Genomic DNA, 61593 nt, shown 5'->3' on the forward strand with positions numbered 1-61593 from the left:
GACTATCAGAATGAATATGTAATCAGGACCCAACATTTTGCTGCATACAGGAAATGCACCTTTGTGAAAAATACAGATACTACCACAGAGTAAAAGGCTGGAAAACAATCATCCTAGCAAATGGTCCAAAGAATCAAGTGGGAGTTGCGATTCTAATATCAAATAAAATCATTTTTCAACCAACAGTAATCAAAAAAGATAAAGAAGGACACTTCATATTCATCAAAGGAAAAATGTACCAAGAGGAACTCACAATTCTGAAAAGCTATGCCCGAAATGCAAGGGCACCCACATAAAAGAAACTTTACTAAAGCTTAAAGCATACATTGCACCCTACACAATAATAGTGGGAGATTTGAATATCCCACGCTCAGCTATGGACAGATCCTGGAAACAGAAACTAAACCAAGACACAATGAAACTAACAGAAGTTATGAACCAATTGGACTTAACTGACATCTCTAGAACATTTCATCCTGAAACAGAATATACCTTCTTCTCAGCACCTCATGGTATCTTCTCCAAAACAGCCCATATAATTGGTCACAAAACAGGCCTCAAAAGATAAAAAAAGATTGAAATAATCCATTGTACCCTATAAGACCACCATGGACTAAGACTCATCTTTGACATGGACAAAAACAACAGAAAGTCCACATACACTTAGAAACTGAACAATACTCTACTCAATGATAACTTGGTCAAGGAAGAAATAAAGAAAGAAATTAAAGACTTTTTAGAATTAAATGAAAATGAGGACACATCATATCAAAACTTGTGGGACTCCCTGAAAGCAGTACTAAGAGGAAAAATCATAGCTCTAAGTGCCCACAAAAAGAATGTGGAAAGAGCATACATTAGCAACTTAACAGCACATTTGTAAGCGTTAGAACAAAAAGAAGCTAATATACCCAAGAGGAGTAGATGGCAGGAAATAAACTCAGGGCTGAAATCAACCAAGTTGAAACTAAAGGAACTATACAAAATATCAACAAACCAGGAGCTAGTTCTTTGAGAAAATCAACAAGATAGACAACCACTTAGCCAGACTAACCAAAGGGTGCAGAGACAGTACTCAAATTATTAAAATCAGAACTGAAAAGAAAGACATAACAACAGAAACAGGGAAAATTTTAAAAAATCATCAGATCCTACTACAGAGGCCTTTACTCAACAAAATTGGATAATCTGGATGAAATGGACAATTTTCTAGATAGAAACCAGGAACCAAAGTTAAACGAGGAGTAAAGAAATCATCTAAAGAGTCCCATAACTCCTAAAGAAATAGAAGCAATCATTAAAATCTCCCCACCAAAAAAATGTCTGGGCCAGTTGATTTCAGAGCAGAATTTGATCAGAACTTCAGGGAAGACTGAATACCAATACACTTCAAGCTATTCCATTGAATAGAAACAGAAGGAACACTACTGAATTCGTTCTATGAACCTACCATTATGCTCATACTAAACCATAGAAAGACACAACAAAGAAAGAGAACTACAGACAAATCTCTCTTATGAATATTGATGCAAAAATACTCAATAAAATTGTCAAAAACCAAATCCAAGAACACATCAAAATAATCATCCATCATGATCAATTAGGCTTTATCCCAGGAATGAAGGGATGGTTCAAAATTCAGAAATCAATCAATGTAATCCACTACATAATAAACTCAAAGAAAAAAAAACCACATGATCATCTCACTAGATGCTGAGAAAGCATTTGACAAAATTCAACATCCCTTCATGTAAAAAGTCTTGGAAAGATCAGGAATTCAAGGCCCATAACTAAACATAGTAAAAGCAATATACAGAAAGCCAGTAGCCAACATCAAACTAAATGGAGAGAAACTTGAAGCTACTCCACTAAGATCAGGGAGTAGACAAGGCTGCCCACTCTCACCTTACCTATTTAATATTGTACTGGATGTCCTAGCTAGAGCAATTAGACAAAAAAAAGGAAGTCGAAGGGATACAAATAGGAAAAGAAGAAGTCAAAATTATACTATCTGCAGATGATATATTAGTATACTTAAGTGACCCTAAAACTTCCACCAGAGAACTCCTAAACCTGATAAACAACTTCAGCAATGGGGCTGGATATAAAATCAACTCAAACAATTCAGTATCATTCCTCTATTCAAAGGAAAAACAGGCTGAGAAAGAATATAGGGAAATGACACCCTTCACAATAGCCACAAATAAAATAAAATGTTTTGGAGTGAATCTAAACAAGCAAGTGAAAGATCTGTATGACAAGAACTTCCTGTCTCTAAAGAAAGAAATTGAAGATCTCAGAAGATGGAAAGATCTCCTATGCTCCTGGATTGGCAGGATTAACTTAGTAAAAATGGTCATCCTGCCAAAAGCAATCTACAGATTCAATGCAATACCCATCAAAATTCCAAATCAACCCTTCATAGAGATAGAAAGAGTAATTTACAAATTCATTTGGAATAATAAAAAAACTAGGATAGCAAGAACTATTCTCAACAATAAAAGAACTTCTGGAGGAATCCCCCTTCCTGACCTCACACTGCACTACAGAGCAGTAGTGATAAAAACTGCATGGTATTGGTACAGAGACAAGCAGGAAGATCAATAGAATAGAATTGAAGACTCAGAAATGAACAAGCACACCTATGGTCACTTGATTTTTGACAAGGGAGCTAAACCCATCCAGTGGAAAAAGGTCAGCATTTTCAACAAGTGGTGCTGGCACAACTGGAGGTCAGCATGTAGAAGAATGCAAAGTAATCCGTTCTTATCCCCTTGTACAAAGATCAAGTCCAAGTGGATAAAGGACCTTCTCATAAAGGCAGATACACTGAAACTAATTGAAGAGAAGTTGGAAAAGATCCTTGAATACCTAGGCACAGGGGAAAAGTTCCTGAACAGAACACCATTGGCTTATGCTCTAAGATCAAGAATTGACATATGCAAACACATCAAATTGCAAAGCTTCTGTAAGGTAAAGAACACTGTCAACCAGACAGATTGGGAAAAGGTCATTAGCAATCCTAGATCCAGTACAGGGCTAATATTGAATATATACAAAGAACTCAAAAAAGTAGACACAAAACAATCAAATAACCCCATTAAAAATTGAATACAGAGCTAAACAAAGAATTCTCGATTGAGGAAATACTAATGGCTGAGAAGCACCTTAAGAAATGTTCAACATCCTTAGTCATCAGGGAAATGCAAGTCAAAACAACACTGAGATACCACCTCACACCAGTAAGAATGGTTAAGATCAAATACTCAGGTGAGAGTAGATGCTGCCAAGGATGTGAAGAAAGAGGATCACTCCTTCATTGTTGGTGGGGTTGCAAGCTGGTACAACCACTCTTGAAGTCAGTCTGATGATTCCTTAGAAAATTGGACATAGCACTACCTGAAGACGCAGCTATACCACTCCTGGACATATAACCAGAAAGTGCCCCAACATATAACAAAGACATATCCTCCACTATGTTCATAGCAGCCTTATTTATAATAGCTAGAAGCTGGAAAGAACCTAGATGCCCTTCAACAGAGGATGGATACAAAATGTTGTAGATTTACACAATGGAATATTACTCAGCTATTAAAAATAATGAATTTGAGAAGTTCTTAGGTAAATGGATGGAACTAGAAAATATTATCCTGAGTGAGGTAACCCAATCACAAAAGAGTACACATGGTATTTACTCACAGATAAGCAGATACTAGCTCAAAAGTTTGAAACAACAGAGATTCAACTAACAGACCACATGTAGCTCACGAAGAAAGAAGAACAAGAGTGGATTCCTAGTTCTTTCTTAGAAGGAGTAACTGAACTCCCAAGGGAGCAAATACGGAGACAAAGTGTGGGACAGAATCTGAAGGAGAGGTTGTAGGGAGACCTTTCCACCTAGGTATTCATCCCATGTGCAGACACCAAAACTAGATGCTGATATATACGACAAGAAGGGAAAGCTGACAGCAGGCTGATAAGGCTATCTCCTTAGAGGTCCCCCAGAGTCTGACATACCCAGAGGCAGATACTCACAGCTAACCATTAATCTGGTCAAAGGTTCCCAATGGAGAAGTTAGAGAGTAAACTGAAGGAGCCAAAAGTGTTGGTGGCCCCATTTGGAGAGCAACAATACCAACCAGCCAGAGCTCCCCAGGGTCTAAACCACTAGCCTGGGAGCACATATGGAGGGACACATGACTCTAGCTGCATATGTATGGGAGGAAGGCCTTTTTGGGCATAGGTGGGAGAGGAGATCTCTGGTCCTATCAAGGCTGAACACTGATTGGGGGGAATCTGAGGGTGGGGAAGGGTGAGTGGGGGTTAGGTAGGTGCACACCCTCATAGAAGCAGGAGGACGGGGATGGGATAAGTGGTTCCTGAGTGGTGGGGGGAATGCGATAAGGGGATAAAATTTGAAATGTAAATATTATATTCAATAAAAAAGGGGAAAAAACGGTTAGAACCAACATCCTTAATAAAATGTCAGCCCTCTTAAAAAATCTGTACTTCTATAATTTACCTACATAATGGTGGTTTATCACAATAGTAAAACAGTAATTACTACACACCATTCATCTTTTTATATGATATTTATTCTATTATGCTTTTCTATTTTTCTCCTCAAGATTTGTTTTACTTTTTATGCCTCATTTTCTAGTTTAATAAACTACCTTCACTCAACCAGTCACAAGCATTAAAATATATAAAAATTACCTCGAGGTTGGGGATGCAGGTCAGTGGTAGAGTGCTTGCCTAGCAAGCACAAGGGCCTAGGTTCTGTTCTCACCTATAGAAGTAATATGTCAAACCCACATGAAAAAAAATGTTATATCCCTCTCTCTAAATCTGTGTTACTTCACCTAACATAACAATCTCTCCTTCCAGCCATTTGACTCCAAATGCCATGTTTTCAGCTATGTTTTCTGTTTCCTAAAATACCATCATATATGTATACATGTACGTATGAACACACACACACACACACACACACACACACACACACACACACATATATATTTTTTTTCTATTAAGCTCAAGAAAGTTCCATTTGTTAGCTAGTGTGAACATTGCAGTAATAAACATGCATTGAATGTATGTCAGTAGTTGGACATAGAATCTTTTGAGTGTGACAGGAGTGTGTCCAGGATTGTGACCTGTGCTTTAAAGCCTTCAGCATGAAACTCATATATAAACATTTTCAGCAAATAGGAATAATACAAAATCAACATTAAGAAGTCAACAGCTTTTATGTATGCCACCAACAATCTTTCTAAGAAAGAAATAAAGGACATAAAAGCCAATTCTTAATATTTTTTAAAAATAATATGAGCTGGTAGTTAGTTGATTGGATAAAGCCCTTGCCTCACAAATGTAAGGACAAAAGTTCAGATCTCAAACACTTAAAGTGAGTGAGTGTGGCTGCTCACCTATATTCTGGACAGTTGAATACTGGGAATCCCAGGGACAAGCTGGCTGGCTAGAAAAACCAAACAGTATTTCAGTAAAAAAAGTGTAGACTCATCAAAGACACATAACATTAATATGTAGAAACTTCAGGCACACGCACACACATGCAGATACAGCCATACATATGTGTAACTATCTACATGAAAACACATTACACATACATGACATTAACATAAACCTCCAGTCACACACACACACATACACACAAAACCATAAAGTAAGAAATATACTGTGCTCGCTTCGGCAGCACAAACAGTCAACAAAATGATGGACTGGGTATTAGGGCTATCTTGTACCTCACTAGTACAATTAGGAATAAGTATGCTCTAATTGTATTTTGAGAGAAAAGTTTTACTTCAACAGGAAGAGTGATATGGAGGAGGAGCTATGCGGGAAGGAGTATTGAGAGGAAGAGATGGATAAGGAGAGAAGATGAAGGAGAGGAGAAGCTAGGTGATGAGAGAGAGAAATTGAAAGGGGGCATGGAGGCAGATGTTCAAATGTCTCCACCAGTCAAAGATAACTTTATATCTAGGTTGGGTATTGGGTTAAGCTTCTGATTGAGCATTACCAAACTTGTAAATCCTTTGATTAACATTTTAAAAAATTGTATAAAAGCCAAAAAGGAAAGGAGGGGGCCTGGGACAGGGGTTTTCTAGGGAGGGGAAATGGAGAAAGGGGATGGCATCTTAAATGTAAATAAAATATTAAATAAAATTTTTAAAAAAAGAAAAAATAATATTATTTAAAAGAAAAGTATTAAGTCTTATAAATAATATACATGATTCTGAGTAGAACCCTGAATATCTATTAAAAATGGATTTGAGGAATAGTGATCAGTGGAATATACATTGCCAATTATGTATTAGAGAGTGATTTCTATAATAAGTCTTACACACATGTAATAAGTTTTACACACATACACAAAAACACACTAAATAAAACATAGAAATTATTGTAACAATCATGGATTTGTTGTTGATGTTGTTTTCTGTCCTCTTTTCAAAATTCTACTAAAGGTAGAAAATGATAGATAGCCAAATTCACTTCAGTGAAACGTGCAATACACATTGATATATTTCACATAAAAAATACGTTCTGTAAAGTTAACTTACACTTAACATTAGTACTGCAAATGAAGTAAGATATCAGGATGTCTTATCTGCTTAAATCTGTAACAAAATATAAACTGGCACTAAAAATTTTATCCTAGAAAATATTTGCAGTGTGGTTTTGCCAGAAGGGAAAAATTTAGAATCTTCTACTCACTAGAAATATAGATTCTGTTCCTGGCTGGATGGTTAAAACGCTTCAGAGAATCTAAAAAAACATCATTTTCTTGACAGGATAATGCCTATTGAATTGGTCTGAGAACATGGAGATACTACATCTTCATGTGAAAGAGCCTGAGGCACTGTTCCTTGTGACTGATAGCCATAGACATCTCTGTGGGATGATGATGATGGTGATATATATATATATATATATATATATATATATATATATATATATATATATATCCATAGAATCTGAACAAAAATTTGTCATCAGACTTGGGCACCCCAATACATGTTCTTATATTATCACAAAAGCTGATCCCATGGCCTTGTCATCAAGGGACAATTAATAATCAATGCTCATCAACAATCAATACTAATCTATAAGTAACAGTGATCAATAACCAATGATGATCAATAATTGGTGACGATGATGATGGTGACAGGGATAGTAAACACTGCTTACTTCTTTCATCCTCTTTTTTGGTTCTGTTGAGAGAAACTCTTGCTACATAGCACTATAACCTGCTATGTAGAGCAGGCTTGTTTTAGATTCCTAGACAGCCACCTGCCTCTGCTATCTCTGTATTGGATCTAAAGGTATGTGCTGCCACACACAAATGATTTTGAATAAATTTTATCAAAACTTCTGTGTAACTTCACATAGTGTTGTTAACACTTTTAGGATTTATTTTAGATTATATGTGACTCACAGGAGAGAACATATCCTGATTTATTTTGAGAAATTGTTAGTGACATAATTTTGATGGTACTGGATTTTGTTTTGTCTTGTCTTGTTTTGTTTTGTTTTGTTTTGTTTTGTTTTGTTTTGTTTTGTTTTGTTTTGTTTTTTGAGACCAGGTTTCTCTGTGTATCCCTGGCTATCCTGGTACTAATTCTGTAGACCACACTGGCCTTGAACTCATAAATTCCCCTGCCTTTACCTTCCAAATGCTGAGATTAAAGGCATGCTCCATCAATTATTGATCATTATTGGATATTGATTAGTATAGATTATTAGCCATTGATTTTATTGAATAGATTATCATAACTACTGATCATTATTCCATCACCATCATCCTCCTGCCTCTGCCTCCCTAGTGCTGGGATTAAAGGCATGTGTCACCACTGCCTGGCTGTGGTACTGGATTTGATTAATCGCATAAACATTCAAAGAGAGTATCAGGAAATAAGCATTTCCCCTCACTTTTTCTTCATGATAGGGGTAAAGGGAGAGTCCATGCACTAAGCGAACTACCTGGGATAGCTTGTCATCTCTCAAAAAATAATTACAGATATGCTCATAGGTGTGTCTCTACGTTTCTTTGAAATCAAGCTGAGTTGATGGTCAACATGAACCATCTCACTAGCAAATCCTCCCCATTTGATGTCTTTCTACTATATCACTTTAATTAGTATTGATTATAGGTCATTGATTACTATTAGTGATTAGTATTGATTATTGATCATTAATAGTTGTCCCTCAGAATCTATCTAGGATTCTTCTACTGGCTTTAGAATTTGGGCTATCTGCTTGTCATTTAAATTCCTACAGGGTTCCTTCTGCTCTGGGCCAGAGAACTGAGCAGATCTTAGGTGGCAGCTCTGCCCCCAACATCCAAGAACCCAGAGGAAGCAGGGATCCCAGGCACTCGAACTCAGGCAGTATCTTAGAATACACAGCCTTGGTGTATCTACTCATCAAGCATACTGAGCAGACCTGCCCAAACCTCTGATGTCCTGGAATTCCATCTGGATTCAGTGAAGACACAGTGTCAGAGGCTTATCAAATATCTCTTCCCCCCACCCCTCTTCTAAAATCTCAATGTCCTTAATCAGCTTGAAGAAGTTAAAGAAGAGTCAGCGCCCCTATTTCCTGAGCTTGGGGACTAATGTGGTTAATAATGGTCTGTCTTTCTGGGGACAAGTAGTGGTTTTGTTGGAACAGGGGGGGTTAGCTAGGTCTTATTGCATAGCCATAACCTATTGGTAGAAATCTGTATAATTATTATCAAGACGAAGTTATAATTTCTTAAATTAAGAAGAGGAGAAGAAGGAGAGAAAGAGGGGGGAGACAGGGAGGCAGATATTCATGTATCTCCACCAGTCAAAGATAGTTGTTATATCTAGGTTGGTCAGTGGGTTACACCTCTGAGTGAATAATTCCAAACTTACAATGCTTATGATTAACATTATTTTTTAAAAAATGTATAAATGCAAAAAGGAAAAGGGGGCATGGAATAGGGGTTTTCTAAGGGGGGGAATGGGAAAAGTGATGGCATCTGAAGTGTAAATAAAATATCTAATAAAAAAATTAAAAAAAAGAAAAAAAAGAAATTCCTACAAAATGTTACCTATCTCTTTCAGTCTGCCCCCAAACCCTCTTTTTTCCTTTATATCGCTGTCTATGACTTTTCCAAAAACCACTCCTCATTTTTATTTTCTGAGCCAAGATTTCTCTGTTTAGCCCTGGCTGTCCTGCAATTCAATTTGTAAACCTGGCTGGCCTCAAACTCAGAAATTCACCTGCCTCTTCTTCCCATGTGCTTAGATTAAAGACAGGTGCCATCAATTATCGATCATTATTGGTTATTGATTAGTATTGATTATTGATTTTTGATTAGTATGGATTAATGATTAGCATTGATTATTGATCATTATTCCATCACCATCATCCCCCTGCCTCTGGCTCCCAAATCTTGGAATTAAAGGTATGTGCCACCACTATCCAGCCCAAACATTCCTTTTAAATTATGGCCTGTGCCTGCAAGTTTTTTTTTTTTTCAGATATGTTGATAAGTAAAGAAATTAAGTGTCTGGAGAGAAAGATCAGCTGTTAAAAGTGCTTGCTACTCTAGCAGAAACCAAAGTACTGTTCCGAAACTCAACCTGTAACTCCAGATCCAGGAGATCCAAATGTCATCTTCTTTTCAAGCATATGGGGGTGAGAGGTATTTAAAAAATTAAAACAACTGTTTTGAAAACAAAATATTTTTTTCTGATACTATGCATAATTAAACTTAAGTCTTCAAAGGAATGTAGATGAAAAATTGGGTAATGGCATTTTTTTCTCTGCTTTTTGCCATTGAGAGGTAATCTCAATGGAATGCTTTATTCAGTCCTTACATGTACTCTGGAACCACATTGAGGAATTTCACAAGCTTTTTGACATACACATGATGTCACACCTGTAATGTCAAAACTGTGATGTCACACCCGTGATGTCACACCCATGATGTAATACCTCAGTGATGAATGACAGCAGTCATTGCAGTCAAAAAAGAATAAATAATAATAATAATAATAATAATAATAATAATAATAATAAATAAAGTGAACCCAGATACTTAGCTAATGAAGAACTGATCATGGATATTGTTGGAGGATGCTGAATCAGGATTCACATTTATTAGTTTAGTCATTTATTTATTTATTATTTATGCATTATGGTCTGAAAGTATATGGTTGCCATGAACATATATATATATATATATATGTGTGTGTGTGTGTATATATGTATATATATGTATATACATATATACACACATATCTATACACTCATATATTTATATACATATATATACATATATATACATATATACATCATTTTTTATCATGGGATAATATATAAAAATATTATTATAATAATATATTAATATTAAAATATATCAATATATAATAAAATATAATATATATAATATCTCCTTATTTATTGTTGAATATTTATTCACATCACATTAATATATGAGAAAAAATTGATCTGAAAATGTATAATGGCCAGGAAAAAATTTTATATATCCTTTTTTAGTATTGGATAATATTATGCATATATGTAATATAATAATATATTAAAATAATATATAATACATTAAAATATAATATATTTATATATAACATATTAATATATAATATTAGTATTAAATATTATATAATGTGATATGATAAATGTAATATAGCCTTATATATTAATTAGTGAATATTTTATCTTACATTTGATTTCAATAACAATCTATCGTCTAAAAATGAATGATAGCTATGAAGAAATTATGTATATCTTTTTTATTATTGGATATTTTATTTATATTTCATGTATTGTGCATATATAATAATTAAAATGTAAAGGTGGAAATTTTTCACTATCGGAAGAGTAGCAGAGCTTCCTGTGACTGGAACTCTTCTCTCTGTGTCCTGTTATTGATTGTATTGATCATTTTGATCATATTGATTATATTGATTTTACTTCATCTTTCACCATCCCGGGTCACATTAGAGTATTGTGTCCAAGAAACCTGATTTCCAAATGAGAGGAAGACAGGAAGTAAATTGAAGGTAGAGAGGAGCTGGGGAAAATCTAGAAAGAGTGTGATATAATATATAATATATAACATTGTAATTATATGTATTATAGTAGTAAGGAATCTATTTTCAAGAAATTTGAGTGAAAACTGTAATTAATATATATGATATATAATAATTATATGTATAAAAAATCTTATATCTATATTTATAATATATATTTATATATGATTAATAAATATATGTATATATTTGTATGTATATCTTATATAATTTATTTATAATGTATACAAAATGCATTATACATATTAATGTAATATATATATATATATATATATATATATATATATAATTTTTTTTAAGTTGGGGCTATTTTCCTAACCCAAATTGATATGCATGTATTTTGTTTCATCTATCTATCTATCTATCTATCTATCTATCTATCTATCTATCATCTATCTATCTATATGCAATATTATTTCCTCAGAGTATAATGTATAATATATAATTCATGAAACTATAATCAGTTTATATTTTAGGACTAATATATCTATTATCAATAAACGTGAAATATGTCTTCTTCAGATCTTTAATCTGATGAAAAACAACGTGAAAAGTTAAAAAGATGACCTTTTGTGATATTATGAGTGATGGCAGAAGTTAAAACAAAAAATTATTTAAAATGATTTAAAAATTATTATGAAATAATTTAAAAATTTATTTAAAAGGTAATGTCCTAAGTCAAAATTATTTAAAGTTATTTTTAAAAATTCATTTGGAAACTAATGTTGTAAATTAAAATTAATTAAAATTATTTAAAATTATATGAAATTATTAAAAACTGTAGAAAACTTAATTTAATACCCATTTGAAAATTATCATTATAAATGTTAATTATTTAAATACTTTAAATTATTTACAAATTATTTAAAAATTCATTTTGAAATTCATTTCCTAAATTAAAACTATTTAGAATAGTTTTAAAATATTAAAATTATTTTAAAATTATTTAATAATTTTTATAATTTTTGTTAAAATGATTTAAATCTTATACAAATAATACATTTAGAAATTAATGTCATAAATGAAAATTATTTAAAATTATTCAAATACTATTTAATATTATTAAATTTATTTTAAAAATATTTAAATCTCATACATAAAATACATTTTGAAATCAATGTCCTAAATGAAAGCTACTGAAAGATAATGAGAATTATTTCATATTCTAATTTATAATTATTTAAAATTATTTAAATTTGTTTAAAATTAAAGTTATTTGATATTATTTAAGATTATTTGAAATTAATTAAATATTGTTTAAAGATGATTTAAGAAAAATTACAGAAAAATTGAATATATGCATGGAAATAAATTTTGATAAGATTAAAGGTTTTGTATTAAAAATTAGTGATAAAAATTAGGTAAATATAAAAAGTTGTTAAAAACATAAAACATTTGTAGAAAATTTTGGTTTATATGAAGACAGATATAGAAAGAAGTATGCAAATATTGAAACTGTAAATGAATGTAACTATGAATGACACTGTAAATGAAATGTAAATATTATATCCAATAAAAGAGGGAAAAAAAGAAAAGTTGTTAGAACCAACATCCTTACTAAAATGTCAATCTTCTTAAAAAAAAGTTATCTTGATACTAAAATTTGTTTTGAGAATTGTACATTGCAGAATGATCAGCCTTGGTGTATCTACTCAACAAGCAAGCTGGGCTGACCTGCTCAAACCTCTGAGGTCTGGGAATTCCATCTGGAGGCAGTGAAGACACAGCATTCTTATTTATTTATTTATTTATTTATTTATTTATTTTTTATATTTTATTTACATTTCAGATATCACTCCCTTTCCCCATTTCCCCTCCCTAAAAAACCTCTATCCCATGCCCCCTTTTCTTTTTGCTTTTATACACTTTTAAAATGTTAATCAAAGGCTTTTAAAGTTTGTTAATGCTCAATCAGAAGTGTAACCCAATACCCAACCTAGATGTATCAACTCTCTGACTGGTGGAGACACGTGAACATCTGCCTCCATGTCCACACTCTCTTTCTCTCTCTTTCACTCTCTCATCACCTAGCTTCACCCTTCCTGTTAAAATAAATTTTTTCTCTCAAAATGCAATTAGAGCATACTTATTCCTAATTGTACCAGTGAGGTAGAAGATAGTTCTAATTCCCAGTCCATCATTTTGTTGACTAACCAGAACCTCTGTCATCTCTCCTAACTAAAGCACTTAGTTCTGAACCTGGCATCTGAACCTGGCTTTAAAATGAATATCAGCTGAAAACCATCCACTCATACCTTTTCTCTCAAAGTATAGTCTCATAGCCAGGATTGGCTATGAGACTATAGGTCTTCAACTCCATCAGAAATCCAGAATAATTGAGTTAACTGAAATTATGGGAAGCACAAAGCATAGCTTCTAAGACTTTGCCAATTTATAGATACCACTGAACACCTGGACAGTCCCTGTACTACAAAACACTGGAGCATCTGATCTTCAGCCTTCTGGCCCAGGATCATCTGACAGACCTTAGTGCTGTAGAATTATTAAGGGCTGATTACTCTGTCTGAGCAGATATAATCAGTTGACTGTTCTGCAAATGTGTCCTTTTCTGGACAGTAATTTGTCTGTAGATAGCAAGAGGCAATTCTTGCCTAGTGGCTCTCACTGCACAACTGGAGTAACATCAAGGATGCTCAATTTTTTCTACGAATCCACGGCAGGAAGCTGTCAGGAGCAGACAGGTCTCTAATCAAAATGAACATTAATATAGAAATGTTTGTAACGTCAATTCTATGGACTTCTGATGTTTTGAAAACGAACTATCCATGTAAGGTATCCTGGACTGTTGTCTGTTAACTCCTCTTGACTCTTTCTAAATAAAATATTGAAAACACCCTAACAATAAACTCAAACGCATGAATTTGCTATAGTCCCTTATCTCATACTCTAACAGTCCCAAATCAGTTAAAAAGTTAAAGAAGAACTGGGTCTAAGCCTTGTATTCCTAAGTGTGTTTATACAGGCACAATGCCCATGAGAGTATCAATATTCATCTCACATTTATATCAATAAGAAGCTCATATGAATAAAAACCTTAAATTTGAAATCAAAGTAAATTTTGTACCATTTAAGAAATTATAACTTCATCTTGATATTAATTATACAGATTTCTACCAATAAGATATGGCTATGCAATAAGTCCTAGCTAATCCTCCCTGTTCCAACAAAACTACTACTTTTCCCTAGAAAGACAGACCAATATTAACCACCTTAGTCCCCATGCCCAGGGAATAGGGGCACTGACTCTTCTTTAACTTCTTCCAGGTGATTATGAGCGTTGAGATATTAGAAGAGGGGTGGTGGGAAGAGTAAACTGAGAAGCCTCTGATGCTGTGTCTTCACTGCATCCAGATGGAATTCCAGGACATCAGAGGTTTGGGCAGGTCTACTCAGTATGCTTGATGAGTAGCTATACCAAGACTGTGTATTCTGCAATATACATTTCTCAGAAAAAGTTTTAGTATCAAGAAATTTTTTTTTCCTAGAGGTTTGACATTTTTTTAAAATGTTGGTTTTAGCAACTTTTCTTTATTTTCCCAAGTTAAAAATGGTTGTAATTTTTACAGTTCAAATTTTATCACCTTATCCCATTCTCAACACCACCGAGGAACCCCTTATCCCATCCCCGCCTTGTGATTCTATGAGGGTGTGATTTTCCAGTTGCTATGATGCTGTTTCCATTAACATAAATTGCCTAGTGAATTTCTAAGTCCTTCCCTTTATGTTATTAAATCTCCTATTTTTTCTTTCTTTTTTTCTCATTTTTTTCCTTTTATGTCTCTTTTTTAGAAATTGGGTATTATATTTACCTTTCAGATTTTATCCCCTTACCACACTTCCTCCCAAAACCCAAAAACCTCCTATTCTATCCCCCTTTTCCATGCTTAAATGAGGCAGTGGCCACACTTACCCCCCCCCACTACCCCCTCTCAACTCTCAGGTCTCCCCCCAAGTCTGTGTTTGTTTTTTATGGGACCAAGAAACTCCTCTCCCACTTATGCCCGACAACGCCATTCTCCCCTATATATACTGCTGAAGTCATGGTCTTTCCCTATGTTCTCCCAGGCTGGTGGGTTAGAACCTGGGGGGCTCTAGTTATTTAGTATTTTTGCTTTCCTCCTGCTCTTGGGGTCATAAACCCTTTCTGATCTTTCAGTCTTCTCTCTAAGTTCTCCATTGGGAAACCCTTGATCATATCAGTGGTTAGCTGTGAGCATTGTCCTCTGAATGTGTTAGTCTTTGGCAGACCTCTAACTAGACAGCTATATCATATTCTTGACATCATGCACTTCCAGCCATTCACATGAGTGTCTAGCTTATTTGACAGTATATGGGATGAATACCCAGGTGGAATGGACTACTGATGGCTCCTACTTCAGTTTCTGTCTCCTGTTTTGTTTGTATATTTGCTCCCTTGATTATTTTTCTTACTTTTTCTAGGTAGAACTGAGGCATCCCCACTTGGTCTTACTTCTTCATGAGCTTCATGTGATCTGTGGGTTGGGTCTGTGCTATACCAAGCTTTTGGGCTAACATCCACTTAAGAGTGAATAAATACCTTGTGTGTTCTTTTGTGATTGGGTTAGCTCGTTCAGGATGATAATTTCTAGATACATCCATTTACCTAAAAATTTCACAAATTCAATATTTTAATAGCGAGTATTACTCCATTGTGTAGATGTACCACATTTTTTGGATCTGTTTCTCTCTTGAGGAAAATTTTGGTTATTTCCAGCTTCTGGCTATTATAAATATGGCTGCTATGAACATAGTGGAGCATATGTCCTTATTATATGTTGGAGCATATTCTGGGTATAAGCCCAGGAGTGGTATAGCTGGATCCTAAGGTCCAGTTTCCTGAAGAAACGCCAAACTGATTTCCAGAGTGGTTGTGCCAGCTTTCAATCCTACCAGCAATGGAGGAGTGTTCCTCTTTCTCCACATCCTTGCCAGCATCTACTATCATGTGAGTTTTTGATCTTTGCCATTCTGACTGGTGTGAGGTGATATCTCAGGGTTGTTTTGATTTTCATTTCCCTGATGACTAAGGATGTTGAGCATTTCCTAAGGTGCTTCTCAGCCATTCGAGTTTCCTCTGTTGAGAATTCTTTGTTTAGCTCTGTATCCCATTTTTCTATAGGGTTATATGGTTGTCTGGAGCTTAATTTCTTGAGTTCTTTGTATATCTTGAATATTATCCCTCTATCGGATGTAGGATTGGTTAAGATCTTTTCCCAATCTGTTGGTTGTCATTCCTTCCTATTGACAATACCCTTTGCCTTATAGAAGCTTTGCAATTTTATGAGGTCCCATTTATCAATTCTTGATCTTTGAGCATAAGCCATTGGTGTTCTGTTCAGGAACTTTTGCCCCTTGCTTAGGTATTTGAGGGTCTTTCCGAACTTCTCTTCTATTACATTCTGTGTGTCTGCTTTTAAGTGAAGATCATTGATCCACTTAGATTTGAGCTTTGTACAAGGAGATATGAATGAATTGACTTGCATCCTTCTACATGTTGACCTCCATTTGAACCAACACCAATTGCTGAAGATGCTGTCCTTTTTACACTGGATGGTTTTAGCTCCTTTGTCAAAGATCAAGTGACCATAGGTATGTGGGCTCATTTATGGATCTTCATTTCTATTCCATTGATCTTCCTGTCTGTCTCTGTACCAGTATATTCAGTTTTTATTACTATTGCCCTGTAGAATAGTTTGAGGTCGGGGATGGTGATTCCTCCAGAAGTTCTTTTGTTGTTGAGAATACTTCTCACTATCCTGGGTTTTTTGTTGTTCCATATACATTTGTGAATTGATATTTCTACCTCTATGAAGAAAGAAGTAATTTCAGGCAGAAATCTAAATCCTAGGATAGAATAAAGGAGAAATTTCAGGCAGGAATCTAAATCTTAGGCTAGAAAAAAGAAGTACTTAATGGCAGAAGTCTAAATCCTAAGCTAGAAAGAGGAAATTGGCTTCAGGCATGAAAATGAATTTGAGCTAGGACAGGGAAGCAGGCTCAGATACTTAGATCATCCTGATAAGCCCTTAGAAATAGTGATAGCAGGAGTGATTACAGGAAGCTGTTTATTGTCATGCATGTGTTTTGATTACTTGGGTTCATTATCTTCCTTGTTCCTGGACTATTTGCATCAATTGTATTGCTACTTCCTCTACCTGGAACTGACCTTAATGCTTGCATGCAATTTAAAGATTATACTGGGGAAAAGGAGGAAGAGAGATGGGATAGGGTATTAACAGGTATGGGGAATTGGGATGGTGATCTGAAATGTAACTTAATAAAATATTGGAAAAAAATGAATTTGAGAAATTCTAAGCAAATGGATGGACCTAGAAAATATCATCCTGAGGGAACTAACACAATCACAAAATGTCACACATGGTATTCACTCACTGATAATTGGATATAAGCCCAAAAGCTCACAATACACAAGATTCGACTCACAGACCACATGAAGCTCCTATATTTGTTTAAGGGAGTTATTTATATCCTCCTTAAGGTCCACTATCATCCTAATGAAATGGGATTTTAGGTTTAAGTCTTGCTTTTCAGGTTTGTTAACAGAATCCAGGGCATGCTGTGGTTGGAGAACTGGATTGTAATGGTGCCAAGCGGCATTGGCTTCTATTGCTTATGTTCTTGGGCTTGCCCCTCACCATCTGGTTATGTCAGGTTTTAACTGGCCTTATTGTCTCTGACTGGATCCTGTCCTTCTTGTGACCCTGTTTGCCTGGTTGTGATAGAGCTCCTGGGACTCTAGCTGTCTCTGGGTGTGGAAGTTGGTCTGGAGCACTGGCTCTGCCCCAGGCCAAGTTGTGGGCCAGAAGGAAGACATGTCTTTAGCAGGGCAGGGCAGATAGAGTCTGTCTCCACTGGGTCCCTGGAAGTCCCAAGTAGGCCAGTTATTGGGGCAAGGAGTGTCTCATCTCTGAGCCTGATTATGACAGACCTCCTGAGAGTCAAGCTGTATCTGGATGTGGGAAGAGTGCTGGGACACCAGATCTGTCCCCAGGCTGAGTTGTGACATCATGATGAAATCTTATCCCTCTGGAATTAGAAGCCCAAAAAATCTGTTCTTCTATCAGTTGCCTTGGTAAAGGCGGTTTATCACAGCATGAATTACTACACAGCCATTTATGTTTTTATATGGTATTTATTCTATCATGCTTTTCTATTTTTCTCATCAAGATTTCTCTTCTTCTCTTATGCTTCATTTTCTAGTTTAATGAACTATCCCCACTCACCCACACACATGCATAAAAGATATAAATTTTACCTCAAACCCACATGAAAGAAAACCTATGTCAATTCCCTCTTTCTAAATCTGTGTTACTTCACCTAACATAACAATTTCTCCTTCCATCCATTTGTCTCCAAATGCCATGATTTCGGCTACCTTTTCAGTTCACTAAAATACCATCACATATGTATGTATAAATATATATGATATATATATATGTATATGTATATGTATATGTATATGTATATGTATATGTATATATATATGTGTGTGTGTGTGTGTGTGTGTGTGTGTGTCTGTGTATTCCATTTTTTCTATTAAACTCATAATGGAAAGAAATGGTTTATTTTCTTTGTTAGTGAGAATATTGCAGCAATAAACATACATTGCAACAATGTCAGTAGTAGGACTTAGGGTCTTTTGAGTATTTGTCCAGGAGTGTAAGAGCTAGTCCATATAACAAGAATATGTTCGGAAACCTATGTAGTGATTTTCACAGTGCTATACTAGTTAACAACCACATATAAGAGATTAAAATAAGAGAGAAGGAAGTCAAATAATCCCTATTTACAGAAAATGTGATCCTGTGCTTAAAAGCCTTCAGCAGAAAATTCATATATATACATTTTTATGTCACTATTCAGGTGACTAACATACCACCACATATGTTTGTATGTATATATGTACATATGTATCTTTCAAATACAGAACAATATCAGTAATATAATTCCATGCCTTCTACACTCTATTCAAATTCTATCACTTGTTCTTTCTGTAGGACAATATGCATGTGACTGTCTAGCCCCCACAGTCTTGAGGAGCAAGGTTCTGGATCAGCCTTTCCCATTCAGTGATGAGGCAACACTGACGGCCTATGGTTAGAAGGTCTATCCTGGTGCAAGAGCACAGCCTCCTAAGCACCCCTTGCCCTTTCCAATCATGATGCTCCTTGTCATGGCCCCTGGCAGTGGGCACCAGACTAGGTAGCACTCTGGACTCTAATGAAGATGGTCCTCAGTGTCCCTCCTCATTCAGAACACTTGGATGATTGCCCTGCTACTGCAAGCAGAACTGCCAGGTGAGGCAGCTCGAGACAGTCCTGTACACGTCCAAGGACAGCCGCTCTGGAGCTTTGCTTGATTCTCGAGAACAAAGGTCACTCTAGTTCAGTGTCCCTCACCTCCTTTACACATCCACAGATCTCGTGAGAGAGTCGATCTCAAATGATACATCCTGCTTAACTGCTACTTTCTGTGAATCACCATTGGCAAGTACATTCACTGCCCCTTCAACGGGTAATAAACACTTTCCAATTACTTCTTTCAATTTCCTTAATGACTCAAAATGGCCAGACATGTGGAGAGAGGCCAGCAAGCCTCATCATGGACTTTACCCTCTGACCTTAGACATTCACTTTCCCAGCCTCCATGGCCTGGGACTCCCTTCAGTGTCCCCCAACCGAATATTCACACCCTACCCAAAGTGGGGAGGCACTTGCAGGGTTCCCAGCCTCCATGGCCTGGGAACCCCTTCAGTATTCCCCAATGGGAGAAGCACTTGATCAGCAGAGGCCTGAGGGACTTTGCACCTCCGGGGCTCATTAGACCTACTAGGCACAAGTTCAGGTGCACAAAGTCCTATGAAGACCAGAGATTCAAAGAACCGGACACTAAGGTTACAGAAAAGCTACAAGAACTCAAAGCTCTTATAAAGGCTTCAGTCAATAAGAGGACCCTGGACCCTCTGAGGGGTCTGAAAGAGAACAGGACATTGACAGCTCCACTCCCTCTGAGGGTTCCTGAGGGCATGAGTAAAACACTGACTAGGGACATCAGACCATCTGTTTTACAGCCTGTCACCAGAAAAAGAGTAGCGTCATCTTCTGTGCCCATACCTGGGAAGGTGAAGAAAAGCCAGGCAGTGTCTACTGGGTTTGAAGAACCTATGGACTTTGACCAGTTGGGTTGTAGAGTACCTGCAACATCTACAAAGCACAGTACTGAAGATGCCAGTTCAAAGTTCAAAGAAGATCACACTGTGGCCGGGACATCTTCTGCTGACTCTTCGGCTCTGCCTGGCACATCTTCGGACTCTTCTGCTGTGTCTGGGACATCTTCTGCTGACCCTTCTCCTGTGCCTGAGACATCTTTTGCTGACCTTCCTGCTGTGCCTGGGCCATCTTTTGCTGATTCTTTGGCTGTGCCTGGGCCATCTTCTGCTGACTCCTCTACTGTGCCTGGCACATCTTCTGCTGCTTCTTCTGCTGTGCCTGGGCCATCTTCTGCTGATTCTTCTGCTGTACCTAGGCCATCTTCTGCTGATTCTTCTGCTGTGCCTGGAGCATCTTCTGCTGACTATTCTGCTGTGCCTGGGTCATCTTCCTCTGATTCTTTTGCTGTCCTTGGGTCATCTTCTGCTGAGTCTTCTGCAGGCCAACGTGAACAGGTAATTTCCCCACACATTCAAGGTTCCCTACACCCTTCCCTATCTAGCCAAGGAGTTCTGGGATCTTCCACTTCTCCTCCAGATGCTCAGGGACGGTCTGTATCGCACCAAGGTGTTCTGGAAGCAACCAAATATTTTCAATGGTCTATGGGACATTCCACATCTGCCCAGGCATCTGAAAGACTTCCCACTTGTGCTGAAAGGATAATCATACATGTCTCCTCTTCCAGAAAGAGGTTCAAAAGTTTATCCCCTACCCTACAAGTCTCCAAAGTTTTCAATTGTCCTCCAAAGCATGTTGGGCAATACCCCTCTGGTCAAAGGAACCTACAACAGGACCCATCAGAAAAAGACAGATGCAAACCTTCTTCTCTCAATAGTAAGATCAGTGCTTTCTCATTTTTCACAAATGGAGCAAGTCATTCCACTTTTTCTCAGGAGAGTTTAACATGTTTGACAGCTGCCAAAGCAGGGCAGAGAGATATGTCCTATCACAAAGACAACCAAAAATGTTCCACCTCTCTAACGCGCGTTCCTTTGAGCTTTGCATCCGCGGCGAAATCACGAGACGCAGAGGTTAGGTAGTTACTGTAAGCGAGGCTTTATTCTTAATAATCCACGTGGAGAACGCGGAGAGACGGAGAACGCGGAGAGACGCGAAAGGAAACGCGGAAGGGCAGGGGGAAGGCAGGGGCCCCGCTAAAAGTACCGTCTAGGGTGACGTATTCACTTCTGGTTGGCTGTTTGTTCACTACCCAATATGCCTCGGGATTGGCAGTGACTAAGGCACGCCCATCTGCCTAGCAACTGCGCCGCTAAATGTTTACATCTGGAGAAACAAGCGGCTAGGGCCAAATCTTGGAAATGCAAACGTGTAGCCACTGAACCAGCTGAAACAGCGGCTCACTACATCTCTCCCTGTTTAAATTATTAATATGAAACAGCCTTTTGTAGATTAAATGTAGTACCAAATAAGATTCGAACTCAAACCCGATCAAGCAAACTCCATCTTGGGGGAATAAGCGATCAAGAGCTTATAGCCCGAAGAATTTTTCCTTACCCTTCCAGGTGCCATGGAAACGAGTCCTCTGGGTGCATGGGCTAAGGAAAAATAAAGAGAATTGACACCCATTCCTGTGCAATGGAGTATAGCTCCCAGGAGTGCAAGGGCTGTCAACCTACTATTAAGTACCACAATTATTTAGGCAAGAGCTGACTGGACAAGACTTCTCATCTATCCCAGTGCAAATGAGCTGAGCTCTTGGGGTGCATAGACTGAGCATGTCTCTGTCATAGGCTATTTTCCAGCCTAGATCATCAAATTTCAGGGAGGGATGCTTGCTCCAAGGCTTGCGAGTGCTTAGGCTTTAGGCTACCTTGTCACTTATTTTGCTGGGCTCTGAACTTACAAACCAACCTTCTATGAATACTAATTCACATCATAGAACTGTACCAAGCAAGCCTATTCCCGCTCTTTAGAAAGAAAGAAAGAAAGAAAAGGGCAGAAGACATTTAAGAAGTAAAATCTCCACAGGAAACAGGCTCCATCCGCACTCCATCAAGGCTGGAAATCCGGATTTGTAATAGTTGGTATCTGGTCCAACTTCCCATTCCACTTTCCTTTTAAATAAGCAGAAAGATTATGGTTTTAAATAAATGTATCATTCACAAATCTTAGAGGTGTAACACCTGGATGTGGGGCTGTTGACACAGCTTATTTGAGCCACATCTGTGAGCCCCTTCACATGGGCTAGAGCCAATCAACTCTCTGATTGACCAAAGTCTATTTTAAGTCTCCATAACGATGTACTGAGATGGGCACAAAGGTAGGCACATGCACAACCAAGGCTAGGTCTAGTGATCCATTCTAGCCTTGTGCTAAAAAGCATGTAACATTCTTATAATCCAAGATATCAGAATTATTCTGAAGGTTGGATAACATTAAGAAAAATGAAGGGTCTACACACACCAACACCGGTTGTGCAGATGTATTTCCAAAACACCTTACTAATTTTTAATGTTATTTAAATGGCTAGAGATATTAAATCTTGTAGCCGAAACATTTTGCACTTTATGAAACATATTTAACAAGACAAAGGCAGATATACCCCTTTTTTAACATTTAAACAGTGACTACAACACATAAATTGTGTTGAAGCAAGATAAACTCAAGAAAATATATATATGATTTAATTTAGGACTTACATCCCTTTGAAAACATTAAACAGAGGTTTTAAATCCTCTTATGGTAAGCTTAAAATGAGGTTTTAGTCAAATAATATCTCTTAACAACCTTTAAAAATTACTAAGAGTAAATCAAGATTAAAGTAAACTAATTTTCCTTGCATGTACACTCATAGGCCAGAAGATGGCGTTAGATCCTCACCACAAATGGTTGTGAGACACCACGTGGCCGCTGGGAGTTTAGCCTTTATATTTTAAATTAAGTCCAGCCTTAATGGCTGAGTTATTTCTAAAGTCAAATTGACTCAAACATTGAAAGACACTGTCTTTGAATATCTTTTTTTGAAGTAACAAGTATTTTAAAAATTTTAAAAGCTCGCTATATTGAAGCGATAGTTTGTAGCAAAAATTTTCTTTAGAGAAATCCACTGGTAAAATATAATATATACCAAAGGATTTAACCTCTTACCCTTTTGTATTAAAGCAACAAAATTTGTATATATATGTGAAGTATAAAACATTATCCATTTTTTAAAGCAATTATTTTTTAACAAATATTGTTTCATGGCCTCTTAAACATTATGAATAAATTTATTATTTGTAAACCTTTTACCTTTACCAGAAATGTAAAGGAATGGTATAAAAATATTTTTTATGTAAACATTTATTGAAATGGCAGCTGGACAAGACAAGTTTGGCTTTATAAAACTTAAATTTGAATTTTATTTTGGATTAATTTAATAACCAATCTTTTTTGTCCCATGAGAATATCAGATAAAAGCCAATTTTATTCTCTAATAATTGTAACACATATTAAAGGAATCTAAGGAATCTTATTTTTAACAACTTTGATTATAAAGGAATTAAAATAATTTGAACCATATTTCATAAGTACAATTTTTAGGATCTGGCCTTTAGACTCAGAAGGAAGAGCAGCCTGTGTGTCTTAAATTCAAATGTAAATGTACTTAACCTCCCTCTGCCTGCCTGCCTGCCTGCCTGCCTGCCATTTGCTTTTATTTAAACCTTAAATTTGAACTAAAAACCTCTGGAATAGTTTAAGATTTGATAGAATCCCACAGCGATATACTCAGCCTTAAATGGCAAAATCTTGTAATCTAGCTTCCTTCTTTCTGTTCCTCCGAAGCCTCTCGCTCCTGCAGCTGCGTCTGCACCACGGGGGGGCCAGCGGCTCCAGGCCGCGCTCCGCCGTTGCGACCGCCCCGCCATTTTGGCCGCAGCAGCCACGTGGGGACCCAGATTGAACTGCCTCCACCTGTGAAACAAACACAAAAAGCTTCCCACCCCGGGCCACAGCAGGCCCTTAGCCAATCCTGTATCCTCTTGTTCCCACGAGGGACAATGGCTGCACGGCACCCAGCCATGACCTCCCCAAAGATCATCCGTTCTACCACTGGCATTGCTCGCTCCGAGCCCGCAGGACAGTGTGCCCGCAGCTGGAGGGCAGCTTCCCAGGGCAGACTGTCTCCCTCCTCTGTCTGCCTTTCGCAGCATGCTCCCTTGCTCTGCCGGGCTGCAAGCCGCCACAAGTAGCAGAGTGCAGACGCCTCTGTAACTCGTCTGACCCAGGCCCTGTCGCAGCGTCTCTGTTCCCACAGCCCGAGCCGAGAAGCCGAGCCCGAGCGAGCCGCTGGCTCCGGAGGTCGGTGGGGCTGGGCTGAGTGACTTAAGATCTTAGCACAAGCGGCTGCTTCCTCTTCGGAGCTGCCCAGTTCTATGGAGTCAGGCTCCTTAATGAAGTATAGGGGGGTCCCTTTGACCTCCGTTCTCTCTCCGCCATCCGGCGGAGGGTCTCCAAGCTTAATGGACTCTGCAGTAGTCCTATTTCTTTTTGAGCAATCTATTTTTCCAGGCTCCGCGGCCTGACCCCCAGGCTCGGTGGCCTGTCCCTGCCGGCTCACACTAACACACTCTGGTTCTGATAGCCTGGGACGAACCTCTCTTGAGATCTCTTGACTTGTAAGCAACACAAACAAGAGCCTAGCTATCATTGCGGTGGCAATGGTTGAATATCTACCCGCAACGAAGGTTTCTATCCTAAGCATATCTTCCAGAGGTGACCTCGCACATCCACAGTTTGTTAACCGTCCTCTTAGCTCAAGGCCCTTCCGCTAACGCGTAGAGACTTCTGCCGCGTGGGAAAACCCGCGTGGACTCACCCGGGTTCTCGGCACCAGATCTAACGCGCGTTCCTTTGAGCTTTGCATCCGCGGCGAAATCACGAGACGCAGAGGTTAGGTAGTTACTGTAAGCGAGGCTTTATTCTTAATAATCCACGTGGAGAATGCGGAGAGACGCGAAAGGAAACGCGGAAGGGCAGGGGGAAGGCAGGGGCCCCGCTAAAAGTACCGTCTAGGGTGACGTATTCACTTCTGGTTGGCTGTTTGTTCACTACCCAATATGCCTCGGGATTGGCAGTGACTAAGGCACGCCCATCTGCCTAGCAACTGCGCCGCTAAATGTTTACATCTGGAGAAACAAGCGGCTAGGGCCAAATCTTGGAAATGCAAACGTGTAGCCACTGAACCAGCTGAAACAGCGGCTCACTACACACCTCATCCCCAATGTGCCCTAAGAAATCTGCTTCTATTAAAGCGAGCTTGAGACCTGACCCTGGTGACCAAGGGAATTTCAGAACTTCCCCATTAAGCCAGGAGGACTTTCAAAGTCCCCCACCATTAAAAATGGGCTTAGGTCATCTTTTACAGTCCAAAGGGGACTAAATACAATTGCAGTTCCCCAAGTGAGTCGCTAAACCTTCACCCCTGCCCAAGTGGAGACAAAACTTCGTACACTTACACCAGTAGCTAAAGGACCTTTGCAATTTTCAGAAGGGGTTCTTGAGAGTTCAACACAGACACAAGATGTGGTAGGAACTCCTGAGTCCACCCAAGGGACTCTTGTGCCTTCGGCATACACACAAAGTCATCTAAAACCTTCACCATCTTCACCAAGGGTTGTGAGACCATCCCAATCTGTCAAGAGTGCACTAGGATTGTCCCCCTCTACAGCAGATGGTCAAAGACATGTTTTCATATATGCTCTCCCACATAAAAGGAGAATAACATATTCTTTTTCTTTGAAAAGGGATCCTGAAAATATTCACTCCAGCTAAAGAACACTGAAAGATACTCCTTCTGAAGAGCTGGTCTTCAAAAAGTCCATATCTGACGGAGAATTATTCATATATATCCCCTACCATCCAAAAGGGCTCTCCTGACTTGTCATCATGACCAGAAGAGTCAAGGTTGTACCAAAACACTGCCAGTGGCCCATGCAAGCTCCATACTTGTACAGTGTACTGAGACGATACAACCTTCCCTGCCTCCCCTTGGGAATCTAGATCATTCTGTATCAGTAGGAGAGGCTCTAAAAATTTCTACTAACACACCAGATATACTAGAATTTTCCAAACCTGTACAAATTTCTACAAGTACTAACCTAACTCAGGAAGGGACTGTGGAACAGAATACATCTACAAAAGGAGTTCTAGCCACAGCGCCATCTTTAGAAATGGCTTGTGGATGTGGCACATCTACAAAAGTTGTTCTAGGACATATTCTACCTGTACAGAAATTTCTGGATCCAATCCCATGTGTACGAGGGGCTATGGGACGTGATATGCATACACAAGAGTCTGTAACAACCTGTACATTTAAAAAAGGGAATTCTTTGGATTCCACCTATGTACTAGAATCCATGGGATCTCCCCAAACTTCACAGGACACTATGGGAACTTCCCTATCTCTTCAAGAGTATCAGCCATCTTCTCCAACTACACAAGGTGCTATAGACTCTTCCTCATCTGCACAAAGGGTCGTTGGTCCTTCTCCATGCCCACAAGTGTCTCCAGAACATATTCGAAATACTTTCAAGGCTCTGGATTCTACCTTATCTTCCAAAGGGGCCTTGGACACGGTTTTGCCCAACAAAATGGCCATGAAGCCTGATGTTTCTATGCAAAAGTTGTTATCCCCTTCTTCAGTTGAAGAATGTTCCCATCGAACTTCCACATGTACACAAGGAGGGGGTCTAGAAACTTCTCAACTTGCCCATGAGGCTCTTAGAACTCTCACAGATGTCCTTGGTGCTCTAGGAGAGGCCACATCTACACAGGTAGCTCTAGTACATTCCCCTCATGCTGAAGCCACAGTCAAGGCTTGCACAGGTACACAGGGCACATTAAGACCTTCTGCATCTCAGCAAGAGGCCTTAGGATGTACTATATCTGAACAGGGAGCTCTACAATTAATTCCACCTACCCAAGAGTGTTCCTTGTATGTGCCTTCTCTGGGGGGAACTAGTAGACGTTCTCTCTCTAAAAAAGTGATACCCAGGCATCCAGTTTCTAGGAAAAACAGGTTAAGAGTTGATCCTTCTGACAAAGGAGGCTTCAGAAGTTTCCCATCTGATGAAGAGATTTTTGACCTTCCCCCTTCTGCAAAACAGGTGCTTGCATCATCCCCTGTTGCCAAAGAAACTTCAAAAGCTACAACTACTCCTCATGTGAGTTCCACACCATCTATGTCTGTCCCAAAGTCCTTGGAATGTTCCACAAATAACCAAGGGACTCTGGTAAGTTGCCACTCTACCCAAGGACATGCTGGACAATCCATATCTTCCCAAAAGGCACAGGGGCCTTCTTTGTCTACCCCAAAATCTCTAGTATGTTCACCATCTGCTCCAGGGCTTCAGGGAATTTCTTCATCTTTCCCAAGCGCTCCAGAACATGTTTCCCATGATCAAAGTGATTTGTCACTTTGCAAAATAGACTTCAAAACTACAGAATGTTTTCTAAAGTTCCAAGGGTCTAAGGGAAAGTCCACATCTAAAAAAAAATTGTCTAGAATGTGTGCCATTAGCCCAAACATCTCTGAAAAGTTCCACTTCTATTAAAGCATCTAATATCCTTCTGCACAAGGGACCCTAGAGCCTTTGATATCTGAACAAGGGGAAGGGACAGAATACCAATCAGAAAACAACAATCTGGGACAATCTATATCAGCACAGGGGACTGGAGGCCATTCACCATGTAATACAGGGGCGTTAAGATCTACTCGACATGCACATAGAACGGAAACAATATTGCCATCTAATCAAGAGGTTGAAAAACATTTTCTGTCTCCAAGAGGGGCTAGGCAACTGCCCAAATCTGAAACTAGGACTCTAGAGAGTTTGCCATCTAAACAAGGATCTTCTTCTAGTACCAGAACTAAAAAAACCATTGTTATCTTCCAAAGGGAGTGTGAAACCTTCTTCATCTGCAAGATGTGCTCAGAAACCTCCCCAAGTGACAGCAGTGACTATCCCAACTGTGGGATGTAAACAATGGCCTCTAGAACATTCTATGGTTGTCCAAGAAACTGTGGGTTCTTTCCCATCTACCCCAGAGTTTCCAGAGAATTCGACATCTATCCAAAAAGAGCTAGGGCACTCATCACACAAGGTAGAACTTCAGGATACCTCACCTTCTTTCCAAGGGACTACAGGCCATTTGCCATGTCCCTCGGAGCTTACAGGACATTCACTATAGGATCATGGATCTCAGGAATCTTTTTTAGAAGTCTCCAGTGATCTAGCACATTTCCTGTCTACCAAACTTTGCATATCTGCACAGCCAACTCTGTGCCAGTCACGATGTATTCAAAATTGTCTCCCGCAGTCATCATATTCTCAAAAGAATCTGGGAACATCTGAGTCTGCCCAGAGTACTCATAGGCATTTGTCTTCTGTCTCAGGTTCTTTAGGAAGGTCACAGTGTGTGCCAAGGACTACAGGAACTTTGCCCCATGCCCTGACGCCTTTTGGTCAAACCTCACCAAAACAAGCAAGTCCAGCCTTTCCATCATCTTTGCCAAAAATTGTGTCAAGTTCCCTATATTCACAAGCAGCTCTTGAGCCGCCTACAGTGGCACAAATTTCTCCATTACCCTCAGCATTTACTCAGATGCCTGCACAAGCTTCCCTTTGTGAAGAAAACACTTTGGGAAAGCCCATAGCTGCCCAGGGGAAAAAAGAACCTTTGTGTCCTAGCTCAGGGACTCTAGGTTATAAAGAAAGTGACAAGCAGGAACTAGGAATTTTTCCATGTGCCCAAGTGCCTCTGGGAATTCCCTTATCTGCAGAAGGAACTTTGGGATCTTTGTCATCTGCACAAGGGGTTCTGGGAACTTCCCTATCTGCCCAAGAGTCTCTGAAAATGTCCACATCCAAACAAGAACATATAGAAACTATGTCATTTGTTCCAAAGTTTTGAAACATCCCACTCCTTCCCAGAGGGCTCTTACATTTTCTCCACCTGCTCAACATACTGGACAATGCTCATCATGTTCCCCACAGACTACTGGATCTGCTCCAGGGGTTCTAGGAGCTTTGTTATCTTCTCAAAAGCCCAAGGAACTTTCCAGGGCAGCAGAGGATACTTTGCCTGTGGTGCAAGACAAAGAAACACAGAGTAACTTGGGCCATTCACCCCTGGTGAGGCAGGATGTATCCTCTTCTCAACCTGTGTCAGTGACTCTAGGAACTTTGCCACCATCACCTCCAGAACCTGGTAGACATTCATCTTCTATCCAAGTAGGGGCAGAAACTTTTGCATCCAGTCAAGGGTGTCTAGCACCTTTGCAATCATCCCAGGGGCTTCTGAAACTTTCGATCTCAGCCCAGGCAATGATAAATACATAACAATGTTCTGAAAGATTTTCTAATCCTTTGGGTCTTTCCTCTACAGAACAGGGAACTCAAGCATCTTCGGTTTCTGCTCATGGAGCTGTAGGACCCTGTTTATCTACACAGGGGACAGTATGTCAATCCACATCTACACAAAGTTCTGCCCATCATTCTACATCCCCCCAAAGGTTTTCAAGTCCTTTACATACACAAGGTACAGGAACACAGTGCACCTCTACACCCTGCACAGTAGCAGATTCACCACCTACTCCAGTGTGTCAGGGATATACCCACCCTGCTCAAAAGACAACAGGAACTTTGGAATCTGAACAAGGATCTCTGACAATTTCTGCAACTGCACAAGGCTTTGTTGAGACTTTGCCATCTCCCCAGGGCTCTCTAGGATATTCATCATCTGCACCAGGTGTACAAAAATCTTCAACATCTACCACAGGACATGTGATATCTGGTGGCTCACCTCTGGAACTTTCAATATCTGCCCACCTTATTCCCTTACTTTCTTCCCTAAGCCTTTCGGATACTTCCCTTTCTGTAGAAGGGACTTTTGATCTCTCTAAACCTACAGAGTGTACTCTAGGACCTTCTTCTTCATGCCAGGGACCAAATCAGTCTTTGAATTCTGCTCAAAGGGCCCAACACAGAGAAACACCTGCTTCAGAATCTTCAGGATCTATGCATTCTTCCAAAGGTCCTATGGTAATTTTTTTATCTGGACAAGAAACTGTAGGATCTGCATCATCTTCCCTAGGGCCTTTGACAATGTCTCTATCTGTTCAAGTGAATCCAGGATCTTTGTTATCTGTTCAAGAAGCTGGAGGCCCTTGCCTGTCTTTACAGGGGAATCTGGAAGGTTACACCTGTATGCATGGCAAGCCAGGAATATCCAATTCTTCACCAGATTTCAAATTTTCAGCATCTACCACAGTGAGTCTAGGATCTTCTCCATCTGTCCAACTGGATTTGACAGTGCCACAGCCTGATTTATTGTCTCTCAATCCTTCCCTGTCTGCCCAGGGTGTTCTAGGAACATTGACATCTACCCAAGGGTCTCCAGAAACTTCCTTGTTATCCCAAGAGCCCCCAGGAACCTCTTTGGAAAAAGAGATTTTAGGATATTCATCATCTAACCCAGAAGATTTTGGTCTTTCTGAATCTACCCTGGGCACACAAGGAACATTGCCATGTGTGCAAAACACTGGAGAAATAGCACCTGTTGCCCAAGTAATTATAGAGCCTTTGTCACCTGCAAAAAACTCCCTCAGGTTTCAACCTTCTTCATCACTTAGTCCAGAGTCAGAAGAACCCCTGCCATCTACCCAATGCATTTCTATGAGTTCAGATTCTGTGTCAGGGACTGTAGAATCTTTGCCATCTGTGCCAGGGGCTCTGGGGCCTTTGAAAACTAATGAAGGTGCTCTGGGTCTTTTAGTATCTGAAGAAAGGATTCTGGGAACACCCACATCTCCACAAAAAACTCTAGAACATTCTCAACCAGACCAGGGGCTTCTAGAACCTACGCCATCTATCCAAGACACTGTGGAAACTTCCTTTTCAACAGTTTCTCAGACTGTCCCTTTGTGCACTTGATGACTTTGTCCCTATCTCTTCTCATAAAGAATGCCAGAGGCGTTTCTCTTTTCCCAAGAAAGGCCCTAGACTTTTCAATTCTACCAAAAGGCTGTGAAAATCTGTCCCATTTCCTGAAGGGGATATCCAAACTTCCCTTTCAGAACTTGATGTCTTATAAAGTATCTCTTCTGCTGAAAGTAGCCTCACATCTTTCAAGTATATCAAAAAAGACTCAAGTCCCACTTCCAGTTCCCCTTTTATAGTAGGTTTTAGTCATTCTCCCTCTCCAGGAGGTTGCTCCAGACATTCTAATATGGGAGAAACAAGATCAAGACATGCCTCTTTAGACCAAACAGGATTGAAATCTGTGCCATCAGAAGATGAGGGCTGGTGTGAGGAGCCGCCCTCACATTCACCGTTGCAAGATGGCGCTGACATCCGTTCGACCAACTGACAAATGGTTTGCGCGTGTGCTAGTGCACTGCCTCACCTGTGACACAATACCGGCCAACGGGCTACAGCCAACCATTGGGTACCACGTCCTAGGCGGGGAGCAGTTTCCTATATAAGGGCTGGGATTTTGCCCCCTCGGGGTCCTCTTCATCTGTAAGCTTATGCTCTCCCTCTCAAGACGCATAAAAGCTTTACTGCAGAAGGATCCTGTGTGTGCCGCGTCGTTCCTGCTGGCGGGAGGTTGCTCGGGCCATCTGGTGCCGAAACCCGGGAGATCTCGACCTTGTCATCGTCAGCACCTCAGAGGACCCCTCGATTCAGAGGAGGATTCAGAACTGCAGGGAGGTACATTCGGAGAGGTATGTCTGCCCCTGAAATTTATGGCCTGATCTTCACTGTGATTTTCATGGTCCTTGTTCTAGTTGTTAAAAACTGTTTAGGAGATGAAAACTATAAGGAAGCAGTAAGTGAAGGGCAGGTTACTCTCGAGGGAGTTCAGGACAGCATGTCAGAAACCGAATGGAGTGAGAGGTTGGGCGCGCGCAAGAAAAAGGACGTCCCAAAAAAGAAGGATAGGCACCCTCCTAAGACAGGAGAGATATCCCCGATGGAGTCCAGTATCCCTCGTAAGGAGAGAAAGGGTGGGCTCTACCCCTCTTTGGAGCTGGAGGCACTGACCCTCGACAGTTCGGAAAGCTCCAGTGATGATGACACCTCTGGTAAGGATACTCTTAACTCGGAGGAGGAGGCTGAGTTAGATGAAGAAGCAGCTAGATATGAGGCAGAGAGATATCACCCAGATGATAACAAGAAATATAAAAAATTACCTAGAATTCCTCCTCAAAAGACGGTGCCCTCTGCACCTCCGCCTTATGAGGCGCATCCTCCATCAGGTTACTCGCTTGTACCAGAAAAGGTGAGGAGAAAGATCAGGACTGTATTCCCTGTTTTTGAAACAGAAAATGGAGGGCGAATTCATGTGCCAGTAGATTTCAACCAGCTTAAGGAACTGGCCGAATCTGTTCGCAAGTATGGGACCAATGCTAATTTTACCCTGGTACAGCTTGATAGACTTGCCAATTCAGCATTAACACCAGCCGATTGGCAAATGATTGCAAAAGCCGCCCTCCCTAATATGGGCCAATATATAGAATGGAAAGCACTGTGGTATGAGGCCGCACAAGCACAAGCCCGGGTCAACGCTACTGCCTTGACCCCGGAACAGAGAGATTGGACTTTAGACCTGTTAACAGGTCAAGGGGCTTATACTGCTGATCAAGCTAACTATCATTGGGGAGCCTATACCCAGGTCTCTGCCACGGCCATTAGGGCATGGAAGGCACTTTCCCGAAAAGGGGAAGCGAGTGGACAACTCACAAAGATAATTCAGGGACCCCAAGAGTCCTTTTCAGATTTTGTGGCCAGAATGACAGAGGCAGCTGGGCGTATTTTCGGAGACATAGGTCCAGTCGAGCCCCTAATCCAACAGATAATTTTTGAACAAGCCACTCAGGAGTGCCGAGCAGCCATTGCTCCACGTAAAAACAAGGGCTTACAAGATTGGCTTAGGGTCTGCCGAGAGCTCGGAGGGCCCCTTACTAATGCTGGGCTGGCGGCTGCTATTCTTCAATCACAGAGGCGTCCCCTGATGAGACCCGGACCAAAGGTCTGCTATAATTGTGGCAAGCCCGGTCATTTTAAAAAGGATTGTACAAATTTGAATAGAAAGGTAGAGACTCCCACTCTTTGTGACAGATGCGGCAAGGGATATCATAAAGCTAGTGCATGCCGTTCAGTAAGAGATATTAGGGGCAGACTCCTCCCCCCGCTGGATAATCAGTCAGACGAGATGCCAAAAAACGGGACATCGGGCCCCCGGTCCCAGGGCCCTCAAAGATATGGGAACCGACTAGTCAGAACCCAGGAAGCCAACAGAAAGAGAAATCAGGAAATAACCCAGGAAGACCCACAAGGGTGGATTTGCGAGCCGCCTCCAACTTCTTACTAATGCCACAAATGAATATTCAGCCAATTCCGGTGGAGCCTATAACACCCTTGCTTCCTGGAATCATGGGCCTTATCCTCGGCCGAGGATCACTCACCCTGCAAGGTTTAATAGTGTACCCCGGGGTAGTGGATGGCCAGCATTCTCCTGAAATACAAGTCTTATGTTCTAGCCCTAGAGGAGTTTTTTCTATTACAAAGGGAGATCAAATAGCCCAGTTGCTATTCCTCCCTGAGGTGGGAAGGGTCAATAGAATGGGAACAGAACAGATGGGCTCCTCAGGTAGTGATCTAGCTTACTTAATGATTCCCTTGAATGAAAGGCCTAAACTGTGTTTAAAAGTAAAAGGAAAAGATTTTGAGGGTATTCTAGATACTGGGGCTGATAAGAGTATCATCTCCTCACACTGGTGGCCCAAAGCATGGCCCACCATTGAGTCATCACATTCGTTACAAGGCCTAGGATATCAGTCTTGCCCCACCATCAGCTCCACAACCTTGACCTGGGAATCCCCCGAAGGACAGCAAGGAAAATTTATACCTTATATTCTTCCTCTTCCCGTTAACCTCTGGGGAAGAGATGTCTTGCAGGGTATGGGTCTCACCCTGTCAAATGAACCTATTCTTAAAAAACCATATTCGGACCAGGCAAGAGACATGATGATTAAGATGGGCTACAGGGAAGGAAAAGGACTGGGAAAGTTGGAACAGGGCAGGGTGGAGCCTATATCCCCTAGTAGAAAACAAGATAGAAAAGGGTTGGGTTTTTCCTAGGGGCCGTTGGGGTAGTACAGCCTATACCGTGGAAAACAGAGGACCCGGTGTGGGTTCCCCAATGGCCTTTATCCTCTGAAAAACTAGAAGCTGTAACAAAATTGGTAAAGGAACAATTAGAGCTCGATCATATTGAGTCTTCTACCTCACCTTGGAATACTCCCATCTTCGTGATCAAAAAGAAGTCGGGAAAATGGAGATTACTCCATGACCTCAGAGCTATTAATGAACAGATGAAATTGTTGGGCCCATTCCAGAGGGGCCTTCCTGTGCTCTCTGCTCTCCCTTGTGGCTGGAAGCTCCTCATTATAGATATTAAAGATTGCTTTTTCTCCATACCCTTGTGCCCTAAAGATAGGCCTAGATTTGCTTTTACTATGCCTTCCATTAATCATATGGAACCAGACAAGAGGTATCAATGGAAAGTCTTACCCCAGGGCATGGCCAATAGCCCCACCATGTGTCAAATTTTTGTTCAAACAGCCTTGGGACCGCTAAGACAACGATTTCCCACCTTACTTGTCATCCATTATATGGATGACATACTTTTGTCACATAAAGAGTTAAAAATATTACAAGAAGCCTACCCCTGTTTGATACAAACTTTGGCACAATGGGGGTTACAAAAAGCAGTGGAGAAGGTTCAGATCTCTGAGGTGGGCACCTTCTTGGGGACTGTTATTTCTCCTACCAATGTAATTCCCCAAAAATTGGAAATCTGTAGAGACCATCTGCACACCCTCAATGATTTTCAGAAATTATTGGGAGATATAAATTGGCTCAGACCCTTTTTGAAAATTTCTTCAGCTGAGTTGAAACCTTTATTTGATGTTTTAGAAGGAGACCCCCATATCTCCTCTCCTAGGGCCCTTACTCCTGCCGCAAGTCAGGCCTTAAAGAGGGTAGAGGATGCCTTGCAAAGAGCTCAGCTGCAGCGCATTGATGAATCACAACCTTTTATCCTGTGTGTTATGAAAACCATTCGGCTGCCAACTGCCGTGTTGTGGCAGAAAGGGCCCTTATTATGGGTTCATCCGAACGCCTCTCCTGCCAAAATTATAGACTGGTATCCCAATGCAATTGCCCAGCTTGCGCTTCGAGGAATAAAGGCAGCCATTACTCATTTTGGACGAGAGCCTAACTCTCTCATTACACCTTATACTGCTGCGCAAGTACAAGTTCTGGTGGCCACCTCTAATGATTGGGCAATCTTGGTTACCTCCTTTTCAGGACAGATTGATAATCATTATCCTAAACATCCTGTTTTACAATTTGCATTGAATCAGGCTATAGTATTTCCACAAATTACAGCTAGGCAACCTCTTAAGGATGGGATTGTTGTATATACAGATGGGTCAAAGACTGGTCTGGGTGCTTATGTAGTAAATAATAAAGTGGTGTCAAAACAGTTCAGTGAAACATCACCTCAACTTGTAGAATGTTTGGTGGTACTGGAGGTCCTTAAAACCTTTCCAGGGCCTCTTAACATTGTGTCAGATTCCTTTTACGTGGTTAACGCAGTTAACCTTCTTGAAGTAGCTGGAATCATAAAGCCCTCTAGCAGAGTTCATGGCACCTTTCAACAAATACAGCTTGCTTTATTGAATAGAAGATCTCCTATGTATATTACTCATATCAGAGCCCATTCAGGACTCCCTGGCCCTATGACTTTGGGAAATGAGCTAGCAGATAAAGCTACCAAGCTCGTGGCTGTTGCGTTATCATCTCAAACAGAAGCAGCAAGGGAGTTCCACAAACATTTTCATGTGACGGCGGAGACCTTGCGTCGCCGTTACTCACTTACCAGAAAAGAAGCCAGGGAGATTGTTATTCAATGCCAAAATTGCTGTGAATTCTTGCCTGCTCCTCATGTGGGAATAAACCCACGTGGCACAAGGCCTTTACAGGTCTGGCAGATGGATGTTACTCATGTCCCTTCCTTTGGAAGGCTTCAATACTTACATGTCTCTATTGATACATGTTCTGGTATCATTGTTGCCACACCTCTAACAGGTGAAAAGGCCTCACATGTGATCCAACATTGTCTGGAAGCATGGAGTGCCTGGGGGAAACCCAAACTCCTCAAAACAGACAATGGACCAGCTTATACCTCTCAAAAATTTCAACAATTCTGTCACCAAATGGCAGTAACTCACTTGACTGGACTTCCATACAACCCTCAAGGACAAGGCATCGTAGAACGTGCCCATCGCACACTTAAATCATATTTAATAAAACAGAAAGGGGGAGTTGAGGAGGCTCTCCCCCCAGTACCAAGAGTAGCTGTTTCCATGGCACTCTTTACCCTTAATTTTTTGAATCTTGATGCTCAAGGCCACACTGCGGCTGAGCGTCATTGTATAGAGCCTGACAGGCCAAAAGAAATGGTAAAATGGAAAGATGTGCTAACAGGAAAATGGAAAGGCCCGGATCCTATTTTGATAAGATCCAGGGGAGCTGTTTGTGTCTTCCCACAGGAGGACGAGAATCCCTTCTGGGTACCAGAGAGACTGACCCGCAAGATCTTTGAACATGAAAAACCGATGCTGCCAAAGTCTACAGTTGATCATCATGATGAAGATGTTGATAAGCCTGAGGATGGTAACAGGGACACCATGGTGGGGGATTATGACAACCTTCCCAATTCCCATGCCGGTGACCAATAAGTCTTTAGGCTTGGCCTATATCCCTTATGATGATCAGATTCAGAGCGTGCCCACCAATAACAGCTATCGCTTGTTAGGAAGTTTATGTTTTATATTTTACTTTCTCCCCAGATATTAGCACATATTATAATGATACCTTTATGGGATTTAATTTCACATACATGAATCCGAGAAAGGCAGATGTGAATCCGTTTGACCAATGGCTCCTTTGTGGGGTAAACGGAAGTTGCACCGATCTGTCACCCCTTGTTATGCTAGGGAAGGGGGCCACCGCTAAGGGACAATTGTCATTTGACTGGACGGGTACCCTTGGTGGTTCCCTTGGTAAAAGAAAATCGGGGGGTAGCTTTAGTTGGCAATCTGCTAACACCAAGTATACTGAGTTTAAGAGCATCACATTTGGACCTACTCCGGTCTGTGTATGGCCACCTTTTGTTTGGATAGTGAGCAATGATAGTTTTATCTGGAATGAGACCTTGACATGCACACCTAATACCTGCTTTTTTGTTCTCTGCCGGAATGCTACAATGTTCCCTTTTGCCATGGTTACCCGCTTGCAGAGATTTGTTCTTGTGCCAGTAGAGGCACCCAACACTTTAGCCCATTTTAGAATTAGGAGAGATTTTGGAATTTCTGCCATTATAGTGGGCATTATTGCAGGGGCCGCTGTAATAGGATCGGTTACAGCCTCTGCCCTTGCATTATCCTCCTCGGTGCAGGCGGCAGATTCTATAAACCAACTGTCTGCATCAGTCACTCCAGCATTGGATGTACAAGCCTCTGCCAATTCACAAATCATGGGGGGATTGATGCTAGTGAATCAGAGGATTGACCTGGTTCAAGAGCAAATTGATATTTTATGGCAGTTGGCTCAATTGGGATGCGAACAGAAGATGCCTGGGTTATGTATAACATCCATACCTTATGATAATTATACCCGCACCACTAATTTGTCAAAAGTTTTTTCTCAGTTTTTATTGCAGAATTGGACCCTAGAATTCGAAGAAACGCTTCATAAATTGCGCTTTGCCATAATTGAGGTGAATTTGACCGGCCTTGATTTATTCTTGACCGAGGAATTGTCGTCATGGATCCATTCAGCCATCTCCTTCTTCAAAGAGTGGGTGGGGGTTGGCCTGTTCAGAGCTGCACTCTGCTGTGGGGGTGTGTTACTCCTCTGGTTGGTTTGCAAGCTTAAGGCACAAACGAAAAGAGACAAGGTGGTTGTCACCCAGGCACTCACGGCACTAGAACAAGGTGCCTCCCCCGATATTTGGCTCTCTATGCTTAGGCAATAGATCGCTGGCCACTCAGCTCTTGCACCCCAAGAGGCTGCCCTCACTGCACTGGGTAGAGTGAGTGTGCTTCAGCAGCCCAGGAGAGTTGCATGGCTAAGCACTGCAGCAGAATGGCCCTGCGGTGTTAAATGGGCCTATTCTGGGGAGATATGTCATCTTGCATGAAGGTTGAGTGCCTAAAATAACCTTCCCCCAGGAAAAATGGCACAGAGAGAGTTGTAGGCTATATCAGCCCTTGCACATCGCTGGGCGTTGCCCATTGCACGCGATAGGGTGATCTTGCCTTACTCTAATTTGCTTACTGGGGATTTGACCTCTATCTCTGCTCTCAGCATTGGGTGGTCTATTGCTTGATGATTAAAAGAAAAGGGGGAGATGTGAGGAGCCGCCCTCACATTCACCGTTGCAAGATGGCGCTGACATCCGTTCGACCAACTGACAAATGGTTTGCGCGTGTGCTAGTGCACTGCCTCACCTGTGACACAATACCGGCCAACGGGCTACAGCCAACCATTGGGTGCCACGTCCTAGGCAGGGAGCAGTTTCCTATATAAGGGCTGGGATTTTGCCCCCTCGGGGTCCTCTTCATCTGTAAGCTTATGCTCTCCCTCTCAAGACGCATAAAAGCTTTACTGCAGAAGGATCCTGTGTGTGCCGCGTCGTTCCTGCTGGCGGGAGGTTGCGCGGGCCAGGCTGGGAACTCTGCCATTCTTCCAAAATGGGGTTAAGAGGTTGCAATTCTGACAAAAGGGGTGCAAAGCTTGAAACTGAGACCAACAGAAACCTCACCATTTCAGATTCTGCGAAAGAAGCCTGTGCATCCTCACCATCTCCTGAGGATGACCTCAGAAGTCCCCCACCTCCCCAAGGCATTCACAGACAGTCCAAGTCTACCAAAACCACATCAAAAGAGGCCCCTTATGACCAAAGGGACACTAACCTTCCAATTCTGAACATGAGAGTTGCAAACCATCTTCTTTGTCAGAAAGAGGGCTCAGATATTCTTTATCTTTCAAAAAAGATAAGAAACCAAAAGCTACTCCACAAGAGGGCATAGCATCCTTCATCTCTACTGAAGAGTCCACACAAAACACTCCCTCTCATGAATAGAGCCTCAGGCATTCCACCTCTCCTCATGAGATTCCCAGACACACTACTTTTACCAGGAGAAGACAGAGGAATGCCTCTGAAACCCATGGAGCCCTGAAAAGGTCTCCTGAATACCAAGAAGGCATTGAGTCATCTCAAGATGGAGACAGTCTCTATGGGGTGTCAAACACACATCATAAGCCCAAGAGGATACCAGCCACCCTGTTTCTACTAAGGAGAGCTCAAAACATGTTCCTACTGTCCAAGAGGGAGAGAAACCTTCCATTAGTTCCAAACGGGAGCACACAGCTTTGGTTCCTATCTTATGGGGATTCATCCCTCCACCAGTTCCAAAAGGGAGTACAACATCTTTCCCTGTTAGACAAAGAAATTGCAGTCATATCATATGTCAACCAGAGGACCTGGTACCTTCCCTCTCCTACCAAGGGAGAGACCCAGCACTCCAATATGAATCTGGATACCCCCATAATAACCCTTCTGATCTTGGGGGCCACAGATACACATATTTTGTTTGAAGCAATCTCAAAAGGATCCCACTTCAAAGTAGGAGATATACTGGTTATATCTTCTCCTCTAAAAGACCTATCAGTCCTTTTCAATCTGACCAATATAGATTAAGACTTTCTAGTTCTCACCAAAGGGACATTGGATATATCCCCCCTGTTTCAGGCAGCCTCAGAATGTTTCAGGCTGAAAGAGATAGACTCTCAAATGCCCCATCTAAGACACTGGTCCTTAGAGAAGCTTTTTATGACAGAAAAGTATTCAGAAATGTGTCTTATAATCAACAGTGGGTCAGACGTTCAAGTTCTGCCCTAGTAAGCCTCCAAGTTTCCTCTTCTTCCCAAGGAGGTATCAGAGCTTCCCAGCCTGCCAAATGGAAGCTCTAAGGCAGCCCATCTCAAGAGGGTGGCCTGGGCCCTACTCTCATTTACCATGGCTTTTTCAATTCTTTTTTTTTAATCTAAAAGTCACCCTTATGTTTTCCCACTCTGTGCACCATATAAACAGCAGGAGTTTAATACATTTTCTTCTCATCCACCATCTATCAAACTTACAACTTCTATTTCTAGCTGCCTCAGATACACATTGAAGCATCAGGTAAGTTCTTCTGACTAAAAGAATGCTAAGTATTCCCCCTTCTGATTAAGAGTAGCTCACAATTTGTAGTCAAAATGGCATGCAATAAAATGTGCTCCTCGTGGAGAATAACATGTGCTTCTTCTGACCACTGTATATCTAGGCCTACTTGTACTGACCTAGTTGGTGAAAAAAACCAACTCCCTCTATTAAAGTTGCACTGAGTCCATCTTATTCTGATCTGATTACCTCATGACCTCCATCCAAATAACAGGACATGGATGCCTGAGGTCCTGATGCCTAAGAGTAGCCTGCAAAGTCATAAATCCAGGAGAATATATATATTTAAATATATTTTTATATATTTATATATTATATATAATTATATATATATATATTTACATGTATATATACATATGTATGTGTGTATATATATACATCTATCTATCTATTTATCTATCTAACTATATAGATATAGATAGATATTGATAGATAGATATATAGATATAGATATAGATATAGATATAGATATAGATATAGATATAGATATAGATATAGATATAGATATAGATATAGATATAGATATAGATAGATATAGATATAGATATAGATATAGATATAGATATAGATATAGATATAGATATAGATATAGATATAGATATAGATATAGATATAGATATAGATTAAAATTTGTTAGCAGAAATAAGAAACCATGCCATGTTCAAAAATAGGCAGCTGATTTTACAGGAGACCTAGCTAAGTACTGCCTCTTAGCGTGTTGGAGATTGATTACACTGCTCCCTGGCCTGCATGATAGGAATGTTCTTGGTTCCCATGAAGACTGGATAAGGAAATGTTCAGGCCTTCTCTACTCTCCAACTTGACCCTTGATCTTCCCCTGACCCAAGAGTCTTTGACATTTCTGCTTTCCCCTACATGGTATGAGACGTTTGCCTCTAAAGATTGGTATCCTTAATAGTTTTGGGATATGTCAACATTCTGATTCTGTCCATGGGTTCTTCAAATTGTGTTTCTGACACAAAAGCAGGAAAACACACACTTCCCCAAATCTCTGAATTGGAGCTCAAATCATTCTCAAGGTTCTCAAGGGGTCCTCAGGCATACTCTGTCTTAACCAGGAGGCTAAATGCACTCCAGTCATTCTCAAGTAGGCATCAGACTTACAGCTTAAGAACTACTGATCTTCCAAATTTCTGTATGGATCAAGGGGACTTTTGACCTGTCCATTGTGAACCAGGGATACTTAGATCTTCCCCAATAGCCTAAGTGACCTTCATCTTAACTGTATAGGACCAATGTGCTTTACAACTTTCACCAGTAACTCAAGGGATGTTCAGATGTACCCTCTCAACATCAAATGTGTCACAAATTCCCCAGTGTTCAAGGGAGCATTAACATACAAGTCCTTTGAGAACCTGAAACCTCAGACATTTATTAATTGCTCAAATTGACCTCAGAGTTACCACCTCAGAACTAAGGTCTCCTATAAGTCCTCAATGACTTGAAGAGGTCCTAAAATTTATGGCATAATAAGCAAAGGCCTTCTGACCTTGACAAGAAGGCCACAGATACAGCCCTTTTATGATCAGCATACAATAGAACTGATGAAGTCACAATGGGGCCTCAGATGGACCCTTCTAGAACAAGGACAATTTAGGTCTCCAGCTAATAACTCCATCAAGTCATGCCCGCACAGAAGTAAACAAACCCATGATGACAAGGAGGCTGATACCCAGTTGGAATATCTTCTGAAGAGGGCCTTAGCCTTATTTCCTCTAACCATAGTAGCTCCTGACATTAGGGTATGCCAATGGTGTGAGCTGAACTTGAATAAAAGCATTTTATTCTTCCTCTGTCTGCACTGGAGGTGTCAGAGACATGCCCCTCTATTGAATCAAGCAATAGAACTGACTTAGTCACTGAGGAGTGTATCTCAGACATTCAGGCTCACCTGTGGAGTGACCTACAAGGATCCTTGTGACCAAGAATGCACAGGAGCTTCTCTCTTTGTTCAGGGCTGACAGGTTTACCACTCAACTAAGAGAAGAAAGAAATTCTCCCTTAGATATTATTGGGTAGGAAATACACCTTTGACCACCAAAAAGCCTCAGAGAACCCAAGATTCAAGTCCCATGGCCACTGAATCAAAACCTCAGCCTGGATACAAGGCCATCTATCCTTAATCTGCTCACCAGAAAGGTAACTGTCCTCGACACCCACACCTGGGTGGCTTATTTTAAGTTTAAATAGGGAACACCCCCAGGAACTTTGGCCCAACTTGTCAGAAGAATCCTCAGCTTGCTGTCAAGTCCACAATGGAGTCCTCAGAGATAAGAATTTTCTAGAGTTTGATGAAGATGTGGAGGCTTGGATTTCCTGGACCAGCCTCCTCTACAGAAGGTAAACAGGGATACTCCTTTACTGTCCAACAGTGTTGAGGGCCTTTCTCCTTCTCAAAATGTTGGTATTTTTCTTCCTCTGATGATTGACATCTAAAAAGTTAACCCTTTGACCCAAAAGGCTCTCTTAACAATTCCTACTGCTCAGGGGCCTGTGGAATATTTTACCTCTGACCAAGGAGCGTTGCTCCCTTTGGTCAAAGTTTACAGAAATCAAGAGGAGAAAGCAAATCCTGGAACCTTATGCTACTTCCTTGAGTAAAGTCACATGACCTGCTGTGAAATCAACTGTCTAGCATAGTTCTGGTTGGTTGGATATAATTCTTAGGAGGCAATCATGCTGAGGTGTGATCACATACCCATGGTGATCATGAATCGTGGTAACTCTATTTGGTCTCCTGCTGCTTCAGCTAAAGGTATGGATATTCTAGACTGAAGAACAGTTTGAAGGGGAGACAATGCTAAGACCTCATGAGCTAAGGTAAGCAATTTAATTTTTGCTCAAAATATTATGGAATTTTTTATAGTCGGATCATCTCTCCCATCACAAGGCTATCCTTGACAGTGTATGTCAAAGATTCTTCATTGCATCATTAATGAACCTACAAAACTGAGCTGAAAGGGAAATCTGGGTAACAATAGGAAAACATCTGAGGCTCAGTCTATAATATCAGGAAGCTGTGAACTATTGTTTCCCAAATTTCTCCTTCAGCTCAAGAAAAACTGTAGGTTCAGTAATGATGCAATGAAGAATGTTTGACATGTATATTTTGTCAATGAAGAAGTACACGTTCTATCTTCTTGGAATAAGGGAGATGTAGACACCCTTCAATTTGAAAGGGATTTAATACAAATTCTTCTGATTACAGAGCTTACAGAGAAGCCACCGACATGAAAACTCACAGAGTTGTTCAGGAAGTTGTATGGGATTCCTCAACTTAAATGAATGTTTAAGCCTCTTTTAGACAATCTGGAATGATCTGAGGCTCCCTTTGCTTCAATGGGAAAATAGCATGCCCCCTTAATCAAAGGTAGAAGGAATGAGTACCCCAGGGAAGAAAGGAGGTCCTGATATCCTTGAGATAGCAGCAATGATCAATGTATAAAATTCCCATAATATTTTGAGCAAGCATCCCCTGACAATGGTTTCCTCAGAGAATCCAATTTTAGTCATAGAATTCTCAGTTTGATTTCTCTAGGAGGTCTTAATGTTTCCCTTCTGATCTGGATGACAAGTCATCCCCAAATGACTGAAGGGATGACAGACTACTGTGAATGGATATCCTGGGACATAAAATGATATCTTTGAACCTGGCATTAAAAATCTGAGCCCCAATCTAACTTCTAACTTTAAGATTGCCACTTGAAATGGAGCAGGTCCAACTTTGTTGCTCCCGCCTGTACTGCTGTTGAACAGCTTCTGGAGAACTTAGAGACAGAGATTTCCAACCTTTTTGTAAGAACAAGGGACCCTAGTCCACTCTGATTTGAGGTCCAATAGTCCAAGTTTAGAATCAGAGCCTAGTACCTGTGCCATCTGACACAAGGCAAGTTCACAGAAACATATTGACTCCCAACATTTCTGCCTAGATCTGGACAGCTGAATAAACTAGAAGTAACCTAGCCAGCAACAGTCATCCAAACCCTTGGGAAAAAGAAATGAGTTTCTGCCTGCTCTCTCCCAGAATGAACACAAGCTATACAGATACAAAACTCTGAATTGGAAACTTATAATCACTGCCAGAAAATTTCTCCACTGTATAATGTACCTGGGGGCCTTTACATTTGACAGAAGTGTATATGGCACCTTCACTCTGCCTGAAGGAAATTCTGTCCTCTTTTTTCAATAGGGCCTCAGGGTTAATATTAACTTACTCCTTCTCACTACATTGAACAAAATGGCAGAACTCTCCTAGGACTAACATTGCCTTAGTCCCCATTTTCCAAGTTGGCCCTTAAACACCTATTATGCCTTACGTGGTCTTTACATATTCCTATTCCTACCAAGTTGCTTTGAGTCTTTTCTCCTTAAAGGGCTGTCAGATCAAGGGAGCTTTATACCAATCATTCTACATAAAAGAGCATCTAACATTCCCTATCTGTCTTCCCAGTAGGATTGTGGGCCTATTGTTGACCTCCACCAGCCAAATGGATTTTAGACCTTCAATATCTGCAAAGGGGGCCCTGGGAAATCAAAATCTATTGAAAGGGGCTCTCAAAACTAGCCCCTGTGTAAAATGGGTGTTTCAAACCTTCATCATCTACACCAAGGGACATCATGTCCACTTGTGCAACAAAAGAACCACCAGATAATGCCTCACAAACACCCCTATTAACTAAGTTTTCTTTAAAGCTAACTGCTCTGTCCAAGATGTCCTTACAACACATTTGTAACCAATGGTACCTCACATTTCTCTGCTTTTAGATCACAGGATAGGAGATAGAAAGATGAAATCAGCTTTCACACCCTGTGCCTCAAATTTGGTAATGAAAAATGCAGAACTGACCTTAAGAGTCACATGTAATTAAAATGGTATAAAAACAAGAAGAAGGAGGGGGAAAGGGCTAGGGGGTGTTAGGGAGGGGAAATGGGGAGAGGGGATGAAATCTGTATAGTATATAAAATATCCAACAAAATATTTTAAATTAAAAATGCTTGATGCCTATCATGTATTTGCAGACATGTGCAGTTTGAACACAGCCTTTGAGAAATGTCAATGCTTGTTGGAAGATTGTGGTTATCATTGCCCAGACTATCAAAGATTTCACATAGGTTATGCATCTGGGGTGAGGCAGTCAGAAAATTCCCACAGTGCCCAGTGTAGTCTAGAACCTTCCCCTGCTGACCATGGGTGTACTGGATATTTCTGTTCTACAAAATATGACTGGGGACCTCTACCTTATGAAACAAGACATTCAGGATTGCTCATTTGCTGAAGGTGGTCTTAGAACTTTTCATTCTGAGAAGAGGTTCTCAGAAATCCTCTGTTGCACAGTTAATTCACACACTCCTTATTTGTTGTTGTTGTTGTTGTTGTTGTTGTTGTTGTTGTTGTTGTTGTTTTTGCCTGAGAGAAAGTGGCCTCTGTGCTTCCCTTCACCAACAATGTGGCCTTGGATCTTGTCCACTTCTGCAAGGGGGGATGTGAGCCACTGTCTTTGACCAAAGGAAGCTCCCACATTCCTTTTGATCAAAAGTGACATTAGATATGCTCTTTTGAATAATAGTGTACTGTGCCTTGTATCTTCAAGCATTCTCATGTGTCTTTGAACTACCTCCAATATATACACTATAATAAGAGAGATTCAAGCTTTTCACCTTTTACCATGGTGGCTAACGAAATATATTTTTTCACTCTGGTTTGAGGTCCCAGGTCTATGGGGAAAATTATTGACTGGATCCTATGTTATGCTCCATAGCCCAATCTCATTGCTGCTGTCCATACATGGACATGTGAAGAGTAAATGAAGGAGGCAACCTAGCCAGGGACAGGCATCCAGGCTGTTTGAAAAAGGCTTGTCTTGTTGCCTGAACTCTCCCAGAGCAAACACAAGATATGAAAACTCTACCAACTAAAGAACAGTTAGAAGCTGAAGAGCAGTGCTGGGACCTTCCTTTACTGAATAAGGTAATAGGGGCATTCATGTCTAACAGGATGCTGGATGGTACTTACCCCTTCTCCTAGGGCTTTCTAACCCATCCATACCTTTGCACAACCAGGTCTCAAAGTTTTCTCTTTCTCATATAGGGCTGAGCACTTTCTCTCTTCCCAAGATACCTCAGTCCTTTTACTTTGCTGAAGAGAATGTCAGACCTCCCTCCTAAGACTAAATCTACTGAAGACCTTCCTCATTTGTTCAAGGTGGTCTAAAGTACTCACTTAGAGGAAACACCCTCAAACTTTCTGTTTCTTTGAAAGCAGGCCTAAGTCATATGTCTTCTGGCTAAAGAGGCCCAAGGTCAAGTAAGCCTTATGCCATCCCTTCTGTAGAAGCCAGAATCAAATCCACTCACATGCAGTTCAGTGTAGTGTAAAAGGAGGCTATGATTTACTCTTTCAAACACAAGGACTATAGACATCCAGTTCCTGGCCAAGGGTGTATGTCTCATGAAACAATGATGACAGAGACCACAGGTTTCTCTCCGGTGGCCCAGTGGGTCTCATGCATTCCATCTGTAGTAATAGGAACTTCAGATGTAGCCTCTAGCTATGGGATACCCTAGTTCATAGCTTCATTCCAAGGGCACTTTACACTTGACTTTTAACTTGTCTTATGTTAGTGCCAATCTCTCTGACCAAATTGCCAGGCAAACACAATTGCAACCTCAGAGTGGGACCCCACAAGTTTCTGGGTGTAGGAAAGAGGGCAGGAAATGAAAAGCAAAAACTAACAAATATGCAGTCTATAGATAGTTGTCAGAAATGCAATCTTCCTGTCTCTCATTTAGGGATATACACAAACCAATTAGGGATATACACAACTTCCAGTGAGCATCAGATTTCAGACCACTTCTCATCCTGAAGAAAGAGCTTGCTGATTGTTTCTTGTACTCTTCCCAACAGGATGTACAATATACAGATAATGAAAGCTTGGAAGACACTTTGGATGCAAATGATGCAGTACCATAATGTTCTCCCACTACCCAAGGTAAGCTAGATTTCTCCCTTCTGCACAGTGAGAGGATTAGAGCTTGCTATTTGGTTAAACATGGCCAGGCACTTTATTTCTAAGCAAAGCAATTCTGGATGACTCCAGATGTTCCAGTTATGAATACAGGCTACTGAAACTGCATCTATTTTCCTGGCATCTCATACCATCTCTTTTGGATGAAGGGTCATCAGCACTTAACTTGGAATAGGTGGCCTTCAGGCCTTTCTGCTCTTACAAATACTACCCTAAACCTTCCCCTTCTGTCCAAGGTCAATAATAAAAATGACTGGAGTAAACTACTGGGATCTCAGAATTTTCATTTTGCCCAAAGGGACCGAGATCAAAGGGTCCTCAAATTATGCCCCACCTATATATGGGCCTCACACATAACCCGCTGATGACGAACTTTAGATCGTTTCCCTCTAACCATGGACTCTAAGAAAATACCTGTGTGACCACAGGGGCAACATTTAATTCTGCCCTGTGTTAACAGAGCCTGACACTGCAGTCTTCTGTTTTTCATACCATCCTTCATGCACTTACCCATGTAGCTGATGACAAATTTCAGGAGGTCTTAGAGACTAACAATCATGACTCATGAATAATGCTTAGATTGCTTCCTATCACTGTGTAACTGAGGATGCAAATCTAAACTGTGAAGCAGTGCTACTTCCCCTGCTCAAGGTAGGCTAGGACATTTTTTTTATCCTTAAAGGGCTTTGGGACTTTAAGCAGACTCTAAGTGTGCTTTAATCTTCTACTTCTGAACATCATTGATTTAGATAACCAACTTCTGTTCATTATAAATCAAATGCACCCTCTGTATATAAGAGGGTCCAATATCTATCTTACAAGATGGACAGGGCATGAGATAATCTCTCCCTGCACAAAGCCTCAAACTCCACTTCGAGGCAAAAAGGTCCTCAATAATTACACTCTGTGATCAAGAAGGATTTCAAATTCATTTCTGATGACAGAGGGCACACAAATTCCACTTAACTGTATCTCACATCTAACACCTCTCATCTGGAAGGGACATCAGAATAACTACTTTTGTCCCAGTAGTCCTCAAATGCATATACTCTGTCCAAGAGGTCTGTAAATGTCATCCTTTCATAGTGGGTCTTTGATGCCTTTATCTCTGCCTATAATGAGGAGCCTCAGACACTCCATGTCTACTCATAAAGATTTCCTCTTATCCTTCTGTCTAGGGGGCAACAACACTTTCTCCTAATGCCCACATTTCTGGAAATCCTTTATCCCAATGTGGACTCCTGCCGACCCTCTCTTGAAAGGTGTCAATTGATCTTGTTCTACTGACATGGTGTGCCTGCTATATCCCAACTGTCTAGGATATCTTCTGAACTTATTCCTACTACATATATTCTGAGACATTCCTCCACTGAAGAAAGAGGCCTTGGACTTATTTCCTCTGACCAAAAGATTCATAGCCTAAAGATAACCATTCATCCTGTTGGAATAATGAAACAACTGCAGCCTGGACTTTGATACAGCACAGAAAATATAGGGACACTCTAAATACTGAAAGATATTTGGAAAGTAATCTAGCAATCCTGAAATTTACTCTGCTCCACAAGGTACTTACATGTTCTCCAATGAGAAATGGCCATTATTATTTTATTGAAAATAGCCAGAGATTATACCACTGTGACAAATGAGTATAGAATTTCACTTTTCACAGAGTTTCTCAGAAATCCCACTTATGACCAGGGTGCTGTGACACTCTTATTCCCATGAAGTCTGGCACATTACCTTGTAGAGGAAGGGCACAACAGTGCTACTTCCATGCAAAGCTGCCCAAGCTCCTCCACCATTCTACACAGGAATATTTATACATTCATAAGAGGGAGTGCTCCAGACCTGGCCTGTGTGATTGAGGAAACCCACCAGAATCACCATCTTCCCAGTGCATCTTTTACAAACAACTTCTAATTTCAGTGGTCTGGAAAGCATTTTTCTGACCTAAGAGATCTCAGAGCACTGTGAACTGAGGTCCCAAAGGGAAGGGAATCAAGGCAAGGGAAAATCAGACTACTTTCTTTGTTTTGGTCTCACAGACACAGATAGTCTGTCCTCCATGCAGAGGAATGCATAGATGGACATATATTTGAGGAAGACACTGAACCTGATGCTACTGCATTGCAGCCTCTTAAAAGACTTCTAAGACATCTGTCATGCCTAGCAAGGACATTCACATGATATGTATTCTAGATTGTGATTTCAGGTTTGGAGCTAATAAAGGAGCGTTCTATAATTCTCAAGGTATCAATCAACCTTCAACTTCTGCTCAGTAGTACTCCAGACATAAAGAATAAGAGAGGCTGAGCCTCTTCCAAATAATCTTGGAGGGCTCCAATCTCATCTTTCTAATTTTGAGCATCTTGGATCTATCACATGTCCCCAGAGGGGCAGAAACAATTCCTCCTCTGCACACAGGAAGATTGGATATGTCTCCCATTACCCAAAGTACTCTGAGTGCCCTCTTTTACTGACTTGGCTTCTAGACGATTTCCTCTCCCTAATTATACCTGAAATATTCCTCTTCTCACGAAAGCATCCCATGCTGCCTGTTCTAATACAGAATTACAGTCCACCAGTACCCAAAGGATTCTCAGAACTTCAAAGTATTCTCCTGTAGGAGTGTACTCACTAAGTACATAATTGGGCCTCAGATCCTTCCAAACTCCTGCCTCTGATTTTCCAGTGGGTCTCAGATTTCATTTTTCCCAGGCCATCTTCAAATATGCCTTTCTAACCAAGGAGGACACCACATTGTCCTCCTCTGGTGCAGGGTCCTCAGACATTCCCCACCCTATCTTTAAGACCTATAGTATTTCCATCCACCCAAAGGGACCTCCAGACCTCCCAGACTGTAAGTTGCAGAGCCCAAGCTTAGCAAGTGCAGCCCAGAACAGAAGCTCACTGCCTCAAGGCAGAAACCAAAATGATGTGTTCCCCACATTTCATACCTAGACCTAGCAGCTGAACATATGCTTAAGAAGGAGAACCAGTGTGGGACTGTCACCCAGGTTTTTGATAAATGCTCAGACTGCTGCATGACCTAGCACCACATTCACTATAATGAACAGATGTCTCTGAGGAAGAGTATTGGAATTTCAAACTCTACCCAACCAAACATGCTAGTTTACCTCTATAAAAAGATCATAGATTTCCACTCTCTTCCCAAGAATCCCTCAAGTATTTCACCTCTGATCCTAGGGATCTTGTATTTTCTCCATGGCTTTTGGGGTTTCATTTCTTTCCCATACCTCTGGACAACATTCAGACTACTCACCTCTGACCCACTGATCCCTGGTCATACATCCCTGGCTAGTCTTGAGGGCATTCAGTGTCTGTTTATGAGGCCATCAATAATGCCCACATTGTCTCACACGTACCCTTTCTGACTAATGGAATCTTCAAACTCCACCTCTGGCCAAGGAAACTTCACACAATCCTTTCTCATTAGCTGGGTTCTCTGGATTGACATCTTTATCCTCTGTGCAAACTCTGGTTTTACCTTCTGACCTAGTAGCTTTCCCACTTTGCTCAATATATGTAACACTTACACAATGTGGACAAAGAGGCCTTGATCATTCTCCTACTTATCAATATAACATTCCTTCCCTCAGGTATGAGATCTCCAGAGATGCAGAAAAAGGCTGAAATACCAGTCATCATCTTCAGAGCTTTCATCATCAGTGGAGTGGTCCCAACCTTACTGCTCAGACATAGATGGTTGGACACAAACCTGCTGTTGCATGCCACCTTTACTGAAATCAGTATATCATCCCTTCAGCAATTGCTGTCCCATTATATTGTGATTACAATTTTTCTATAGAAATTAAATGATTTTAAAACACATATGTGAAATGTTTACTGATTTCAACCTGCTTTATGCCTGGTTTTGTTATTTGATGTGCTAATTTGGGGACTTAATTCAAGTGGTCTGTATAGATAACTAAAGCCCAGTTAAGTACTCTTCAATCTCAGGCTACTATTCCATGTGTGGAATGTTTGAAAGAAAAGATACATGTAACATTTTTTCACACTTCTGCACCTTCTTCTAAGTATATCTGTGGATGATTGAATGAGAACTGAATGAAGGTGTTTCTTTTACACGCATACCAAGAACATACTCATGGTTAATGTAAGTTGACAATATGATGCAAAGAATAGTTGTCACCAACTCATTTCTTTATGATGTATAATGAAAAATACATTTTGTATACACATTTAATTCTCTAAATGGATGCATGATCAAAAGATCTATGATGGTCTTGTAATCTTAACCTAATATACTTTAGATTTTTAATTTTCCCTCTCAAGGAATACATTTAGTGTGTGTAGAAAAATACTTCATGATATTAACATATAAGATTCTATAACTTTTTATACATAAATATGAGGTTCGTTGTAGGAAGTTTATAAAACCAAGCATTTATTCTAGGATTTCAATTTAATCTGTTCCTTGACTCTATTTATATGTGGCCCTTGGGAATATATCCCAAAAAATCCCATTGCTAATACAGCAATAAAATACTTTGTATACTGACATAATACTTGGAGTGTGTACATATAAAATCACAAAATTTTATTTATATTCTTTGTGGGATATATTATTCTATAATCTAGAATGTCTTTTACTTCATTTTTTAAACCAGTGTTTCCCTTGCTTTGCTGTACTTCCAAGAGTTGCTAGAAATGACTGCTGCTTTAGGGGTTAAGTATTTTTGTTAGTGAAGATATAACCAGAACTCAAAAGAGAACTTTCTGACTGAGTGATAGGTAAATTTAGTTGGGCTATATTCCAAGTTAATTTATCATTGAACCATCCCATTTGTTTTACTGGAAAAGAAAAAAAAAAAGGTTTGCTTTTTACTGCTGGGTCACAATTTGTCTAGCAAATAAATGTTGTAATTTTTATATCTCAATTTTAAGGTTTCCTTATTTGTATTATAGGAAATTGATGATTTTGAAAAAAAACACATGTATCTTGGAGCAGAGGTTGTATGACAAAATATATTCAGCAGCACAAGTAATTTCTGTAGAAGTGTGTGTGGAAACAGGGATTCCAAGTAAAAAGCTGGGTCTGCAGAGAGTGATTGACTGACTGGAACTTTAGTGCTTTTGAGACAAGGGACATTTTTTTTTCACTGAGTATATATCAGTATGGCTCGGAATACCCATCTTTCTCACACTGTTACCCACTCATATTGCCATTCTACATTTTGAAGCTCAGTTTGACCCAGTATTGGCCATTGGAATTTGTTGTGTTTATCTGATGCCTCTGGAGTATTTCCTGAGTCTGAACATTTCACTCTGTGCCTTTGTATAGTACATGGAAAGGCAGGGCACCTGGAAATGTAATGGTAAATGGACAAGGTCATGCTTCCACTTTGTGTATATATTCCCTGGCATTGCTGGGTGTGTTCAGGGTTATCAACTAGGAAAAAAAAGTGATCGTGTGTGTATTCATTCTACTGAAGAAGTTTGGCCAGACAAGCCACCATCATTTGATCCTCTGGGACTTAGCTGCTTTCTCCTCCTGGTTTCCTCTACTCCATGTTTATTTCCTGTGTCTTACCTTCCAGTGTGACAGAGAAAGGTTTGATCTCTGTATCCCAGAGGCATGAGCTTATTGTGAAGAATGCAGTGTGCTGTGGAGATTCCTGACCTGAATGGATGTATAGAATGTGTGTTTGCTCTGGGCAGGTTTTTTTTTTCTCTTCCACCATCCTTACCTACTTAACAGGTTATCCATATTCTGTCTCATGATCATCAGCAGTCTTTTGAGGTTAATTGTGATTCCATGTGCAAAAACAGTGTGCCAACTCAAAAAGAAGGAGGGACAAAGACTCTCTGGAGTAATTCTTTTACAGCAAGTGTTCAAGAACTCAAGGGTGGGTACTAGATTAGTGGTACTCCCATGTGGTGTGTGCTGCATATCCAGCTCTCTCTGGTGTCATTCTTAATATCGTTCAGTCACAATCTTCCCATGTACTGTTGAGTTCCTAATACACCCCTTTGTTCTCCACATGGGAAGCACTTCCAATCACTGGCTCAGGAAATCTTTGGGTCTTCATATGGAACACACACACACACACACAAACACACACACACACACACCTTTAAACTATAAATTCCTTGGCTACCTCTAAGGCAAATTCTAAAGGCACTCCTAAATCTACTCTTGCTAACCCGTGTCCTATCAAGGAAGTGGCCAGTGGCCACTTACCAGAAATTTCAGATGGCTCTTTGGCCTTATCTAATGAACATCCTATGTCCATCTGTCTTTCTCCCCCATGTCCTGGTGATTCCTTTCTCCTCCCTCCTGATTCCTAGCATTTGCAACTCTGTGGTCCTGACCCATCTCTCTTTGCACAGTTATTGGCCCCTGGCATCTTTATTGAACAATCAAAATTCCATTGGGAACAAAGACCTTTAAATTTTGGATACACATTTTTTAGTTGAATCAAGCATTAGAACCAATCATGAACAACCAATGTAATAGCCAAATCTCCAATTCATATAACCTGTATCTTTAGAGAACAACATCACATCACACCACAACATCACATCTTTTTTAAATTTTTTTATTAGATATTTTATTTACACTTCAGATGGCATCCCCTATCCCCATTACCCCCACCCCCCTTAGGAAACCCATATGCCATGCCCCCTTTCCCTTTTTGCATTTATACTTTTTTGAAAAAAAACTGTTAATCATAGGCTTTATAAGTGTGGAATTGTTCAATCAGAGGTGTAACCCACTGACCGACCTAGATATAACAACTATCTTTGACTGGTGGAGATACATGAATATCTGCCTCCCTGTCTTCCCCCTCTTTTTCTCTTTCATCACCTAGCTTCTTCTCTCCTTCTTCTTCTCCTCTTCTTACTCCTTTTCTTCGTCTCTGTACTCCTCCTACCCTAGCTCCTCCTACACATCACTCTTCCTGTTAAAATGAAACTTTTCTCTCAAAATACAATTAGAGCATAATTATGCCAATTTGTACCAGTGAGGTACAGGATAGTCCTAATACCCAGTCCATCCTTTTGTTGACTAACCAGCTCCTCTGTCATCTATTCTAACTAGAACATTTAGTTCTGAACCTGGCTTTAGGATGAATGTCAGCTGACGGCCATCCACTCAAATCTTTTCTCTTAAGGTCAATAGCTATATGTTCTCAACCCCATCAGAAATCCAGAATGACAGAGTTAACTATAATTGTGGGAAGCACAAATCATAGTCTCTAAAACTCAATGATCTCTCTCTCTCTCTCTCTCTCTCTCTCTCTCTCTCTCTCTCTCTCTCTCTGTGTGTGTGTGTGTGTGTGTGTGTGTGTGTATAGGCATGCAAATGGCATGGTACAAGTGTGGAGATCACAGGACAATTTAGGTTTAGATTTAGTTTTATCCTCAATCTTTAGAGTCAGGGATTCTCTTTTTCTGCTGCTGTAGTATACTACACATAGCATATACTCCAGGCTTTGTGGCAAGAAAGCTTTTAGTGAGTTCTTATGCCTCTGTCACCCATCTTGTTGTTGGAATCCTGAGATTATAGATTGTGAGGCCACATCTGGCTTTTTCCATGATTTGTGTGATCTGAACTCAGATCTTGAAGCATGCCTTTGAAACAAGCACTTTTACTTGTTGAGTCATCTGCAAGTTATAAAAGCCATCTTCTCTGCTCCTTAATCTTCTTTAAAATTCTAAGTCAAAAGTGTCTGTTTTTTCTTCCCTTTTCTTTTTTTTCAGACACCAGTGAGAATCCTGAGCCTGCCTGTTCTGGCACTCTGGAATTCTTTCTTATATGAAGGGCTTAGGCATGCCCATCATTTACGTCTAGCACAATTAACTACTGACTCAACTGATGAATCTTCCTGGTCTCTTGTACCCTGACTCCAAAGGGATGGCTTTCTCTATTTCTCCTATCCCCCTCTTGTCTCCTGACAGCTACCAAAACTTACATCATGTCTAATTGTTGAGCTCTTCTTTGCAAAATGATAGCTTATTCTTAAGAATAAAAGACCTCCAAATTGTCCCCTCTGTAACAAAAGTGTCTATTTAAATGTGAAACTGAAAGTGAGTGTGTTAGAAAATCAAACTCCAAGAAAAGTTGCATAGTGTGTGACTATAATGACTTCCACAATCAAGAGGCAGAGACTGGAAGATCACAAGATGGTCAAGGTCATCCTGCACTACATAGTGAATTCCAGGCCAGCTAGAAGTCTATGTAAAAGAAAACCAAACCACAGAAGAATACACACTAAATTCAGAAATAGCACATACACATGCATGATGGTTGGTTTTGTGTCATCTTTGCACAAAGCAGGGTCATCAGAGAGGACAGAGTCACAACTGAGAATATTCTTCCATAAGAATATGCTGTAGGCAGGCCTGTAGAGCATTTTCTTAGTAAGTGATTGATGGAAGGTGGTCCTGGGTTCCATATAAAAGCAGGCTGAACAAGTCATGTGAGTAAGTCAGTAAGCTGCATCCCTCTATGGCTTCTGCATCAGCTCCTGTCTCCAGGTTCCTGCTGTATTTGATAATCTGCCCTCACTTCCTTTGTTGGTGAACAGTGATGATAGGAAGTGTAAGCCAAACAAACCTTTTATTCCTAACTTGCTTTTGGCCATTGTATTTTTCTCACAGCAACATTAACTTCATATGAGACAAAAAGTGAATCGAAAGAATAGTGATCTTATACAAAAATAAATGTAGCTCAGGGCTTAAACTTTAAAAATGCTCAATGATAAAACACACTCAGTAAAGTAAAATGCTCCATGCTTGTTTCTCATTTATTAAATCAAGAACTATATGTGCCTTGTGAGTGTGGCTTTAGTGTGTGTGTGGATGACTGTGTGTATGTGTGTGTGCGTGTGTATCGGTGTATGTGTTTTTGCAGGTCATGAATGAAGAAAGTGGACCAGTACCAGAGGTAGACAAGATTTGAGGGGGATAGAAAGAGAGAGGACAATAAAATGTGTGACATTAAAGCAAAAGGTACATTTAGGTGTGAAAAGACACACAATAGAAAAACAGATATGCCAAAGTTTTTGGAGTCAACCTAGACACCAGAAAAAAGAATTAAAGGAAATCATGTTGAAACCATTAAAAGTTGTACCCTGTTTCTGTTAGAAATCACACACACACACACACACACACACACACACACACACACACACACACACACACAGACTTTATTTGAAGAAGTCACATAGTCCAGAGAATGTGCCACAGCAAATGTAGCTATAAACCAGCTGTCCAACTTGAATTTCTATGTGTACATAAATTATTCTTTAGGACTTTAAGGGAATTAACACACAAAATACAAAGTAAAACTGGTTTGTTAACATGACACATACTTTTAATCAGGACAAAAGAAAGTTCTTAAAAGAGAGACAAGTCTATAGAGGGAAAAGAGAAACACTTGGAAGACAGTACAACATAAAGAGTGAAGAAAATGCATAAACAATGTACAAATATTATTTCCTCTTTATATCAATCTGTGTGTTGGTTGGAGCAAGAATGTATATGTTGTAGTGTAGAGTGGTATACTGTGGTGTGCTGAGGTGCACTATAGTGTGATGTGGTGTGCTGTAGTGTTTTGCGGTGGTATTCTCTGGTGTGTTGTGTGTTGTGGTGCATTCTTGTGTGCTATGGTATGTGGTGATGTGCTATAGTGTGGTGTGGTAAAATATGATGTTGTGGTGTGATGTGCCACCCCTCTTTTTATGAAAGAAAAGAGGGTGGGATGTTGGGCCTTGGACTAGGTAACTCTATTTAACCTGTTACCTTCAGTCAAGTAGGACACAGGTAGAGGGCGTGATTAACAAGTATCTACCTCCAGAGATTTAAATATTAATGAATTATCAAAAGGCCAGGGGCGTAGCTAATTAAGTTATTCCCTCCCCTTTTTCCTTCCCTATAAAATGAGACTCCCCTGGCCTTTGGGGGGAGGGAAGGAAACGTGTACCACTTACATCCATTAACCATGTCATGAACAATAAAGCTTTGAAAAACCGGACTCCACTTGTCACATGGTCTCTCTGCCTGATTCCCAGCTTTTAGAACCCTAGAACCTTGCGATGCAGCCGCTGGCCCGCCCACCGACAGCTGTGTGAATTTGGGATCCTCTGCTGGCGATGTGGGAAGACCGTCCCGGACCCTGATGCCTGACCACCCTGGGACCCTGCCGCCACCAGACTCCCCCCCCCCCCCCGCCTGTGAGATTTCTTCCCCACAATATATGCTCATCAGTCTGACAATTCATTATTGGTAAGATCTCTATTGCTTAAAAAATGTTCTACATGTTCAATGCAACAATAATATGAATAATACTATTTATTTTAATTGGGTTTACTAATTCCAAACCTCACAGATATATGTATAGAAGAATGAAGCTAAGAAACAGAACAAAGACAGAGAAGAACAGTGCCTGAAAAGAGACCTCCATATGGGAGTAAGATTACTAAGCCTGAATGCTATTGGAACAAGGTGGATAAGTCCAGAAAGACTGAAATCAACAGTCATAGTTACACTCACACTTTTATAGACAACTGCCTATTTTGAGTGAACATTTCTTAGTGAATCCCATGCTCAAATCAAGCTTGTGTGTAGACTGGGTTGAGAAGACCTGAATATAATTTTGCTACAACCCCACAAGGTGCTGGGATTTTGGGCATGTGTTCTATGCCTGACATCCTGGACAACTGATATTTGATAAGAATGCAATTTCAATTTGATGGAGAAAGGATTGTCTGTCTGAGAACAATGCTGAGTTAAGCACATATGCGAACCCAGAAATATAAATACTGGTCATGGAGAGTTGGCACAGTGTTTAAGATTACTGCCTGCTCTTCCACGGGTCCTGAATTAAAATGCCAGCAACCACATGGTGACTCACAACCATCTATAGGGGAATCTGTTGCCTCTGGCATGGTGGTGTACATGAAGATACAACACTCCCATAAAATATAATAAATATTAAAATATAAATTTGGAAGTACACAGTTATCAAATAAAGTATATATCACAACACAGAAAAAAAACAGTCTCTATCACGTGGTGCTACATGAATATTTCACAGACAAAACAGCAAGGAAAAACCAAAATTGGAGAACTGGAGAAGGTGAAATCTATAAAATATAAAAGTTTCCATTGGTTACAAAATGAGAAGCTTTCAGTCTATGACTAGTTTGAACAGTTCATATCCAGTAGCAACTTTTCTGGAACTTGCCAAAAAGCTTCCAAAAGTCAAGCAGTAAACAGAAATTGAAAAATGTGAAAAGTTGCACATGGGCTGTTGTGTGAACTGGGGCATTGAGTAAGATTGCTCATTTTATAAGGGATTTGTTAGCAACACTAACAAGTCAGGTATGGAGACAGCAGCATGGCTGGGGCTTCTGAGGAGAACCAGAGTTACTTGGTAGAGTGGGTACCACAATAACTGACAACTTAAAATTTCTTAAAATTTGGTTAATCCAAAGCACATAGGTTTTCCATAATTATAACCCCATCACCACGAAGCTGAGGTAGGAGGATCATTTAGAGTTCTAAGCCAGGCTAGGACACCATGATACTGTCTCAAAACAAAGCAAACCTGGAAGTTTAAAAAAAACAAAAAACAAAGAACAAAACCCAACACCACCAAAAATTAGTAAAGAAAGGAAAAGAAAGTATTCTAGCCAACTGCATATGTAAATAATCATCTGAGACATTTATACAGGACCATCATAGACTATTGTTTAGAATTTTCCACCTAATGTCCCACCTCTCATACCGGTTTCACTAGGGGAATACTGGGAGCACAGTGTACACACTCTGTTCTCTCCTATCTCCCCCTCCTCACTTCCCCTCCCGGAAATGGCACCTGTGCATCATGGTACAGAACAGCACCCTCTGAGAGGCAGACTGCCCTATGTCTCTCTCTTTCTGGAGGGGACTCACTAGCCACAAATCCCAAGGTAGAAGTGAGCCAACTCTGGTCTGGGATCCCTGCATCTGTCTTCCCACCCTCAGGGAGACTGAAGTGTTCATCTCTGGGAACCCACAATCGTGGTAAGAGAGAATGCTTCTCTTGGTGCATCAACTAGGTCTCCATTGAAGGTCTCCAAAAGACCCCAGGTACTATGACAACCATAATGCTCCTTCTCTCTCTGCTCAGTACCTAGGAATGCTCCATCCACCCCTCCCTTTCTTTTTCTTAAAGCAGAACTCATTCACCCTTGTTATCTATCACCACTCTGAGAAAGCACATCCTCTAGGCAACTGCCACCAGCATGAAAGCAGAGCTTTGGTCAAGCTGTGACCAAAACCTATTCCTGGAGGTTTGAGCATGCTGTACTCCCCAGACTATGGCAGGCTCCGTGGAAATGTCATCAGGGTTCTAGAGGAACGCTGTTGTCATGGACATAGATGAGCTCTTTTATCATAGTCACCGGTTTATTGACGTCTCCATGGAAATGTTTCCAGGCTGTGACACCCTATGTAAAAAAAAAAAAGTCCATGACAAGAAAAATGTAAAAGTGTGAAGACACCGGGAATCAAACCCAGGACCCCATGCATGCAAAGCATGTGCTCTACCACTGAGCTACATCCCCATGTCTACCCAGACCCTCATCAAAGCCTATATCAAGCCACAATTCCGGAAGCTGCCTTCCTACAGCCTCAAGGGATCTGAATCATTTCTTTCAGGATCATTTATGAATTCTTGTTTACTACTTTTATGGGATTTTTACCTTATTGCTTATAGGAAAAAACAATCTTTATTCAATGAAAAAAAATTATATGAATAGAAACAAATTTTATCTTCTTTCAAACATGGCACTCCTACAATAACTGGACTATCATGACAAAGTAATTACAATGTCTTTCTGCAGGGTTAGTAACATCACACCAGGGTCTAAACCACCAGCCTGGGTACACTAGGGAGGGACCCATGACTCCAGCTGTATATGTAGGGGAGGATGGCCTTGTCAGGCATAAGTGGGAGAGGAGATTTTTGGTCCCATGAAGGCTGAACACCGAGTGGGGGGGGATGTGAGTGTAAGGAGGTGGGTGTGGGGAGGGGGTAGGTGGAGGCACAGCCTCATAGAAGCATGAGGAGGAAGGATGGGATAGGAGGCTTCTGGGTGGTGGGGGGAAGTGGGGTAAGGAGATAAAATCTGAAATGTAAATATAATACCCAATTTTAAAAAAACAAAATATCCTGGTTACAAAGACTGTAACAAATGTAGATCAGTTTTCCTTAAATGTCTCTACCTGCCTATCTGCAAGTTTTAAAGCATAAAACTAAGAGAAAGATTTCTGTTCCTGTCATAAGGATCATTTTGCTCATGATAAGGATATGCTTTCCTGACAAGTCTCCTACATTAATCCTTTACTCTAGGACTGTCCCATCCCCCAGGACTTTCAAAGGCACAAATGCTGGCCACAGTGACACATACAACTCTAACCCTCTGCTGTGAAGATGGATTTCGGGTGAGACCTGCTGCCTTCCAGCCTAGTTACAAGTCTAGTGACAGAACTTTTCCCAAGTGAATAAATCAGAAAATGATAGAGTAAGTCACCCAAAGTCCTTTTGTGGCCTTCACATGAATGTAAACGTGCACATGAACCACACACACATATACAGCCTGACAGACAGACAACAGACAGACAGACAGACAGACACACTCATACACTCATTCGTATACAAAAATGCACATAGGCACATAACACCCCCGAAATGAGCATGCAAACTGGCACTCACATACACATGCACAGGCACACAAACACACACACTCATACACTCATTTGTATAAACAA

The 61593-nt window shown here is 40.5% G+C and overlaps 1 protein-coding gene and 1 non-coding gene across 2 annotated transcripts; one reads left to right on the forward strand and one right to left on the reverse strand.

The window, feature by feature from the left end:
- Positions 1–32066: 32066 nt before the first annotated feature.
- On the forward strand, positions 32067–33946 carry LOC143433835 (endogenous retrovirus group K member 6 Gag polyprotein-like). Its single transcript, XM_076706207.1, has one exon. The coding sequence runs from the start codon at positions 32111–32113 to the stop codon at positions 33755–33757; it is 1647 nt and encodes a 548-aa protein (XP_076562322.1). The 5' UTR covers positions 32067–32110; the 3' UTR covers positions 33758–33946.
- Positions 33947–60314: 26368 nt separating this feature from the next.
- Positions 60315–60386, reverse strand: Trnaa-ugc (transfer RNA alanine (anticodon UGC)). Its single transcript has one exon. It is a non-coding gene; the product is annotated as a tRNA-Ala (tRNA).
- Positions 60387–61593: the final 1207 nt, after the last annotated feature.

Source organism: Arvicanthis niloticus (assembly GCF_011762505.2).
Source record: "Arvicanthis niloticus isolate mArvNil1 chromosome Y unlocalized genomic scaffold, mArvNil1.pat.X SUPER_Y_unloc_12, whole genome shotgun sequence".
NCBI classification, from domain to species: Eukaryota; Metazoa; Chordata; class Mammalia; order Rodentia; family Muridae; genus Arvicanthis; species Arvicanthis niloticus.

What these genes read in the sequence shown, in the direction of transcription:
- LOC143433835 (XM_076706207.1), top strand. Translation starts at nt 32,111, where the DNA reads ATGTCTGCCCCTGAAATTTATGGCCTGATCTTCACTGTGATTTTCATG.